The following is a 66,677-nucleotide window of genomic DNA, read 5'->3' on the forward strand; positions in this document are numbered from 1 at the left end:
CAAAACTGGGGGCAGCAGGGGAGGAACCAAAACTGGGGGCAGCAGGGGAGGAACCAAAACTGGGGGCAGCAGAACCAAAACTTGGTCACAGTACACATGGACAGCAAAAAGCCTGTAATAGTAACAAGTGAACTTGGTCACAGTACACATGGACAGCAAAAAGCCTGTAGTAGAAACAAGTGAACTTGGTCACAGTACACATGGACAGCAAAAAACCTGTAGTAGAAACAAGTGAGCTTGGTCACAGTTTCTAACAAGCTCACTTTTTGTATTTTTTACTGCAAACTTTTTTGGCCTGTTGCCGATGGCCTTTCTTTCTCAAGCTTCCATTATAGTAGTTATATTCTTGTACATAGGGGGCAGTTTTATAGTTGTTATATTCTTGTACATAGGGGCAGTATTATAGTAGGTATATTCTTGTAGATAGGGAGCAGTATTATAGTAGTTATATTCATGTGCATAGGGGGTAGTATTATAGTAGTTATATTCTTGTACATAGGGAGCAGTATTATAGTAGTTATATTCTTGTACATAGGGGGCAGTATTATAGTAGTTACATTCTTGTACATAGGGGGCAGTATTATAGTAGTTATATTCTTGTACATAGGGGGCAATATTATAGTAGTTATATTCTTGTACATGGTTTGGGGTCACCGCAACATGAGGAACTGTATTGCGGGGTCACAGCATTAGAAAGGTTGAGAACCACTGATCTAATAGATTAAGACTCATAGATTACACTCATTCAGCGCTATGCTGTGAGGAGTGGAGAAGCGGTAACGAACCGCATCTCCCTTCTCTCTAGGGTCTCCAGGCTTTTGTGGCTAGCGTGGGGGCAGCAGAAAACTGCAGCAATGCCTCAAGACTCGGGACTTTAGACATCAGCGGACAGTCCAAATAGAGCTAATATGGCTCATAGTGTGTTTTAGGTTAGCCATAAATAAGGAAGCTATTCCGAAATGCGTAGGATGAAATCTACTTTCGTATACATGTGATTGCTGCATCCATGTAACAATCTTTGTATTTAAAGTCGTAATAATAAAGATAAATGTTTTACTAAAACCAACTATCCCCCAGCTGGAAATCCTCTGTTATTGCATGAACAGGAGATTAGGTATATTACACCAGCTGTTAGACATGTCACAAAATCTCTGATCTCATATCTCATACTTATTGTGGCACTCACAAATGGTGTTCCTATCTGTATGAAAGGACATGTCGTACAGTTTCCACATTTATAGGTACTTGGCCTTTTCACATCTAGCCATGTCTTTCTCTGTGGTAATTGTCAGGTTCGCTAGGGAGATTGCTGGGACTTCTGGTTCTTCTGGTGGTACCAGCAGTGTTCTCCGAACCCCGGCGCGTATCCGCGCAAACTCCACCTCTCGTCCTGGGCAGCGGCTGCTAAGATCTCGCGCTGTCTAGGAGTTGCTGGGACTTTGAACCTCTGCTTGGTGCCTGGTTGTTTCTGCACCATGAGGGGTTAATTCCCAGATGCTGTCCAGCACCTATCAGGTTCTGGAGGTGGAGTTCTGGCTGCATAAATTGCAGCTTCACTGGTCTCCTGTGCCAGTGTTTGAAAATCCCTTTCTCCACCTGGTTGCTGCTAGTTTGTATTGCTCAGTATCTGTATCTATATTGTTGTTTACTCGGCTAGTTTTGGACTTTGACTCTTGCTTACTGATTCTGCTTTTGACGTTCCCTCTAGTTGTGACTCCGGCTTGTTTACGATTCTTTTATGTTCTATGTTTGTCAGTCTGTTTGTATTTTCCCTTATCCACACTTACTCAGAATATTCCGAGTCTTCAAGTAGTCGCCCCACGGTTTAGCGTGGGGGGGCTATAGGAAGGGACAGAGGTTGGGGCAAGCTCAGGGCACACTATCCCCTGTCTTTTGTGTACCCTATCCTAACAGTAATGCTTTAAGATGGATATGGACTAATCTATCACATAGGTTTTTTCCCTTCCAAAATGTCACTGATGACCTTTCTAAAAAAGAATGCCTAATATCCAAATCTGCCCTCAGGACCCTCCAATAGTTTGATAGGAGGGCCTGCACAGCTTCATGTTGTTCATCAAAGGTGGCTATTAGGTGAAAAAGATTCTCTTCGTCCGGGTTTTTTGGGGTACCAATGGTGAAATCATCCCACTTGGAAAAACTCTTGCTAGGAAACTTTTGCTCATCTCCTTTGTTTGAAGGAGAAGAAGGGACTTAGTAGCTATGTCCTTTCTATGGACCGTTTAGTCAAGGTGATTTGTATCTGACTTACAAATTTTTAAATCCAAAATGGCAATCTCCATCCGATTGATTTCACTTGTTGAACCTAAGGCCCAAATTATTCACTTTCAGGGCAGACACAAAATCTGCTAATGCAGATCCTGTAGAGGTCCACAGGAGTAGGACATCATCAAGGAATCTAAGCCATAGTGGCACGATGATGTCCACCCCATCATCGCCTCAGAGAGGACCACCACCTCCTCCCACAAGCCAAGGTAAAGATATGCATATGTGAGAGCCACTGTGCTCCCCTTTGCTGTACATCTCAGCTGGCGGAGGATACAATCCTCAAACATGAAAATTTTTTTCTCAAGGATACATTTTAGAAGCCTCAATACAAAATTGTTGTGGCTCCTAAACTGTGTCTCATCAATAAGCCCTTTTCCCTGAATCATCTTCAATTCCTCCCTAAATTCCACTACAGGGTGATATCTTAATGGGAGATAACATTGCATGTCATGTAAAATCCTTTGGCGCAGTGCATGACCACAATGTTACCTCCCTTGTCAGATGGTTTAAAGAGGACATGTCACCCATAAAAAAGGCTGCTTACCAAGGTAAGCAGCTCCTAGAGCCACCCCATTTTTAGCAGCGAGTCATATTTTGCCTGAGAATTTTAGAGACTGCAGGGTGAGTGCCACTTCAGTTCTACAGAGCCTAGAAATATGCCTGTGGTTCTTTGAGTTACAGTACCCGAGATACAGGCAGTTAAAGAAAAAGCATGGTAATTGATAGATAATTGAGTTCAAGCTTCAGACGTCTGAAGAAATGCCTTGCCTTAAGCCTCTTAGTGTGACTCTAGAAAGGACATTTGTGCCCCTTCATAGGAATAGAGCTCAAAGCGTGGTGAGCTGACATCAGTAGGGGTTTGGGGGAGCTGTACTGGAGCACAAAGGTGGGGCCTGAGAGCTGAGAAGTGAGCAGCACAGACAAATCACATGTTGTTTTTTTAAAAGCATGCAAACCAAAGCCTAACCCCTGGGACTAAACATAGGATTTTGTCAGGAAACCAGGTAAGTTAAAACACACATTTATATTGTAATGTAAATGCTTAAAAATGGCAGAAATGTATATTTGCTATGCTGTGGTTTTCTGCAACCTGTCGTTAGTGAAAATGAGGTCCCTGGTGACAAGTTCCCTTTAAGGCAGAAAATCTGAAATCAGCTTCCTCTTTCTTGACAGACTGGAGCTCTTTGTCCTTGTCCTGAAGCCAGGATCCTTCATGTAAAATAAACAGTGATTCACAGTTTACTCACACGGATATCTTCTTGTCTTCACACCACTGCTTTTCCACTCTGATCCTAGCCAAAAATGGTTTTCAGCTGTCATGTCTTACTTTCCTAATCCCACCAGATATTTTCTGTAGAATAAGTGCAATAAGTGGCTGTGCAGCTTCTCTTGGATGTGTCTGGTCAAAATGGGTACTTCATCTAAAACAATTCTAAACATTTTGTGAGATGCTATACAAATTAACATAATACAAACAAGAGTGCAAGAAAGAAATGTTCTTATGAAGTTTATAGAATTTGGTGCTTGTAAAAATTAACAAAAACAACAGCTGCATGTTCAAATAATACAAAGCCTATAGCTCCACCAATCTATCTTTAACTTTGCTAAACTGTTAATACCTCACACAGGCACGTCACCAGTCAATATCTGCAGGAAGCAACACATACGCACAGTGATCTGCACAGGGTTAGGAAGTTCCACTTATTTCGACATTCTTTTTTTTTTTTTTTTTTGCCGAGGAAGGTTACCTTTGGTCGGTATTGTTTATATTGTGTTCCCCTTTTTTTAATACCCATTCAGTAGTTTTTTTTTTTGTCCCCTTAATCTACAATTGGGGGTCAATGCATGGTACTGTTTACCTAAAAGGTATTGTTGATGGTTTACGTGTGTCATTGTATTTACTGATTTTCAGCATGTAAAATTGTCCTTTGTTAACGTGTTTTGGGGCTATACCCCTTTCTCAAAACCATAGGACTAAAGTGAAGTGCTTAACATAGAAAGACGTATAAATATAGAGGGACATGCAGCATATGACCAATAGAGAAGTGCCTCACATAATAGCCTAATTAGCCTATGGTCGGCAGATTCTTTTTATAAATAGCTTCTCCTGTCTGCGCAATGCAGTGTGCTCTCTGCCACTCCCCTCTGCATTACAAGATGAGCTCATACACAGACACTTCCTGCCCGCAAGCAGCAGCCTGCACAGACTTACTCTACAAACTACAAGCATGATAAGGTGGAGGCATATAGCAGATCTGACAGTGTGTGTTATAGCTGGCAGTGTGTGTAAAAGGTGGGTTAGCAGGATGTCATTGTGTTATATACCTCTCATGGATCTCAGCTATCTTTTTGTCAGATACTAGTGAATGTTCAATAGCTCAATAAAAGTGTAGATAAACTTGTACCCCGATTCCCGCCTACACTCTGGTATTTTACACTGACCATCACTGAGTGATCGTTTTATTGCTGTTTTAGTTCCTGAGTAAAAATGTAAAGTAAGGGGGTTAAAAATCTTTGTGTCACTAGGGGGTTATAATTTCAGAACTTTCTTTCATGGGCAAGCCCCTTTAATAAATATTTGGTGACTTTTTTTCTATTGAAATTGTGTGGTTCTTATGTTTACCGAGTGGTCTTTTTTACTTACCACAGTGTTTACATTAAAAAGTAATTTACTGCCATCTAGTGGGCAATATCCCCCAAGTTTTAGTGCAGGTCTGTATCCTTATCACTCCTTGATCATGAAACTAGTATAACCATTTATTGATTTTGTATTACCGTACCCTTTTTTAATTGATTAAATAAATCAATTATATTTTGTATTATCTTCATTGTGGACACCTTTTGTAGGTTAAGATGTTTCATACTACTGTAATTATATTGTATATAAATACTCGAGCATTTCACTAGTGCTAAGTGCGTATTTTTACAAATATGTCCATTACCATGATTTACCTACCTGAACTAACTGCTATGCTATGTAGTGCTATGCCCACACATGCCACCTTTACCTTGCCAAAAACAATTATAAGTAATAGCAGCACTCCCAATCTCCCTCACCCCCTATGGATTCATTAGATACAGCCCTCCTCACCCCAATGGATTCCGTTTTGTGGGGCCCCCCAGCAGCCTTGGGCCCTGACACTTATGCTGGCTCCGGCCCTGCTCTTTTCAACATGAAAGTTGTCTACAAACAGTGAGAGCAAGGAAAAGTGAAGGGGTGGGTGGCACTCACTAATATTCCAAAAAGTCTTCTCTTTATTTCATAAAAAATACATACAATACCAAGATAAAGTGCATGATGAGGGAAGGAGGACGTGCAAGGTACCTATGGTGACCCTATTAAGGTCTTATACTTACCTTGTTAAAGTGGCCAAGCCTTTTACGTTTATTTCACACATAGAGAATGGATGTTACCGCATAAATCGTGTAGTACGCAGTCGTGAGAAGTGGAACAGAGTAAAATACATTTCATACCACTTTTTTATGTGCACACCAATATTGTACGTGAGCTGGTAAAGTGTGGGTGTTAGTCCCAGTCTGGCCCTCCATACAGCTGTGTGTCAATCACTTGACCTCGGTCTAATTTTTGATGGAAGCAAGCAGAGATCTAGGAGACTGAAGAAATGAGTAGGTCACATTACAAGACAAGCCTGGTGCCAGTGCCAACCTCTCTGCACCACAGTACTAGCTGCTATACTGCAGTGTGTAGTCCACAACAAGCAGGTTGCTGGGCAGCCTTGGCATAGCTCTACATGGGGCTGCCAAGATACAAGTACACATGTGACAGCCACTGCACAGGACAGGCCAGACCAGTATAACGCGTCCTCTCTGACATTACTCCTCTGCCAGGACATGTGCTCCACTGTGTGGGCGCCAGTACAGGAGGCGGGGACATGTCCGCTCCACACAAGGTCGTCCCTTCCCCACTCAGTCCTATAGAGAAGACTCGCGGCCTGACATAACGTACACAGACAGGCGTGTGTACACCGCCGGTGACTAGCGCACGAAGGGCGATGACGTCGCCGCGCACACCTCCAGCTCCTGATTGGAGGAGCGCGGTCAGCGCCCCGTGACGTCACGGCCTGTGTGGCATGGCTATGTGTGAGCCGGGCTCACCGGGCAGCGTGCATTAGAACTGGGAGAGGCCGAACAGTTATCCCGGGTCCCCCTGCCGAGAGCATGGCAGCCTCTACCAGACTTGTTCTAGGACCATTAGTGGGGGCCATTGACCAGGGCACCGGATCCACCCGCTTCTTGGTAAGAGGTCTCTGTGCACCAATGTGTGACCCGGGCTTCTATTATCACCTGCTCCGGCCACATCTCAGAAGCTCCACAGCTGCCTCTGGTTACAGAGCTGTGAGTGGCACCTCTGCCCAGGCATTGAAGAGTTAACCAGGATGTTTATGTGTCCAGAGGTTGCATTAAATGTGGCATCTGTGCCAGAGTGTAAGGCTGCCAGTCCGGTAGAGAATCCGGTTTAATGTTTTGCAGGAGATGATTGTTCTACAGTGACATAGAAATATTATATTATAATTATTTACAATATCATATATTATATATAATATTGTAGACAATTTGTTAATGTTGTACTAAGATGAAGGATGAGAACAGGTCGGTGTATGGTGCTGTAGGTGCTGAAAAATACTCAAATGTGACTGCAGGGGCCTTGAGGGGTGAGTATTACTGTCTCCTCTTTTACTATGCTACACCTTCATGGATTTTCTGCAAAAATTGAATCTTTCTTTCCCTTCATCTGCTGAAATTTACTTTCTTCTCCATGTTTTCTGATAACAGGAGTGATTTTATTGGCGGTCAGGCAGACACCTGAATGCTGACACTTTAGACTCACATGTCATTATCTGGTTTACTTCCAATCGGATCAGACTTGCTCTCCTTGGAATTGTATAACTGTATAATAATATTATTCAGCCACCAGTCAGTGCCAGTGATGTGCTTTGACGGTAGTGCAGTATTATTTGAGCTCTTTTCAATGGTTTCATTGGTAGAATCTTTAGTTGAATATGTACTTATAACTATGAACATAAAAATCCTTTTTTTTTTTTTTTTTTTTGTGGTTCGTGTGTGGTGAAAAGGTCCTGAATCTCTACAAACCCTAGCTTTTCCCTATGCACCTACCTGAATGAATGGCCAATGTAACCCCTAACAATTAATGTGGTTTCATTGGCTCTGTTGCCGTTCATACTTTTTGATATCCAGAGTTTCCATTTTCATTGTTCTGCTTCTATAATTCAGCACACTGACAATGCCCCTTTTTATGTGAACATCATCAAATGATCTGGTGGATACAATGTTATAACTTTTGTCAGTTGGACCTGGCCCCCATAGTAAATTAATAGAAAACCCTCTCAGCTTCTATCATCTGCTATCAAACATGCACAAAAAATTAGATCAGCCTATATTTACTACTATTTTTGTGCTGTTTGTTTTCTGTAGGTAGAGGGGGACAGTATGAGTTATAGCCCTTGAGAAGGATTGAGAATGTTGAAGTTCAACATGCCATATAATTACTTCACTGGACAATACTGTCAGTAGAGAGTGAACCTGTCTTCAGGAATGTAGTTTTCAGCAGGTGTCTGGTTCCAACAGCTTTTGTTATCTTAAAAATATTTTCTTCAGTGTTCTCGTTCATTTCAGTACTTTATAAAACGTTATTTCGCATTACCCGGCTCCCTGCCAGCAGCATGTGATGAGTCCCTGGGGATGGGCAGCTGCAGCCTGTGTGTTTGTGTTAGTCTCCTCTACTCAACATTATTCCAGCTTCCTTCCACTTTCATGTTTATTGAACAGAAAGGGGACCAAGGGGGATGGTCCAAGAAGAATGCATGAGGAGACACAGCTTCCCCCCCCCCCCCTTCCCGGGACTTGCAACACACTGCTGGCAGTGAGCCAGTTAATCTGAATTAAACAAATGCATTTTTAAAATCAGCCTAGCATAGGCTATGGGAACCTGACACCAGCTAGAAATTACATTCCTGGTGACAGGTTCACTTTAAGACCTGCATAATAATTTGAATATGAGCAAAGGCGATCTAAAGAGCATGAGTTTACTTGAAGTGGTTTCTCATAGTCTTAAAGCTGATGGCTAGTTTTTCTGAATTACTTGCTATTCAGCGTTTATTGCTTTTGAACCTTGGCATGGCTGTATAGCAAAGGTTTTTGTACAGTTATATATATCAATGCTGTTATTGCCCTGCCATATTTAAAGGTATCTTTCTTGCTTGTGGAATTGCTTTTCTTTATTGATGCATAGATAAAATTAAGGCAGCAAGAGTGTATCTGAAGGTCCTGTAGATAATAATTTGAAGGCAAAAACTTGTAAAGATTCAGGACACAGGCATTTTCACCACACACGGACTGAATATTTACACAAAGCAGTAGCTCACACAATGGATTTTGGTACAGATTTTCCAGATGCAAAATCTACTGTGTTAACTAGCCCTTAGTGTATACTTAAATCAAGCAGGAGCCTGAAAAACATGCCCTGTATTCTAAACCGAATCCAGGTAAATATAGGGCATATGTCGGCCACAATCTGACAGCAGATTGTGATATGGCTTCTATAAAATGCTGCGTAAATATATACCAACATTGTTGACCTTGTTTTAGTTTGTATTTCTTAATTTAAAGCTTTGCATTGCAATTATTCCTGAAGATTTTTATTAAATTGATGTAAGGTTGTAGATCTCATGATTTAGAATTCTTAACATTGGTCAACATGTTCCTATTATGTCTTGTAGTATTTGTGACCTTTGGACAAATCCTTAGTTATTGATATGTTCCTATTGAAACTATGAATTGGAAAATATATTTATTCTTTAAAGGAAATCTACCACCAGGATGAAGGATAGTAAACCAATCATATTAAAATGCAGGTATGCGCCTGCTCTGTAAAACTTTACCAATTATGTAAACAAGTTTGAGGAACTTCAGGCTCCATCGATGTTGAGGCCAAAGCCCCTCAGGCTCATTTGCATAGTTTTTAAAGCCCCTTTTTCATATAAACAAGAGCATGAGGGTGATTAGGTCCTTTACTGGGTACGTCATGCCCTTTCCCACATCCTCATCATATTTATAGTTTAGCATGTGTCGGGTGTTGTCTGTTAAAGGCTCTAACCTTTCATTCATATTGGCAATTTTACAGCAGATTTATTAGACCGCCTCTCTCAGCCACATTCACATGTGCATTTTGAATTGTGTTTCAAAATGGAGTTCAAACAGTACACATGGACATGGTCTAAGCCCTTTTCCTATGAGTGAGTTCGGTCTGACAAACTTGCCCTATGCACTTTTGGAATTTTATAGAATGAACCTTGAATCGCTGCACTCAGCATATTTGTTCTGTTTAATGATTCGAGGTTCATTCTGTGAAATTCAAGAAGCGGAGCAAGTTTATGAAACTGTAAAGCCTGTAGCCAACAAGTGATTTCAGATAACATAGTAGATTGGGGTTACTATAATATATAAGCCTACACATTCTGATACAGATCTGTCTGTTGGTATCTAGAAGACATTTTCTGAATCAAAACAACGGTTTTTACATAAACACAACATGTAATATAAAATATATAGTGGGAGACTATTTTTCAATCAGTTTAGTGTCTCCTCCTCTATCAAATCCCACCCTCACATAGAAAGTAACACAAGATCTGCCAGACTTTTTTGAGTGTTGAATGTTTTAAAAGCCTTATACTACTCAGTAGTCTGATGCTTCTAGTATTTTCTCAGTAAGGATTTTAAGGATTTTGTTAAGCACCTGCTGTACACATGGTGTTGACTTTAATACATGGCTCATTTGCTGTATCCACTGTTTACTGCACTTAGCAGTGTGAAGGTGGCAGTCCATTTCTGAAGGTCAAGTAAAATGCAGATGAAACAGAGTGGAAATAAATCCAGAAAAAATTCTATATGCTGTAACGGCTGTCTATACAATGTCAATTCACTGGTATTTTGTAAGTAAAGAACAGGAGATTATTCATTGATTTCTTGCTCATCAGACCTTAGTTATGGTGTTACAACAGTTAAACAGTGTTGCCCTTTACCCTGAGTTATAAAGAATGAGTGACTGATCTGAAGTTCCACCTTCTTGTTGCTGTAACTTAATGCAAACATTTCCATAGTAAAATGCATCTAAACTTTGATTTATTTAAATATCTACCTTTGGTTCATTTCTGTTGGTACATTAATATTAAATATATATTGTGTACCTTTCAGTGGTACCATATTATACTGTAAAAAAATATCTGGTAGAGGTTTATTTTAAGAGCGTGAAAGCAAAGAATTATTTTGAGACCTTAAATCTTGTAAACTAGCTAATATAATAACCTCAAGTGTTTTATCTCTACTTAATCCTCTTTAATATGTTTGAGCTAGTTTATAGTAGTTAATCCTGGTATATACAGGTTTGCTGCATAATAGAAATACTTGCTGTAATAAATGTCTGTAAATGGCCATTGTCTGCCATTATCTAGACAAAGATGAGTCTAAATAGCTTGCAATTACTGAATGTGAACTGATCAGGACTTTTATCCCCTTTCCATAGGATAGGCTGTAATATACAGATCAGATGGGTTCTTAACCACAGGGTCTTTCACCAATCACAAGAATGAGGGCCCCATTCCACATCTGCATTGAGAACCTGGAAGTGCAATCTCATTGCCACAGGTGGCCTAGTACAGCACATGTGATTAACTGGCGGTGAAATACAGTTAAACATTGCTGTTCTATGCAGAGAGAAGGGACTCCTTGCATCATATATTACTATATATTATATATACCTATCCTCTGCACTTTGTGGGCTGTAAAATCTGGCCATTGCTCGGTCTAGAATGGTCATGGTTGGCATGCTTTTGGCCGAAAAGTGCAGCGTTTCCAGTTCGAAACCATGTAAAAGCAATAGAAGGATGTGTGTGAAAGGGGAGCTGTTCTGATACAGAAGTAAAATATCTAATTCTGTTGTATCTTTTTAGATTTCCCTTTTTTTTTCCCCGTTAGTCCCTTTAATAAAAACCATAATTGGTCCTCTTTAAGAACAGATAAACTGTAAAGAGGTTTGTTTCCCTTTTTAGTCACAATCATAAGGTTTCCTGTTCATCTGCTATATTAATGGGTGTTTTCAGAAAATCTTTTTATTGGGTGTGTCAGTTTGTGTTCCAACTTGCTAAATTGTTGGGAAACTTGAGCCACGTTTTTTTTTTTTTTAATATCTGTATTTTGTAACATGCCCACATGACTTGCACGCTGCTTAGAAGTCTATATCCGGGTGGGGGAGGAGTGTACAGCAGCCAGAGATTTGATTTACGTGGGTCGTTTCCCCACTGATGTCACTTTCCTTATATGGACAGTGACATCACCAGGTCCCCCTCTTGCTGAGCACGCCTCGAGGAGGTATGCAATACGCTGCATCCACTCCCTGTAGCCTTCTATTACCTCCACTAAGCGAATATGTCACATAAGCTACCTCTTTTCATCCTGCCTTTTTCGGATATGATAATGCGTTCAGTGTATATGCATGGAGCTTTCTCAACGTAAATGTTGAGCGTACACAAAGTAATGTGAACCAAACCTTAAAGGACACCTGTCATCAGGTCTCTGTCACTAGTCCTGTCACCTCTACCTGTTGGAGCAGCTCACAAGGATCCCATCCCAGCCTTTATTTAGTTATTTCATACATTAATCATTGTAAAATCATCTATTCTTTATCATGTAAATGAGGCTGGTCACATGGTCAGAGGCAGTGATGTTACCCCTCCCCTCTCCTCCCCCTGCTCATGTCTGTGTGTAATATATAGTAAAGCATTGCTAGTGTGTGTATGTCATCTGCTGACATGCTGCATCCTCCTAATATACAGGTGAGAGACACAGACATCAGCTACACATGAATCTGACATGTTCTGCTGTAACATGGCTGCCTGGAGCTGTTGTATCTCTCCTCTACACACACAGGCTGCAGGGGGCGTGGCCACCAGCAGCAGGAAGCACATCATCATACAGCCTCACATCATTATACAGGCTGTCAGTCAAGCACTAGGGGTGTGGCTGTGCCTCCCACTCATGAATAGAGTGGACAGCTTGAATATGCTAATGCTTCATTGGACATTTCACAGGTCATTTGCATACAGCTTTAGGACCTCATTGCTTAGGTTTACAGGCATGTAGAGGGACAATGAAGGGATAGAGGCAATGCTCTCTAATGGCAGTTTATGAAAATATATTTAGTTTAGGGGGGTTATTTTGCATGACGGGTTCTCTTTAAACATACTTTTCATTCCCCTCTTATTTATTGTTGTAGAACATTTTTCTGTACATGACTCTTAATATGCATTGTTGACACTTTTTAATTATAAATATGTTAACATTTATCATCACAGACATTATTACAATGTATACTTAACTGCTAAAAATGCCCAATGTGAAAACAAGAATTCATTATTTGTATAATTTCATACTGGACATTATATCTTTTTATTACAAGTTTTATTAAATCTTTTCCCCCAAAATGGATAAATATTTTTTTTTCACCACATCCTAGAATAACATAATACTGATGGAGTGGATATAGACTTTTAGGGTGATGGTTCAGTTTAAAGATTTTTCAAGATTCTGCCACATGTGTGTCTAGGCCTCATCTGGTATCGGTTCATCCACATTAAAGTAAGACACTGTCCTAGGACTGATGTAACAATGCCTCGGGAATCAAAGCAGATACTTTTTTTACATCCTGGACAACCATTTCATTTTCTCATTATATTGTCCTACAGTTCTTTAGTTTTCTTTCTAGTGCTTTGTATTTGCAAACTTTGACCTAGATTGATAACATAGATTCTGCAAGTCTTGGTAACAATCCGCAGGTCTCAAGGTTGCAACCAATTACCACCTTGTATGGACATGAGCTTTTGTGGTACATCCAAATGATCATTAGTTCCTGATGTTGAATCCTGCTGCTTATTTGTCTAGATACTCGTTTGTATTATTGCACCAGTAATACATAAAATATGAGGCACAGGAGAGTGCCAATCTACTATAGAAAGGGGATGGAGTATGTGAGTGAAGAAACTGCTCCCATAATTGTGTAGGTTACAGGTTTTGAGGAAAAGTTTGGTTTTCTGGTTGTGAGTGGGAGGCGGCTAATGACACCTTTGTAGGTTACTAGTAAATGGTAGGAGCTCTCAATGCTATTTTTTTAAAACTTTGTTTCAACAGAAAGTATCAAGTACAGTATTCTTAAAATTTAAAGAAAATTTAGATGAGCTTCATATGAAAGCTGCAAGCCTGTTGGGGGATGTTTCTAAAATAGCTTTTTATGGAAATTATTATTATCTATTAATATAACACTATTAATTCCATAATGCTGTTTGATTGTTAAGGGTTCACAAACATTCAAATAACAAGAACAAATAAGAACAAACACTTTCAAAAGCAGCATAAATTTTCTTTACATGTCAAAAATACTTAAGACCTAGTGTTGCTATAATCACATAGTATAAAACAAAATGCTTTTTATTCATGTGGCTGTATGGTTTAGAGATGAGAAAGGGTTCACGGGGTATAAAAACTTTTGCAACTGTTTGTCAACGTTTGGAATTTTTCACCATAATTGTGTAAATATTTCTGAATGACTACTTAAGTGACACAGAATGTTTGCATAATGTTTCTTCGGGTATCCGGTGTATGAGTGACGTAATGCTCCATAACTTAAGATCACTGAGAATTAAAAACTAAGTCGGACACTATACAGTGAGTTGCAAAATCACAAAGTAGGAGACCTAGCAGCTACCAGGCACCTCTGTCCCATTCAAAAAGTTATTTCTCTTTGACCTAGAAGGGAGACATCCGTGATAATCTATGTATCAGATTCGGCCAACCCTTCTCTTGCATACATGGGGGCTTAGAGAGTACACTAACAGTTAATAGAATGATTATTTTAGATTTAATTACTGCTACTGCTCATTTACATAATTGTTTAAAGTTTTTTTTTCATAAAAACAAGGGTATAAGAATCTAAGAGAAGAGCGAATGCTGCCAGATGGGGCACACACCAGTATGTCTGTGTGCTCTGTTTACATTCCTTTATCTTGGTGCTAAATTTCTTTAAATAACTTAAAGGTAACCTGTTATCTGAAATAAACTGCTACCAACGTGCTTCCAAGCATCTGAACACCTTCCAGGTCATCTTTCTTTCATTAGCCAGTGTGTTTCCATCCTCCCAGAAAATCATCTTTAAAGTGAGCTGTAAATTGGTTGTATAAAGTTTAGGAGGCAGAGAGTTTAACACTGAAGTCAAGCTCTCTTCCTCAGAAAGCCCCCTTTTCTGTCATAGACCTGAATCCAGAGGCATGACTAACCATCTCTCTTGAAGTCAAATGCATGATGTCGATCACAGAGGAGGAGGCATTCAGAGCTCCCCACTTTGACTTCTCTGCCTCCTTAACGTTATCCAAACTATTTACATCTCCCTTCAAAGTTGCTTTCCACAACACTGGACCATGAAAGAAACAAAACTATAAGGTGTTATGCTGCTTGACAATATACTGCTAGGGGTTAGTTAGTTGCTGATGACAGGTTCCCTTTAAGGACACGGCCAAAAAAGGAATTTTTTTTTCGCTTTTCTCTGCTCAAATTCCTTCTGTACTGCAATGTATTGTCCCTGTCAGTGTTTTACCGACAGTTTGCCTATTAGACCCAGTCCTGGACTGGGCCTAATAGGCCACCATACATGGCAGTCACTGAGGTATTTGTCAGACTTCGGCCCCTTCCACACTTGCGTTGCAGATCACGTCAGAGTTTGATCAGGGTGCGAACAGGGTTTGGTCAGTGAAAAACGCACATTTTGCATCAGAGTTCAATCAGTTTTCAGTCAGAGTTTGTTCAGTTTCTCAGTTTTTCACGGGCGTTTTCAATGCAATTTCAATGCGTTTTTCACGCACAGGTAATGCGTGTGAAAGGACTCAGGACTGAGGTCTATCTTTTCTATGGCAAGTGCTGCGTGAAAAACACATTGCACTTGCAAGTGTCTCAGAGTGCAATACGTTTTTGATGCATCTCCATAGACTTGTATGGTGCGTTTTTCACGCGCGTGACTTGCAAAAGTATAGCATGCTGAGATTTAAACGTGCGTTAAAAAAATGCAAGTCTGAAAAGAGCCATTGATTACAATGGGTCAGAGTGCAATGCAAGTTCTGCGCGCCAAAAGCACGTGCAGAAAACGCGCGTGAAAAACGCAAGTGTGAAAGGGGCCTAACGGCTGCCATGGCAACTGTGTTCCCCCCGTCTTTCTCTTTAGCTGCCACAATTGTGGTAGTTAAAAGTTTAAACTGCTCGGCAAGAGATAACTGCCTGGCGAGCAGATGCAGCAGGGGCCAGGCTATATGTAACAGCTTGTCTCCTGCTGCAAATCCAGTGTCCAAATGCAGTAAGGTGCTGCTAATGTGGATAATTTATTTAGTTCTTTAAGCAATTTTAAGTTGCTTCTTTACTCTCAGAATTATATTCTAAGCTTAATAAGGTATTATTCCCAATTTTTATATACACACTGGGAAAAGTCTTAATTTAGGTAAAAAAAATTTGCCTTAATGGTTTATGCTACGTTTATTAAGGGTTTAAACAATTTTCCGATCGGTACAAAAGGGTTGTTGCCCAATTAAAGGAGGTAACTTTGTAAAGCAACAACGAAAAGGAGGTGCAAACTTAGACTTCGCAGACCTAATTTATTATTACCCATTTAAAACTTTGAAAAATCTGGTGCAGTTTGGCTGTTCATGTAAACTTTCTCTGTCTTTTTTTTGTTTTTTTTTATGCTGTGAGTGGTTAACTCAGTCTTTTCATTAATACAAATGGAACCACTGTTCCTGAAATAATGCTTTTCTGGGACACAACAAAAGGTGATGTGTGTTTGTGGATTCTGGCAGAAAGTTGTGGTTGTATCACCTCAAATGTCCTTTTCCTCTATTTGTTTATGTGAGCCAATGTTTAAACCCATTTTAGATATAGAAGATGACCATGTGTTATTCCACCCATGTTCACACATTAGATGCAAACAATGAAATCATCCTGTGCTTCCCTAAATAGCACCCAATCTTATACATGCAGTACTAGATAAAACCAGCTGGTCCAGCCTTTTCTCCTATCCTCTGTATCATACATTTATCTGAAAGTGGTAAGCTATCTGAACCTGATAAACTAGAAGCATGAAGTATTTTTTATCCATGTAGTAATGAATCCTGTATTATATCGGACTACATCATAAACAGTATTTTAGTGACTATTACATTTCTTTTCAAATCCTTCCTCAATTATACCTTCATCCCCATGTTTCTCAGCTGCTCATTAGAGGGAGACATTACAAGGAGATTTTACTGCTGTCCAAGAAAAGTACACAAGGAACTGTGCAGTGAATCCCTTAGTTAAAACAGTGTGTCTCAGGTGGTGCTATATACTTCTGACAGACCTATGACACCTGCAAAAATTCTTGGATGATGTGCTTATGGTCGGTTGTATCAGGGATGGGTAGGACAAACTTTATAGGGAGGTCGAAGATAAGGTCTCTAAATGGAGTGAAGACAATAAACTCATCCTAAACCAAACAGATGGTCATTGATCTGTGAAAATACAAAACTTCTCCAGAGTCATTGAAATGAAAGGCCAGGTAATTGAACAGGTTGTGGCCCAGGTATATTTCTGTTGCCAACAATTGCAGCAACAGCTAGAAACCCAGGTTGTACACTTCGGTGTAGATCGACAAAAGCTCACTTGGCTATCAAATTTGGCTGACAGATCCATGGACACCACATATTTGGCCATACAGTGGCCCAGATTTATCATTAAAGTGAGGCAAACTGCACAGTTGCAGCTGCTAGTTATCACCTAGCACCTCAGAGAGAACTGAAAATCACTCTCCTAACCTGAAGAAGGGGAAAATGGCTAAAGAACACAAATCTTATAATGCACATTTGCACACAGTATCCTACTAATATATACAAATTCTGTTGGAATGGTATTTACACTTTAAATACTTGCAGTAAATTACCTTACAGACTCCACCAATATGTTATTGGATTACTAATCAAGTATTTTATTTTGTTTGCAAGGTCTTTAATGCAAAAACAGCTGAACTTCTTAGTCACCATCAAGTAGAAATAAAGCAAAAATTCCCAAAAGAAGGGTAAGTGTAAATTGTACATTTTCTATAGAAAATAATGTTTATGTCAAAGGCTCTCCTTTAACCGTCCAGGTTAACATTAACCATCCAGGACTATCTCTAGAATCGACCATCAGTGTTTTACTGTGGGTTTGACCTCTTCCTACTGCCTATACTATTTTTTACATAGTTAGGGTACATTCACACAGCCGTATAACCACTCAGCACTACTGTGTGCTGGAGAGCAGACGGAGGTGACCCCTCCCCCCTCCATAGAGAAAAGCGTGGACACGGCCACACACACGGGGAAAGATAGAGCATGCTCTATCGTTTTCCGTGTATGGCGCAGAACAGTCCCACACATGCTTGGTACTGGATATACATCCTCCCAGACGGCCGTCTGAATGCATCCTTACATTCCTTACAGGCTGATACTTGGGATAGAGGACAGGGAAGAGAAAAAAAATGGGATCTCAAACCGTTGTAAAGACATAATAATGAAGTTATATGCATAGAATTGCTTATGGATAAAAATCCTGTTCAAGGGTGGACATTTACATTAAAGCCACTTCATAAAACTCAATGTGATCTACAAATTGTATATTTGCAAAACAGCTTTTCTTGAGAAATGTATTTCCACACATGTAGGGTGTTTTATTGAGAAGTTACAGCATTCTCTATGAATCATTCAAGTAAAGCATTAATGGATTTTTTTTCCTCTTCTTTCTATTGCAGATGTTTTTTTTTCTGCGATTGCCAAACGTGGTTAAATTGGCAATGTGTTTAATTTTACTGGTAGAAGAACAAGTTGTTTTTTTTTTTTTTTTGTGTGGTTTTATTAAGCTATTAAGCTTAAATGAATTCTACCATCAAAATTGAGCATGATAAACAAGTGACACTTACTTATAGAGCCAGGCACTGTGACTGTGCCTAATCTTCTTATATTTGTTATCCATGAACTCCTTCCTTCTAAAATAAACCTTAAAATTATACTAATGAGCCTGATGAGTTCAGAGCCCCTGGGTGATGTCTTTTCACTGGCTGTTGCAATGAGCAGAGCAGGTCTCCCCTCCAACTGCACTTCCTGCTGCTGCTAAAGAGAGCAGGGGGAGGGGAGAAGTGCTCTGCTCATTGTAACAGCCAATGAAAAGACATCACTGAGGGGCTCAGGAAACACGCCCTAAGACTTGTAAGCATTATTTCAAAAGTTGATTTAAGAAGGAAGGAGTCCATGAATAACAAATATAAGAAGATTACCACAGTCAGTGTCCCTGGTTTATAATGCTTCATTATGATGGTAGCTTTTCTTTAAAGGAAATCTACCACCAGGATGAAGACTATATGCAAATGAGTCTGAGTGGCTTCAGGCTCCATTAACACCTATGAAGCCTGGAGCCCCTCAAGCTCATTTGCATACAACCCTTCATTCTGGTTGTAGATGCCCTTTAAGCTTAGTGTATAATTAAAATCTAGCAGGTATCACATTGTTTTTACCCAAAAAAATCATCAAAAAATCATTAAAAAGTGACATTCATGTTAATTACTAAAAATAGATAAAACAATCATTTAATTTATGAAAGTCATTTCATTATGATTTTGTAAAGATCGGCATAATTTGATCGTGCTATGTAAAGATTATAATTATTACACTTAGCAGCACATCTTTGAACATTTTACTTTAGGAAAAGAAGTAATAATGTTGTATAAATTGTTGTTTCTATATTACAGGTGGGTGGAACAAGATCCAAGGGAGATTTTGCAGTCGGTTTATGAATGTGTAGAAAAAACCTGTGAAAAATTAACTCAGCTTAGTATAGACATCACCAATATCAAAGGTTAGTTTTAATAGAATATATAATCCTACTGAATTGTTCTTCGGCTACTTAGTGACATTCTATGAACAGCATTTACTGTTACTTTTGGATATCATTTTGGCCAACCTGATAGCTATACAGGCAGTCCCCAGGTTTGCTCTTGGGCTGAATATGTATGCTAGTCGGAACTGGTGTATTTTTTAAGTGTTGCGCCAGGCAACTATATATTTCGTCCCTGTAAATAGGATTTTCATGCTTTTGGGCAGTCATCGGAGCAGGTATTAATATTAAAAATTAATTAGAGACCCCTTTGATAACTCTTTTATGTTAATCATTGCAGCCAGAGACCTTTAACACAGTGGTCACAGTGGCCAGAAAGGTCTGTTGTAACTAGCAGTTGCCTATACAAATTTCCAATATACTTTCTGCATCAATTACTCAGTTTTTTGGATCTCTGCTTTCTGTCATTCTATAGAAATCTTCTATGTTTACTTCCAGTGGACAAATATCTGACCATGGTCACACAGGTGCATGGCTCGTTATTATCAGAGAGTAATCAGAGCTGTGGGTTATAACGAGCCGTGCACCTGTGTGACCATTTCTGTCCACTGAAAATAAACAACATCAAGTTTTCTATATAATGATGACAGGCAAACCTCTAGAAAACCGTGAGAAGTTATAGCAACTTTGTATTGTATAACTTTTCATTAAACAAACCATAATGTTTATTTGCTGAAAGGGGAATACCCCTCTAAATTGGGAACATGTCATACACCATGTGTCATTGGAATGTTAACAAGGAAAGATTTTATCTTGAACAGTCAAGTGTTTAAAGGGGTTGTCCGAGGCGATGTGGCGGAGGGGGATGTGGCCGAGGGGATGCTGCAGAAAAAAAATAAACATTTACTAACCTCCTCGTTCCCTCCCAGTATCCGGAACCACGGTCTCTCTGTGCCGTGCCCCTGTCTGTTTAGAGTGGCAGGGAAGCTGAGCTCAGACCGCTGCCAGCTGGCCAGGCACGCCCACCCGCCCCCTTCCCTGCGCTGTTGGTGTTTATTTTTTAATGCAGCCAAATGTGCATGTAAGTTACTTTTTCTCCTCTAACCTATGGTCACAAATATGCACACTTGGTTATTGCATTTTTATGGGGCACCTGGGGAGAGAGGAGCTAAATCCAGTTGTCTTCGCTGCCAAATACCAAAATATTTTTCTTATTATTTCAGCAGATCATTCCCATTGAATCTTGCTGATATTATCCACATTATTCTTCTATGGTCTCTTAAACATTGTGATATCTCCTCTTTTCTTTTTAAGCTATTGGTGTAAGTAACCAGAGAGAAACCACTGTTGTATGGGATAAGACAACTGGAGAACCTCTATATAATGCAATTGGTAAGTTAAGTTTTCAATGGACTTTTGCAGCTATCTATTTTTAATTTATTTTTTTTAATTAGGATTTTTGGAAATTAATTTTTTATATTCTATTTAATCATTTGTGGGGTAAGAACATAAAATAAAAATGAATGAAGCGTAACTGACTGCACTGACACCTAGAAACTTTTTAACCAAAGACGTATGTTTTTATGTTTGACTCCACCTTTTTATAATGCATCCTTTGCCCTTTGAACAACAGTTCATACGTGTAATGTCTACTTAGAAAGTTTTCAGGTGGTAATATTTTAATAGATGTGACATGCAATATGCTTCTCTAGTGGAAATGTTGGTTTGGATTATTTCCTTTACTACCCCTAAATTTCTATTAATGTCCATTATTGTACACTAAAATTGTTTATTTTTGGTATCGATGGAAACAGAAGAGCTAATAATAAGTGCAAAGGTTTGCATTTAAATGACTATGTGAAGTAAATCATCAACCTATTGTTTGTTATCCCAAACTCAAGCTGGGGCATAAGGGTGGAGTACCCACAAAAGTAAATTATTAATCACTGGTTTCATGAATGCTAAACAAATATGTTGTGATAACATGTCTGATCGAGTTTAGTGCTAAATCCTCTATGGCTACAAAGTGTTTTTAAGGGAGAAAAATCAACATTTATCTACACTAATCTATATATCACTTATCTGCTTGCTGTGGTTTTTTACTTTGCCATGAAAGGTTTGCACAGGATGAGGCTCTAGGATATAAATCAAGGCCATATCAACTCTTTTTCATGTTCCTTGACATTTTCCTGGGTAGTTTTTACAGTTGGTAGAGCACATTTTAAGAGGTGGCAGACATTAGGGGTGTTCTCTATACAATTATTGAGGATAATTGAGAATTTGAGAAGATGTAGGTGTCACTTTGGAAATATTTTGTGCTATCCCTGTTTCCCCCTAGATTTTTTTTTTTTTTTTTGAGACATATTTAAGTGGTTCAGCCTACTCTAATGATGACTTTGCAAGGAAATTGGCATTTTTTCCCTGAAACCTGGTAAGGAAACATGGCGTGGGAACACATCACCAATGGTCTTTAGAACTGGAGACAGTGTGTTCATAATTTACAGTGGGTGCATGGGCTCAATGTTTATAATAGTGGGGACACAATTGGCAAAATCATAGAAATGATGCACAAGTGTTTATAGTATATTGCAATGGGGCATATGGATGTTATGGGGGTATGCTCAGGTATAGTATTTAGAAGTGGGATCTAATCTACGGGATCACCATGGATGAATATCAATATAGTTGTTTTTAATTAATTGGTTTAGCCAACTATCATTATAGTTAGGTAAAAGTGAGCAAGTCATGATAGTTGTATAAACTGGTTTTTAATGGAGGCTTTTTCAGGCTGATTGCCTAGAACCTTGTGAGCTGTATCTCACTACCAAACTTTCAAATGTTAACTAAAAATCTATCTTCAGGCAGGTCTATCACATTCCCCAACTGCATGTAACTACCACTTTCTTATTTCTAAATCTGCACTGATTCCTCCACTATGTAATCCCTTAACACTTGATACCATTAAAAATGTTTCTCTGCAGACTGATGCACCATGATTTCAGTGAATATCGATAGCCCCTGGTGACTAGTTCATTCAGCATTATTTATGTGTTTATGCCCTTTGTGTCACCCCTTCATCCTCTTGTGAGCAGGGCCCTCACTTCTACGGTTTCATCTGATTATGTTATTAGTCTGTAATGTCTTGTTTTGTATGTATATATACCTCATGATCTGTACTTCACTGTGGAATATGATGGTGCTACATAAATAAAGCGTTGTTGTTGTTGTATATAACCCTACTGTTGTAGGGTTGCGTTATATTAAGTCACAGGTTATTGCAACCATAGTTCACTCCTCACTTATTGTATTATATTTTCTCTACAGTTTGGCTTGACTTGAGAACACAGTCAACTGTTGAGCGACTACTTAAAAAAATTCCAGGAAGAAATAAGAATTTTTTCAAGGTAAACTACAAACATAGTCAATGAAAGCCTTATTTCTACAAAATCAGTAAGGGTGTAATTTGCCATGTCAAGGATTGGGTGAGCCTGATTTTTTTTTCCTGTTCATTCCCAGTGGTTGCCCTGTGTTAATATGCCAGTAATCTGACATCTTGCTATCTTATCGCTCCCCGTTATGGGCAATTGCAATTATTGGGAAATTATGAGACATTGAAATTGTGAATTTAACAACAAACATTGTCACATGTAGTCACATGGACTCCATGTGACCACAAGTCAGGCCTATACAACACTAAGTTTTCAAGAAACAACTAATGACAAAGATTAACCAGTTAAGGACCAGGCCCATTCCTGTTTTTTCATTTCCATTTTTGACTCCCCACCTTCAAAAATGTATAACTTTTTTATTTTTAAACGTAAAGAGCTCTGTGATGGCTTGTTTTCTGCATAACAAATTGCACTTCATAGTGATGGTATTGAATATTGCATGCCATGTACTGGGAAGCGGGAAAAAAAATTCCAAATGCAGTGAAAATAGTGAAAAACCGGTTTTGCACCGTTTTCTTGTGGCTTTGGATTTTACGGCTTTCAGTGTGTGCCCCAAATGACATGTCTGCTTTATTCTTTGGGTCAATACGATTACGGGGGTACCAAATTTCTATAGGTTTTATAATGTTTTCATACATTTACAAAAATTAAAACCACCTGTACGAATTTTTTTATTTTGCCATCTTCTGGTGCTAATAACTTTTTCATACTTCATTGTACGGAGCTGTGGGTGGGGTAATTTTTTGCGACTTTTGATGTTTTCAATGATTTTGTTTTTAGGACTGTACGACCTTTTGATCATTTTTTTTTTTTTTATAGATTTTTGAAATATTTTTCAAAATGGCAAAAAAGTGCCGTTTTCGACTTTGGGCGCTATTTTCAGTTACGGGGTTAAATGCAATGAAAACCCGTTATTATAATTTGATAGGGCATTTCCGGATGTGTCGATACCTAATGTTTTTATGATTTTTACTGTTTACTTATATTTATATCAGTTCTAGGGAAAGGTGGGTGATTTTTTTTTTTTTTTTTTTTTTTTTTTTAATTATAATTCTTTTAAACTATTTTTTAGACTCCCTAAGGTACTTCACGGGAAACGTCGATCCTCGGCTTTTTGAAGCCGCCGGCAGCCTTGCTAGCACCGCTTGTGGGTGTTACTGGTAAGTCTTTGCTGCAATGTGCAGCAAAGACTTACCAGCTATGGAGAGGACTCAGCCCGTGACCCGACGTGCGCCGTGAATACGGCAAAATTCCATAACAATTACTTTTAGTAGTGGCACCACATCAGTCTCTGTATTTTTTTTTTTTTGTTTGACTCCTCCACTCTACATAGGTTTGTGTGGGCAGCTCTAATATAAAACTTCTTGTGAGCTGACAGCTTGTTGTGGAGGCTTGGAGGAAACTGAGCATAATAATTGTCAAAAAATAAACTTATCTTTGAGTTTTATTGCTAAGCATATGCAAAGCTTGTCGTATTGACCATTTAAAGTAGGTTTGACAAAGAGCCTATTAATGTTAATGGATAGCAGTCATTCAAAATGATGACATAATAAAATTTTCTGATTATTTTATAAATGTTATGAGCTTGAATAGTTGTTTTTTAATCTGATTTATGCAGTGAAAGTGAGAGGTTACCATTTTTGGAGCCAAACTTTTATAAGTAACCTATAGATCTAACCCTTCTAGTTAACAATTTACAATAACTATTTATAACTGCTTGAATATCAGAAAAGGTTGATCAATATTACTACTGTTCTGAAATGTTTCAACACGTTGTAAGATATTTTAAGACATATCGTATTTGTAGCTACATGGCTTCTACATGTTAAACCTGATCAGAACACTTAGACCAAGTTCACATGTGGGGGGGGGTCCATCTTGCTCCTCCATTTTTTTTTTTTTTTTTTTTTTTTTTTTTTTTAAAGCTGTTAACATTTAATGGGGTATGGAACGATCATTCCGTGCATGTAACCCATAGGAATAAAAGTCCTTCTATTCATCTTCAGTATTTAGCCTTTTGTTTTGCTCTTCCATAAAGGAAACCTCTGATGCAGATGTGAATTTCAGAATAAATGAGGTTCCTTGGCATTCTGTGTAACATAAAAAATACACTTATTACACTTATTATTGGGTAAAATGCAGAAAAGGAAATAAGGCAACTGTTGGAGCATGTGCTAATGTATATTTATTGATAATCTCATTTTTAGGGACGAACTGGTCTACCTTTGAGCACTTATTTTAGTGCGGTAAAGCTACGATGGTTGCTGGACAATGTAGAAGAAATCAGGCATGCGGTGGCAGAAGGCAGAGCCATGTTTGGAACTGTGGATTCCTGGATCATTTGGGTTAGTGAGCAAGAGAGCTGCTTAATACAGGAGTTAGTATAAGTGTTGTACAGGAACAAGTCTTTTATCTAAGCATTCCCATAATGTGTGAAGATATATGTAAGTATTTCTTGCCTGTTAGAAGTCACATTCCTTGTATGAATAAAGCCAGTGTTACAATCATTCCAACGCAGAGTTGTGTAGTAGAATGTTTTCATTGTCTACAAAAATGTCACAACTCTCTGGATAATTGTGTGGTTTAGCAACTAACATCACATTCATTCTTTTTACTTGGTATATGAGTTTGTACATATTTGATTACTTTATTATTTGTCCCCTGCAGTGAAACTTCAACCACCATTATTTTTATTAATAATTACACTACATTACTTTCTATTGTTATTTCAGGTAAAAAAAAACAAAAGATGCAATTTATCCAGATGCCATTAAGTTGTACAGGATACATACAGTGGCTACAGAAGTATTCAGACCCCTTTACATTTCTGTTTCAATGCAGCCAATTGGTAAGGTCAAAAAAGGTCTTTTATTTGCTCATTAATGTACACTCTGCACCCCATCTTGACAGAAAAAAACTGAAATGTAGATATTTTTGCTAATTTATTAAACAAGAAAACCTTAAATATCATATGATCATAAGTATTCAGATCCTTTGCTCCGTATTTAGTAGAAGCAGCTTTTGGGCTAGTACAGTAATGAGTCTCCTTGGGAATGATGCAACAAGATCTTCACAACTGGATTTGGGGTTCCTCTGCCATTCTTCCTTGCAGATCCCTTCCAGTATCCAGGTTGGATGGTGTACATTGGTGGAAGCCAATGAAGTCTATCCAGAAGTGCTCAATTGGGTTTAGGCCAGAACTCCAGCTTGGTCAGTGAAGAATGACCACTGCCAAAGCCACTGCTTTGTTATTTTAGCTGTGTGCATAGGCTGATTGCCTTGTTGCAAGGTGAACCATTCGCCCATTCTAAGGTCCAGAGCTCTCTGGAAGAGGTTTACGTCCAGGATATGCACTTGGCCGCATTACAACCGGTCGTCCTGTCCCTGCAGCTGAAAAACACCCCCATTAGATGATGGTGCCACCGCCATGTTTCATTGTTGGGAATGTATTTGGCAGGTGATGAGCAGTTCCTGGTTTTCTCCACACATACTGCTTAGAATTAACACCCAAAATGTCAGTATTTGTCTCATCAGACCAAAGAATCATATTTGGCATAGTCTGGGAGTCCTTCATGCATTTTTTTTTTTTGCAAACTGTATGCAGGCTTTCATATGTCTTGAACTGAGGAGAGCCTTCCATCAGCGCACTCTGCCATAAAGCCCCTATTGGTAGGGGCTACAGTGATAGTTGACTTTGGAACTTTCTCCCTGCATCTCTACTGCATCTCTGGAGCTCAGCCACAGTGATCTTGGGGTTCTTCTTTACCTCTCTCACTGAGGCTCTTCTCTCACGATTGCTTAGTTTGGCTGGGCGGCTAGGTCAAGAGTTGAAAGAGTTGTGGTCATCCCAAACTTCTTCCATTTAAGGATTATGGAGGCCATTGTGTTCTTGGGTTTTTTGTAACCATGGCCAGATCTGTACCTTGCCACAATTCTGTGTCTGAGCTCCATGGGCAGTTTCTTAGATCTCAAGATTCTCATGTTCTTTGACATGCAATGTGAGCAGTGAGGTATTATATAGACAGGTGTGTGCCTTTCCTACTAAAGTCCAATCAGTTTAATTAAACACAGCTGGACTCCAATGAAGAAGTACTACCATCACTAGGAGAATCAGAATGAAATGGTCAGCATGTGAGTTAAATATGAGTGTCACAGCAAAGGGTCTGAATGCTTCTGACCATGTGATAGTTTTAATTGATTAATAAACTAGCAAAATATCTACATATCTGTTTTTTTCAGTCAAGAAGGGGTGATATGTTTTTTATGAATCAGCAAAAAAAGACTTTTTTTTTTTTCTAACTTGCCAATGAAACAAAGAGTGAAAAATCTAAAAGGGTCTGACTAATTTCCACACCCACTGTAGCTAATTATATGATGCCATCCGTGTTGGCAATAATTCCTGTTCTATAGCTGTTGACTGAAACTTCACTTCACAAACGTTTTGACTCTGACATGCAGCCCATACATAAATTATTAATACTAAGGGTGCTCTTCTACATTTTACTGGGAAAGCTTTGTAATAAAAAGGATGTCAAATTAGTATTGGGTGGCTTAATGGATTTTATTCAGTGTTGGTGGTGTTATGCTAACAAAAATCCTGTTTAATAATCATAGTAGCTACATATTATACAATATAACAGATAACTGTTGACACACCCAAAACAATGTTTTGTTTAAAATGTGTACGTCTCCTCTGGGTATTATGTATGTAAAAAGCATATGTTTGTTTTACACAGTCATGATAAAAAGAAAACACACCATTTATGAATTCTATCAGGACATAATTTAAAAAAAAAAAATCAAAGGCTCCTTGCTCCCGTAACCCACGGGTAACACATGACCATATGTATAAGGGAGCGGGGTTAGCCCTCTTCAACCTTCCTCTCCCTATAGAAAGTGAGTGGTTGGTAAGGTGATTGTAAATTTATGAAAACCTATTTACACCCTCGGTAATAATTTTTTTCTGACTTGCCTGTCTCTCACATCGTTCTGAAGGAATTTTGGCATATTCTCCTTCCCAACACTACATCGGTTTATTGAGGTTTGTGGGCGCCTCATTGCAGGTGTGTTGTTGACTCAAAGTGGGAGATTTATCTGGTATATAATACCAGTTTTTTGCGTAAAAACTTGATAACAAAAGCTTGCAGTTTTTTCCAAAATTGTGCAGACACTCCTATGTTCACCCACTCTGCCAGTCGCTGCTCCCCTCTACACCCCCTCCACGTTCACATGATGTGGAGATGGCATAGTCACTGTTGCATTACACAAGAATTTTTTCTTTTTTTTTTTTTTTTTTTTTTTTTTTTTTCACTGTTTCAATGCCAGAAAATAGAAGGGTAGAAGCAGGAATAAATCTCCCCCAAAAAGACTTAAGTGTTCAAGTGCTGCAACTACAGAACAATGCAAAATCATCAACCCCTCCCTCCCGCCACCACCATACTTGACAGTATTTGGGTTTTTGTGCATTGCGGCTAAATATATCTAATTCTGTTTTGTCTGACATTGTTCAGAAATTTTGTTGGTTGTTTAGATTTACCAAACTTAAGCCATGCCCACCATGTTCTTTTTAGAAATGGAGGCTTTCATCTTCCAAAGTTCTAAACAAACCATACTTGTCTTGTCCAGGTAGCACTTGTTCTTTTTTTTTAGCAATTACATAGTTTAGCCTTGGGGTGAAATTGTGGAAAGATGGTCAGCAAAAGTCGACCATTAAAATAAAGAATGATGCACCAGGGATACTTACTCATAGATCCAGGCCTCCTTCCTTCTAAAATTAACTTTTCAAATGGTTAGCCTAATGAGCCAGAAGGGCTCGGGCCATTACAATAGACCATCAGTGCTGCAACTTTACAGGCTGTTGCACCAGCTGAAGCTACAGCTCAGGGGGCCTCTGGTAATGCCCCCAGCATCCTTCTGGCTTATTATCATGATTTTAAAAGCTGATCTTAGGATGGAGGCCACGGTTAGCAAATTTATGAAGGTTACCAAAGTCATGGTACCTGGATCTGGTTTATCATTTAAAAATGGCATCTCTTAATTCTGTCCTGATTGATGGGCACCAGAAAATAGCTTCTCTAAGATCATTGCTGATGTCTTTCCTCCTTGGCATTGTGTTTACGCTAGCTTGGATGCTCCAGGCCTGCTTTTATGGAGGTGATCATACTTGCTCGTGGTCATTTCGTTAGCAGTACCTTGCAGCTACTTATGGACGTGGTAAACGTCTACTTAATTTTCCACCTGCTACTTCTGCATTATTTTATGGTCTTCTAAGGACCAGTTTTTAAATATCCATTTATATGTAAAACCATAGTTCAAAAAGGACATACCTTTTTTTTCTCTTGCATCTTTAATGCGATTAGCCTCAACTTACATTTCCGTATGGTTTTGCATTATACAGAGCTTGACAGGAGGAAAGAATGGAGGTGTTCACTGTACAGATGTGACCAATGCTAGCAGAACCATGCTGTTCAACATAAACTCGTTGGAATGGGACATAGAGCTGTGCCAGTGAGTGTTTACCAGTAAATGACCCCTATACTTTCCATACTGTATGTATGATCCACTGATCAAGAAACTCCTAAATGTAAGAATGTTGTATGGTATAACAGGGCCAGTTTTGGACAAAGAGAGGCCTTGGGCAAAACTAAGTGTGTATTAACAGTCACATTCAGTAAGAGGCTCCCTTTAGCCCCACACAATAATAATACTTTTCCTGTTTACTATTTGTAGACTACAGTCTGTAATATGGGACTGTAGGAGAATTTTTATAGGAGATCATAGACAGATGATGGGTAGATTGATGAGTAGAAGATAAATATGAAAGGTAATATAGATTTATAGATAATATACTTTATATTTATGCATCTATAAATCTATTATATATATGTATAGATATAGATGCAAAAGTCCACATGAAGGGGGTCCCTTTAGGAGAGGGGTCCCTGGGCAAATGCCCAGTTTGCCGCCCCCTAATGTCGGCCCTGTGATATAATATCTATATGAATTCAGTGCATCTTTTTATTATATGAATTCAGTATTTATTTTATTGCCTTTGTCCCTAGGTTTTTTGATGTGCCTATGAGCTTGCTTCCGAAAGTAAGAAGTTCTTCAGAAATCTATGGCCTTATGGTAATGTATTTCATTTCTTTTAAATTGTTCTTTCATAGCTGATTTAAACTGTCATGGTTGACAAAAAGGCATAAAAAACTATGGAAATGTTGGCGACAAGGCAATATTAATTCCCCCGCATGCTTCCTATGCCACAGTTGATCTCCCTGACATTGCACAGTGAATAATTTGCTCATGTGACTTAAACAAAATAAAAATTTATTTCGTTTTTTACATTAACTTTTAATTAAAGTGAATTTTTAGCTTATTACTGTTTTCATTTCCTACATTTCCTACATTTGATTAATTCACATCTGGACATTTTTAAGCACTGTAGGCATGTTGACTTATTTTCATGGAATATAAAAGATGCTGCAATGTAATATAATACAATATTAACTCTCTGCTGGCAGGGAGACAGGTAATATGATTTCAGTACTGTATAAAACATTATTTACCATTACTTGGCCCCCTACCAGCATGGTGTGGTAAGTCCTGGAGGAGAGGGGGCAGCTGCAGCATCCTGTGTGTCTGTGTCAGTCTCCTCTCCTCCCGACTTCCTGTCATGTGCATTTAGCAGGCAGGGGAGGGAAGAGATGATGTGGAGTAGAAGAAGAGTTCACAAGGAGTCTGGGACATAGGCACACAGGCTGCTACAGCTGCCTCCCTCCACCCAAAGGAATCTCTGTAAGCTACTAACAGGAGCCAAGTAATGTGAAATAAAGTACAGAAAACATTCCGAATGCTGACAAAGGCATTTTTAAAATCGGCATAGCATTGGCTATTATAAATTGTAACCAACTAAAAATTACAATCCTGGTGACAGATTTGGTTTGAAGTTTTCTTACACGTATGAATCCTGCCAGTCCCCCCTTCTGAATTCTCATAGATCCACTAGCAGTTTGCTAGAGCTTGCTTGGGCCTCATAAACCAAGACATGTTTGTGCGCTGTAAACTAGCAGCACAGAAGGCAGCTAATTCACGGCACCATTGATTTCTATTGTGCATGTTCACAGTAAGATGAGGCACGGACAGTCATTTTCAATGGACGTGGTTATGAGTGCCTTATGAGATTGAGGTCTTGTAAGGTGCAGCGTTTGTTTACTTAAACTGATCATGATTTGCATAAACTTGTATGTAGCTATTGCCATGAGAAGATAACCAAAGCTTGTCATACAGTACCAACAAAAATAATGTGGTAGTTGTAAAGTATACTGAAATGAATAATTATATCTTATTTGGAACTTTGTAGTAAACCACAAATCTATCTTTTTCTTTTGTTGTGAACTGTGTTTGTGCTCTTGTTTTTTGCCTACCATAGAAAATCTGTCCTAGCTTGGTGAGTAAAGGCGTTTGTCGGTCAGTTCACCAGTCATGTGTCACAAGCACTTAAAGCACAAATCCTGCAATTTCCAGTTACAAAGAGTTTTACAAATTCCATTCAACCTGTCTTGTGAGAAATGGGTTTAAAATGGCTTCATAAATGATCCAGGAGTAACTATTTTTTTTTTTTTTTTTTTTTGTATGGTACTGAACTGGAAGTATCCAAAATTGTATTAACAGCAATTCCCTAAGACATTGTTTTCTGTTAATTGTTTTTTTTTCCAAGCAACAATGATCTCCCTATATATAAAAATTCCTAGCAGCAGTTTTAGGAAACATTCACAGTTTTTTTCCAGCTGTATTTAAAGGATACTAGGTAAATTGACTCCCCCTTGTGATTACCTCTTGCTTCTGCCTTCTGCACACTTGGTTTCATCTCCTGGAACTTCTCACAAGTAGAAAAATCACAGCACAGGTTTGGAGTGTGTTTTATTCACCAAAACGCAATGGGGCACATTTACTTAGAAAGTTGGAAACTGCATTAAAAGTGCTATTTCCATGTGTAATGCTGGGTGTGGCGATTCACTAAGAACGTGCGCCAGAAATCATGAATTTGTTGCCTCCCTGCGCTGGGCTGACAGAATTCTCCATCTTTATTTGTGGTGCACCTTTAACATAGGGCGTGCAACACGGTTTGCAAGTTAAATACGGCAAACAATCTGAATCAGTTGGACTGACCGACTGCACGCCTTCTAATTTGTGTGGCATAGAGGCCAGCGTAGCTGGGTCAAAAAAAGGGTTGTATGCAAAACCATGACGGTGCAGACACTTCTTAAATACCTGTGCAAACTGAATGTGCCCCAATGTGCTTAGTAAATGTGCCCCAATGTTTCATCTGCTGAGCAGTCTTTGTCAAGCAATCTTGTTTTCCATACAACTGGAATTTAGGACTAATGATGAGTGGATCCATTAGTGTGCAGGTTTCGGCTGGTTCAGACCACAAACACAGACCCCTGTAGTTCCTTACATGGCAACCACAGAACGCCTTCAATTAAGAGAGTAATGCCGTAGAGCTGTGCATCATTATAAAATATTTATATTTTTCTACGGTTTTTATTATTTTAATTTTTCTCCTAAAATCTTGTTTATGAAATTGCTGTTTGTACAATATCCTAAAGAACCACCATACAAACTCTACGGTGTCCTATACTGGATAAAATAGCTGGAAATGTGCATGGTTATTTAATCTTTCAATGGTTTTGTTTTGCGTCACATTTTCTGCGTCACCTTAAAGGGCACAGTATTCTTATGTGTCTGTTTATTGCTGTTGGCCTCAATTCTTTATTTTGCTGCTTTAAGCTCGAAAGCTGTTCACAGGGTAGTGGAGCTGATCACAAAGCTGAACTATGGCCCTTTTAAGCCAGTGCTTCTAACATTATTAATGTGTGTTCCTTAACCTCTTTCTTTTTATTATGTTTGCAGAAGTCTGGAGCTCTAACCGGAGTGCCAATATCAGGGGTAAGGTCATGATGCTGCATCTAAATCTCTTACCTACGGTCACCGCAATATATAAATATACAAGGGTCTTTGTTTCCCTGCCGAGGTTCTGTGGAAACTATAGATTCCCTAATAGATGGTAAAGACTTAAAGTGCTTTACCTACAATAGACAACCATCACCCATCTACAGGGTAGGTGATCTGTCTGACCTCTCAGATCATAAGAACAAGGTTCTCTACCCACCCACTCCTCTGTATTTTACACATGCAGTAAGGAAAACTAAGTGTAGCAGCCACATGCATGGTGCCAGTTGTAAAATAATAAGAATAGTATTTTTTTTGTTGCAGTGTTTAGGCGATCAGTCGGCTGCATTAGTTGGACAGATGTGTTTCCAAGATGGACAAGCAAAAAATACGTGAGTGATGTTACAGTTATGCTGTGTCATATAAAGGTATAAAAGACTAATTGCTGGTAAACTGAATAATATCACAGCTACATAATGTGCTAGTAGTAGTATGAGAGTGGGTAAATACTCACCAAAAGACCCTCTGTGTGACTGTCTGTTGGGACTTTTAACCATAACAGAGCAATGCAAACCCATTTTGGAAGAGAGTAATGGACTCCTAATATTGATGGCATTATTATTGCCATTATAAATTATGGAAAGTATTGACCGTAACCATCACTGGTGAACTCGGACTATAAAATATAGGAGAATTCAAGAGCTTATTTGTTATTTAATTTATACAAGTTATAGGGTTCTCTAATATATAATACAATCGACCATCTGTGAAAATCTACAAGTAAAGGGGTTTACATTCCACTTCTAGCCAGTAGATGTCAGAGCTTACATACATCAACTCTGTGTCTAGATTGCAGATATAATATTATAATCTCAATAATAATAATGCATTCTATGCATATTGCAACAATAAAATGTCAGGGAATTTTTTTTTTTTTTTTTGTAGTAATTTCATCTAGTAGAAAAAGAAAAAGTACCTACTATAAGTCTTCTATGGTCCAAGTCGTTGTATAGCAGAAAATGCACACCCTGCCAATGATCTACCTCATACATACATACTGAGAAGGAGGCACTTCAGTAGCCAAGGATGTTATAAAAACATCCTTTCTCATTCACATTTCTCAGTCTGTATGACCATAGACAAAAAAAATTAGCCAGGGTGTGTTGTAAAGCCTACTTTATACTTGTATAGATATGTTTTAAACCAACGGTAGCTTTAAAATACAACCTAGTTAATATTGTATCTATTGATACTATTGAGCCTTTGGGATATATCATGCTGAAATCCCCCTCACCAATATTTTTTTTATGATAAATGTTTTATGGATGGTAGTGGGTTTTGAATATACAGTACATTTCCATTAGCTACATAAAATCCATTCTCTTAGCTAATCATTAGCACCTCTTATGGCACTTTCACAGATTAATATAAATGTAACATGTGTTCTGCAATTCTATTGGTGATAATAATTGTAATAATAATTCTTGTTGAGCGCACCCACATTATGCAGCGCTGCACAGAGCTTGCCTAATCAGTCGTGATCCATTCATTCATGCTGTTGTGTATATATATATGTTTTATATATAAGGCATGAGATAAATGCTTTATTTATTTTGGGAGTTCTGAGACTTATCCTTACAATAATCCTATTTTTTTTCAGGTATGGTACTGGTTGTTTCTTGCTGTGTAATACAGGCCCAAAGGTAGGCAATAAGGATCTATTTGGAAGTCAGAAGTCTTATTCTTGCATGGTGTTCTATGTTGTTTTCATGAAATGTGCTGTTTGTCCTACAGCCTGTTGTGTCAGACCATGGGCTCTTGACTACTGTGGCTTACCAGCTTGGAAGAGATAAACCTGCCTGCTATGCACTTGAGGTAAGTTTTTGACTTGCTACGTTACCACTATCTACATTTTGACTTATTGAATGACTTTGTTTTATCCCCTTTGTAATTTAGGGATCAGTAGCAATTGCTGGAGCAGTTGTTCGCTGGTTACGGGATAACCTCGGTATTGTTAAAACAACTGAAGAAGTAGGTATGTATCCTGTAACATGTTTTTATGTGTTGTATTTGCCTGCTGCTGCTTTAAGTGCACTCGATTCATTTTCAATGTTTCTTTTAGAAAAACTTGCTGCTGAAGCTGGAACGTCATATGGCTGCTACTTTGTACCTGCATTTTCAGGCCTTTATGCACCATATTGGGAACCCAGTGCCAGAGGGTATGGCTACATATTTTAAAAATAAACATAGCCCATTGGTGCCAAAAGTAAGCCATTATTAGGGGACTTCATTTTACTGAGCTACTAGATAATAAACTAAATATTTGGGCCCATATTTATCAAAAATATCTGGTGCTCTCTGCACTGCTCAGAGTGCACCAATTTTTTTTTCGATGCTCAACACAATTCTGTAGAAGTCTGCATGATAAATGTGGCGCACAGTCCGACTGTGCAACAGATCACCCCATTTTACTGCAGAAATATGTGTTGCGTCAGGTATAGTGCAGCCGCAAAACAAGAGTCACGTACAACACTTATTAAATACATGTGCAAGCAGTTTGCACTAAAAAGAATGTGCAAAGTTAGACAGAAAACTAATGCTAGGGCTTTAGTAAATCTGGCCCTTCGTGTTTGGGGGGTGGGGAGTAGACGACTTTAGTGCATGTTTTAATTCTCTCTCTCTCCCTTCTGGTTTTGTGTTTCAGAATCATCTGTGGTCTGACACAGTTTACAAATAAGAATCACATTGCATTTGCTGCTCTTGAAGCTGTGTGTTTCCAAACTAGAGAGGTACATATAAGTCTTCATAATGTTCTGTTAGATTATCACTTCTTAGCAATTTGGTCAGGGTCACACGGACTATTCATACAGGGGGCACATTTTACATGGTAGATTTTTCACTCTGATTGCGCAATGTTGGCCTTGCAAATAAAATATCATGGTAATTCCATGTAAAGCCACAAAAAACAACTATAGCGGATGGGGACGGGCTGCTGTAACGAACCTAGTCCCTGTCTCATCTAATCATCCTTTCTCCCCCTCAATCATCCCTCCTCCTCCTCGATGAATTGATGAGACAGGGACTCAGTCTGTAGCAGCAGACGCCCCCATGGTTTGCTTGTGCTTGACATGGAGACAAGCAAACTTTTATAAGTTACTGGAAAAGCATTTTTGGAATTTTTTATTAAAATGGCTATTAAAACCTGTGATCAGGTGGAAATGTCATATCCTGATGACAGGTTCCCTTTAACAAAGTCTGCTGTATTTATTTTGGGTCTTTCAAGTATGGAAGCCTATAAAATATTACATCTCCTGGACATGAATTCTTGGCGGAGAGTAAATTTTGCAATAAAGCGGCTTCAGCAAGATGTGCAGTGTTCACAGAACTATTGTTGGATGGAAGACCATATTCGAGGCATTGATTTATATACCTTATGTATTTCCACGAATACAAATATTATTCAGACAGGAATGTTTATTTTGGCTCACATGGATGTCTTTGATGGGACTGTTATTGGTGTCTTCTAGTCTCCACATCCCTAATCATATTTTTTCTTCCCAGATTCTTGATGCAATGAACCAAGACTGCGGAATTCCTCTGAGCCAGCTGCAGGTTGACGGGGGCATGACTAACAATAAGATCCTCATGCAGTTACAGGCTGATATCCTATGCATCCCAGTGGGTGAGCAGTTCAGTGTCTGTGCTCTGTAGATGTATCTATCGTTTGCTTGTGCAATTACTTTGTTGGTAATTAGTGTGACTGAGGGATGGCCGCATAGTATCTTCATGTTACATTTTAAAGTGTAAGAAGTAGAAGTAAAAATGCTAGACAAAATGAATAATCTATCAAAAGGGTAACAATTTCCTACAAAGAATAGAAAGTAATCATATTTTTTTTTTTTACCATTTATAATTCTATGAACTGACAAAAAATACCTGGTACTATTTCCTTGGCTGAATGGCATAAATTGTTGCCTTATTCTCTTCCGCAGTAAAACCCTCTATGCCTGAAACAACTGCATTAGGAGCTGCCATGGCTGCTGGGGCTGCAGACGGAGTAGGTGTCTGGAGTCTTAATCCTGGAGATCTGACTGCAGTCACTTGTGAACGTTTTGAACCACAGATTAATCCTGAAGGTAAAGTCCAATCCATTTAAAACATTTTCATCCAAAAATACTAAGCTTTCTTATCATCTTTTTTTTTTCTTCTCTTTTCTTAGAAAGTGAATTCCGATATGCTCGTTGGAAAAAAGCAGTGATAAAATCAATGGGCTGGGAAAGCACTGATGCTACATCCAATGGGAATGGTAACTTTATCATTATTATATTTTCCAGCTTGCTTAAAGATAAAAGAAATCTACCACAAAGTTATATGCTAATGAGCTGAGAAGAGTTTAACTACTTTTACCAAGGGGACTTAATATTGTAGGGAAGTTTTTTATGCTCTAATTATTAGTATTATTTTCTTTTTTAGATTTTATATATGCAGTGTAGCTTGTTTAGATGGTCACTTGACTGCAGCATATAAAGAGTTACCTGCCGGCTTTCTTCTCCTACTTGGCCCCCATCACGTTGCAAGTTCTATGCCTTGTAGGGAGCCATGTGGGAGTGTACTCAACACACAATTTTAGGGTTAATCTTGCGCTGCCTATTAATGTCCTAAAGGGATTTTGGTACAAAAATTAGGATGTGAATAAGCCGAGTGGAGCCTAGAGCTTAAACCACTTCTTTTGTTTAGGCTTGGGGATCAGGAACTATACATGTTGTGTTCCAAGATATGTATAATAGCTGTTTCTGCTAAGGTTTGGGGAAAGGAATGTGGTTTAAAATTTTCTATTTAAAAAACCATATACTACACAATTGTTAATCTGATTTGAAGTGTAACTGTGGGGGACTGTTGTGAAGCTTTTTCTTATATACTTCCTTCACACTACAGTATGGGGGACGTATATGCGGCCAATATACGGCCCCCATACACTTCTATGGGCTTGCGGCGCCCTACGGGAGCGGTACGGTGCGGCACCGTACCGCTCCTTAGCCCGGGAAAAGATAGGACATGTCCTATCTTTTCCCGTATTACGGCCCCGCGGCCACACATCGCTATGGAGAGGGGCGGGGGTGAGCTGCGCTCACCTCCTCCTCCTCTCCCCGCCCTGCCGTGTGCCTGCCGTGCTACGGTGCGGCGGGCTCACGGCAGTGGGAATGTAGCCTTAGTTTGTACAAAAGCAGACTGATAAGTGCCCCTTATTTACAATGTAACTTCTATGTTGCTATGGCAAATCTGTCTACTGGATTGAGTGTTAACCCTTCCTGTTCTCTCCCTGGCTGTAGTATGCTATGAGCACTATATTCAAACATATAGCTAAAAGTAAAGGGGTTATTCCTCACTGCCAGAGCTGTTTAACCAAACACAGGGAGAATAGATGTGAGCTAATGCAGCCTCCATAGACACACACTGTACAGGCTGGAATATAGATCCCTGTGTAGGGAGTAGCTGCATTTTTTTTCTTTTACAAACTAAGATGCACTTGTTAATGAATTACATTAGAATTAAATGTTCACCACATCCCTTCACACACAATATTAAAAATTATCTCAAATGGCGTTTATGCTTTAAATAAGCAGAGCAATAATTTGAAGACCAAATACAGCTTATAATATTTAACTGACTGTCCCTCCAAGTTATAAAATAGCCTATAATTACATTCAAAGTATTGATATAATATCAGAAAATGCAGCATGAGTTGGTTTGTTACATTATTGTTCTCTATCTTTTAGTTGCCCTTTTGTAGTGTCACTAATCATGTAATATCTATTCGGTTTTAGTTTAGATAATACTACAGTATTACATTCATAAGGTTCCCTACACAGAAAAGACATTATAAATGGTTTGCATCCGAAAACTTTTTGCATTTTGTTGCCATTCAATGGCACTAAATGATATAATAGGCACATTGATCTGATGTTCCTACATGATCTTGCCTAGTTGAATGGCCTTGTTCACTAAATCTATACTAGGAAACATTAATAATGGTATTTCACCATCTTTTACAGCATTAAACTAACAACACACTAAGGTCTGATATGAAATATTATTTTAAGCATTCCTCTTAAGTTTAGAAAATCATTTATAAAAATATTCTCCTTCAAAGTCTCATGCAAATGAAAAGAGTCACTATATGACTGAAATGAATTCCCTTCTGCAGATATATCCATGATTTGCTATAAAAATGAGAATGTCCTCTATTGTAAAGCATGATTGGGAAATTGATTGTCTAAAAGTGATTCTTCCAAGCTAATTTATAGGTATTTGGACAATGTTTCCCATAAAATAAGGAATGCTAGAAAGGTCATTTCATACCCTACCTGAGGGTTCCGTTAGTTTATTGGTGTAACAACTGCTGACAGAGACCCTTAAAATAATGAAAACACATTTGCAAAATATGTAGAGGAGTATGCTTTAAGAATATCATCCGATATGGCAGGTTTTGAATGTGAACAGCACATTAGCACATTTAGGGTTCCTTCATATTACTTCTTCCAGCTGACTCATCAGCAAACCATATAGAGTGAAGTATAGACAAACCCCAATGACTGATACTAGCTCTAACAAAATATAGCAGTACTATTAATAATATGTACATGTTTCTTTCTATAGAATAGAATGATCCATTTTTCACGTAGCCAGTCCTTTTATTCTTTCTCAATATATCTGTAAATATAAGCTGTTTATGTTGAACTGAAGATTTCCCTCCAACTGCTAATAATTTCCTGGTAATGAGCACATTATTGTGCAAATCCATTATCCTGCTAAGCTTAAAATGAAGACGCTTAATATTGCTATGATAAATTATATTATAATTGTTAATGGAGCTAAAGCCAAAAAAAGAAAACCAAGAAATCAGTTCTTCTAACAGTGTGTCAAAAGGGCACCCACAAAATGTTTAACCCTTTAACAGCCACACACTGTATTTTGATGGCATGCAAAATTGGTCCTGCAGCAACATCTTATGACTTAACTGTTTTAAAGCTATCTATTAGTGACAGGGGAGGTTCCCAGGTGACCTGTGTAATGTTCCTTCTTGCCCTAAATGATGTCCTGGTACAAATTCAATTACATCACTTCTGCCTACGAGTTATATTTTACAACTTTAGTACTTTTATAAGATGATTTTTCCTTCTCAAGATCTGCCTTTATAAATTCTCATGCACCATTTATTTTATCTGTGAGCTGGCCACCATTAACTTACAGCAAACTATGTTGTGCAGCGCCATGATAAGTAGATCAATGCTGTCGACTTGGTGCCTGTTTTAAGCACACGTGTGCCTTTGATGCATATCATCCAAAAAACTTAAATGGCTTATTAAAATTATAGAATAAAATTTTACTTTTTTTTGTGAAAAAAAACTGTTGGTACCACAATCAGATTTTTGTATTCATTTTCTTTTGGTGAGGTAGCTGTTTTATTTTCAGTTTGTATAGTTTCAGTAACATAAAGATATTTTATTTTAAGTTGACAGAACAACATTTTTCTCTCCTCTCCTGTAACCATGTGGTCATAAGTAATGCTTAAGTCACAGCCTACATTTTGGGCAATTGAGAATAATGTGAAAAGTTTAACCTCTTGGCAACATCCACGGTACATGTATGACATGTGCACTAGGGCATTATGGGCTGGAGTCAGGAGCCCGTGCCGTATGCAGTGAGTGCTGGCTCTTTTACAGCTTCTACTTGGAGAACCTGTCACCATGTTTTGCCCCACGAAACTACTGTCCCCAGAGGAAGGCTATAGAATTTCCTCTTTTATATGAAATCTTACTTGTTTTACCTGTAAATTAAAAATCTTCTTACAAAGTCAGGCAACTAAGACTTTAATGCCATTTCAGAAGCCCCTATCTTCTGTTCTATACTACTTAGAAACCGCTCTTTGTGTGATATTAAAGTTAAAGATCTTGTCTTAAAGATCACATCATGCTTGTGGTTCTGTGAGCTACATAACCAGAGATACAGATGGCTAAATACATAGTTGGGAGTGCAAGCTGCAGATAAAGATCCGATTTTTGCCTTTATTTTAACTTCCCTGTATGTCTGGTTCTGTAGCTCACAAAACCTTAGGCTTGATGGAATCTGGAAGAGTCTTCTCTTTAAAGGCACCCAGGCCCCCAAAACTAATGCTTCTATTACACCCTGCCAAAGCCAGGAATATGACTTGAACCACAGCCCATTCAAAGTCACTGTACATAATTAAAACCATGAATTTCAAAGAACCAAAGACATGTGAGGACAAAACAATACTTACTGTCCAGCAGAAGTATCTACTGACCACTAAACTATCTCTAAAAATTGTTTGTAAGGAAATTTCCTGCATTATCTCGTTCAAGTAGAAGTGCCCGGTAGACTGCGTTGGCGGACAAGTTTATGTACTTCCTTCTATAGAACACAATGTTTTTACACAGAACGAGTCGATGCTGGAATTGTGCATTGCAGGGCAGTAAGATCAGGCTTAAACACTTGCTTTGTTTAGTAATTAAAATGTATTCATCCCATGTAACTTATCCCTGCATTATCTGACCACAACATGTAAAGTGATATTCTGCAGATGTTTTGTATGCCTGCTTTATCAAATCACTCTGTATGGAGAACATCCACCAGTAAATAAAAAAAGGAAAAAGCATTAAGACCTTTGATGCACAACATAATTGGTAATACCACAACCAAGCTGCTGCCCTAGGCTGGGGCACAATGGGGACTTTGTAGTGTAACTGTATGGGTTTTCATTGCAGCTGTAGTTTACCGGAAAACCTAAAGTCAAAGATCACAGGTTATGTAAATTATTTGCAGCAATGGCAAGATTGTTACATTTGTACAGTTGTGTTATAATAAGTCTCCATTTATCCTCCATGGCATAATGAAGACTGTTGGGATATAAGTCTGATTTGCTGTTGCAATGCTTGGTGGCTTTCACCTATACCCTGCTACACTGCTCTGTTGTGCTGATGTGTACACATCTCCATTGCTTAATTAATTGTCACTACTTTTAATTGTCCTGCTGTCCTTATTGATTCATAACACCAATTATCCAATTGTTTTTTTATTTTTTCCTTTTCTGTCTTGCTTGAATGGAATCCTCTCCCGCTGGATGTCTTCAGGTGACTCTAGTATCTTCTCTAGTCTGCCTCTGGGCTTTTATGTAGTGAGTAGCATGGTAATGTTAATCGGAGCAAAGTACATCACAGGTTAGTTTTTATTATATTGATCAGATTTCAATTCAAGGTCTATCTGTTGTCCCATATAATAAGCATGTTAATCATTCAATGCTTTAGACTTTGATTTCTCCTTTATACATATGCATTTCTTAAAAGGAAGACAAATCTAGAAAATGCCATAAAAATCCATACATCCATTTATTAATTTCTTATTTTTATTTTATCCTAATTTTAGTTTTTTTGGATATGGTGATAGATGGAGCTGTAGTCACCAAAATCTAAATATTTCGATAAATACCCATCAGATCCAAAATCTAAAAATAGAGATGTATTATGTTTCTAAAAGTTATCCAATGTTACCAAATTCGGGCACTTAATGTAGAGCATTCGATATTGATAACTTTGTAGGCAAATAGAAAAATCCCCATCTTTAGAGAGAAGGAAACTTTAGATAATTAAGCTCTGGCATGTGTGAGGGGCAAGGGAACTCGCATTAAATCAGTAGCCTGAAGTGGGTCAAAAACTACTGCTTACACGTTGTTGTACCAGGCTTGTGCTGAATGTAGTTTCTCCATAAATATTAGATCCCCCCCCCTCCCCAGGGTTGAAAATACAGGGTCAACTTTAATAATATTGGATAGATTTTCTTAAGAAATATTTGTCCCATTTTTTGTTTTTTGATCAAATGTGTATTTTTCAAGAGATCTCCATTTTTGAACAATTTTTGTTGCTCCTATTGTTTCTTGGGTAATGAAAATTACTTGATTTAGATTAACACCAAGCTACCGCGTATCCTTTCCAGCACATGATCATTTGCTTTCTAGGCCCACAAACAACGGATCCACAGTAGACGGTAGAAAAAACTCCCAGGCAGGAATTATCAACAAGCTCTTTGTTTTGCAACCAGAGCCGTTTGACTCGCCCATGTCCCTGTGGAAATCGTGCTGTGTGTATGAGCTTGTTGAAGTACCGTTGCCTATATGATATCTGTTGAATCAACGGATCACACTTGGCCAAAAACTATGTTCATTTGCTTGAAGCCTATGTGTTACCACAGGCAATAGAAATATGAGGAAATCTGAAGGACACAAGTCATCATAACAATCATTTAACAGCACTATTTAGATTTAGGAGCATTAATTTAAATATTATTTAAGTTAATTATTTCTTCAAAGTGGACCTTTTAAGAAAGGAAATGCTTATATTTCTATAGAATGGTAGAGACAATTGTATAGTTGTAGTGTTGTTGTTCTGACACCCAGTTGCCACATGATGGTGCCAGAAGATAGAAATGTGTAGAGCTTGTTATTGAAGTCCAGCATTCAGTGTGCAGTCTGTGGTGCAGAAATACAATTATGCTTTTACACTAGTAAGGTGCTGGGTATACTGTAGCTGTAATCAGGTTTACCAGTTGTCCTTCACATTCAATTTACTTCAAATGCAAAAGACAAGCTCTTTGTAATTAGGGAAATGTGTATTAATTACTACCTTCATTATGAAACGCTGGGACAGATTACTGCTAATTAAGTCTAACCTGCGATACTTTCTTACTAGAAATATTCCTTATGGAATATATTGTAGGTGGCAAGTTAAATGACTTAAGTCACAGTTTTTTTAAACAAAAATTAAATTTTAAAAGTAAGGAGTCACCAGAAAATGTTTAAAAAAAAAAAAAAAAAGTTTAGAATAAACATATTTTTAGGTATTTTTGATGATTTATTAAATAAATATTTTCTTTCCCTATTCTTGATAAAAATGATAAAGGATGATACTCTGTCATTTTTGCCCTAGCAACAATACTTCTGACAATTGCTAATTCTGTAGCCATCATTTATTGACATAACAGGATTACACTATTCTTCACTAACACTTCTATAGAAAATACTGACCGTGATGATGTCACTACCACCAATTTGCACAATGCATGCCTACAAAACTCTCCACACCTCATTGATTTGATTCCAGACCATTGCTGTTGTAATTTATATCTTTAACCATTTACCAGAACTTTTACTCGAGGAAATATGGCAGTCCTCCTTATCATGTAGTTAGGAGAAATACAATATCAAAAACAGATTTTATAAAAGTGATTAAACTGAAAATTGCCAACACTCTAAATACAGAACAAGCAGAACAACAAATACTTAGACCACTGTTTTTGTAATCTAAAAATGGGAGAATCTGTGAAACAGAGGAATTACTGAAGTAATACTTGAGCTCTGCCACGTTCCACTTTTTCAGGTCACTGCCAGATTTTAGAGAGCCAATAAACGGCGGGCACCATTCCAATAAATCCAACAAGGCTGCTGTCAGGTTATACCATTGGTATACAAACAAGAAGGGAGAGAAGAATATAACCTAAAATACTCACACCATGAATAAACCATGCAGTTGTTCTTTGGTGGGACGGCGTTGGGAACTCCGGCCATACCCCCCCCCCCCCCCATGTGTGAAGAAAGCGTGAAAGGAAAATAATTGGTGTTTCGCAAGTAATTGCAATTAGATCAGGGCTTCTATGCCAGAAAACTGCAGTAATCGCAGTTACTTACCTTGATAAATGTCCCCTTATATGTATAGTACAAATACTTTTTGAACAAAGGAAACAAACATTACAGAGGTTAAAATCAATTAAAAAGCTTAAGGCCAGCAAATGACACCATGAGGCAAGCCTGTAGGGCTGCAGCCCGCCAACTACACTACCCACTAAAATTATGGGGTGTATATCCCACCTAGACCAAGACCAAACATGATGAATGGTGAAAATATGTATCATAACAAGGTATATGTTATCAAATATACATAATAATAATTCTTTATATAGCGCACACAGATTACACAGATACATATGAACCCTATAATGCCTAGTTGGGGGAATTCTGTGGATAAGGACATGCACATATGAATTTCTATTGCTGCTGCTGCTAGGGTGATGGGTCACTTAGTTTATAAACGCCCTCTAAGAAGCTTCACAAATGAGCATGGTACATGGACATACAGTTAAATAGACTGACATTTCTGGGTTCAACTCAACTGCTATTCTATCCTTATTTTAACTCTTTACGCTGTTTAAAGGGGTTGTCCAGGCTTTTTTTAAATGATGGCGTGGAGAGGGGGCTATAAAACTAAATAAAGCGTATTCTCACATCCTCTGGCACGTTGGTTTTCCTGCAGTGCAGCCCATCATAGCCGGCCTGTGTTTGTTTAGAGGTCTGCCTCTATAGGCAGCAGTGGTGAACAAACAGAGGCCAGCTAGGATTGGCTACACAGTGTGAGAATGGGAGCGCTGGAGGAGGTGAGTATAGGTTTCTATAGCCTCCAAGCCGGATATAAAATATTTTTAAAAGCCCTAACATTCCCTTTTTAACCATGTCATTATTGTTATTATCCGTTGCTAAATAACGAAATAACTGAATGCATGTACTATTATTCTGTACATACTTAGTTGCAGGTCAGTAGAGCTGCTTTTTGTCTTAAAAAAATAAATAAATAAATAAATTGGGCATCACATTGTATTGTATAAGCACTAAAAGCTCTTTATACATCAGATAAAAATTGTATGAACCCCTTGATTTATGTGGGACTTATCCTCTATCTTATGTGTATTGGGATGCCGAGACCGAATTTCAACATGCAGGATCAGCAAAGTCAAGCTGGTCTTCTGCTCCCATCTCCCCGCACAAACCACGTATGTGCCATGTGCATGGAGTCATAATGAAGGTTGGGAAAGCAGCTGTTTACAATATAAGCATTTGTCAACAGCCTTTGAAAGCTTATAGCCACTCTAAAAGTATACAAACTCTACCCTAAAACAGACTTTTTCTTTTTACAAATATCCAGTAATGGACTTGGTCAAATAAAGTGATTGGATAGTCTTACTTCTCTGTATAGATTATACATGTTATACCTTAAGATATATCATTTTATATTTAATGTTTTTTTTCTAATTTGTATTATTGTCTCTTTATCCTTTTAGGACTTGACAAATGAAGTTAATTCTACACATTTTTACGTTTGCTGGGATTTTTTGGATTTTTGGTCGACAACAAGATAATAATTTTAGTCTGATACGATTTGACACCTATATAAGTAAAATTTAAGTCGTCATCCTTCTCCTCCTCCTGTTACGGTAAATGTTGTTTCTAGCAGAATATGGCTCCTAAGGCTGATTTACCTGTTATGTAATGTGCATGAGATGTATTCTGCTACAGACAGTCATACTTGTAAGAACCTCTTACTATCTCTGCGAAGATAGTAATGAAGGTAATCCAAACCTCATTGATAAATGACAAATTACTTGAGGATTTATTTGCACTTTCTAATTATTGGAATTATTGATATCACATACGACTGATTGAGAAATATGTACAGATATTTTTTGATGAAGCTGTAAGTTTTTTGCAAGTTAAGTTAAACAATCTTGTATTTTATCTGGCACAGATAATTATATTTGCTACAACTTGATTTCTTCTATAACATTTGTGCCTTTTACATTCCAAAGGCTGTTTATTTGTACGGTTCTTCATTTTATTGTCCTGTATCTTATCATGTAGGTGAAGAGCCATAATGAATTACTGGTACCATGTATCACTTGGGAATGATACAGTTTCTTTGATGGGCATTTCATTGTTTGAAATAGATGTAAAAATAAAATAGTTTATACACATTGCCCTGTCACTGACTTCTTTCAAAACATTTCGTTTTCCACCATTAATAAGGCTTTTTTTACCCTATTACTATATAACACTGCTTCAAGGTTTAGATGTTTTTCATGGCTAAAATAGCCTGGTTTAGGTATTCCTATATTATAAAAGTCATGGTATCTATAATAACTGTGTGAACAGAGCCTAATATCTATATAGTTTAAAGGGCATCAACCACCAGGAAGCAAACTGACTTGCTGTTGTGTGTCTCCTCTGTCAGGATCTGCTCTTCTTTTAGCTTTTTAAACCTTGTTTTTATGACAAAAAAGTTATAAAAATTATGCAAATGTGCCAGAGGGCTATTGATGGCTATTGAGTCTGGGGCCCCTCAAGTTAATTTGCATAATGTTTAAATCCTTTTTATTGTAAAGACAAGGGCATAAGAAGATAAAGAAACAGATCCTGCTTGATTTATAAACCTTAATCCTGGTGGTAGATGTCCTTTAATCTTTGATCTTTACAAGTCTTCTAGACCAGTAATGTTAAACCACCTATGTACTTAAAAATACAATTCGATGCAGGATAATCTATTTCAATGCTGCATGTTTTCAACCAAAGGTTTTGTTACAATTAGTTGGTCACTATGTTCTTTGATATGTAAGCAATAAGGAGTGAACCTTCTAGACAGTCAATCTTCTTCAGTTTGTGTAGAATTGTTGTATTGTGGAAAGAAATGATTGATGTTGGCTTTGCAACCATTAAAAAAAAAATATGAGCATATTGATCTACTTTCTTTAGTTCTGTAGATATTTAGAGAATCACATTTTAGAGAAATGCATTGAGATTGAACTACTAAGGTCATGTACCAGTTTTTCTCACCTTGAACTGCATTTCTAGGTATGGGAGAAGACAACCCACAAGAGTTCTCTGTATCGCCTAAAAAAATTAAAAAAAATTGTTGGAGTTCGCTATGATAAAATAAGGTACATGCATAAAATCAGGACAGCTTTCTTTTATCCCTGGAAAGAAATCTTATCAATTGCTGCTTGGAATATATTGTAATCTGATGCCAATAAATACCGTTTTTAGCCTTTTTTGTTATTATGTGCTTGTTTTTAATATATATGTAATGAGAGAGGACTTGGTGCAGTATCCATACAGACTGATATATGTCTATCCATGGCTGGTGAGGGGAGGGTTGTCCCAACAACCATGGAAAACGGGGCACACGCATCGCCTCTCACACCACCCCACCTACAGTAGAAAGGTACAGTAGAAAAAAAGTAACGGCACTCACCAGTTCCAAAAGGTAGGTAAGTCGTCCTTTATTTAGCAAACAAACATGCAGGGAGGTACACAAGCAAGCCTCGGCCTTTGCCGAGGTTCAGTTACAAGTGAAGCAAGGCCACTGCTGGGACACGTTATTAGTGAAGTGAGGCCGCTGCTGAACATTTTATTAGTGAACAGGAGCTGCTGCTGAACATGTTATTAGTGAGGAAAGGCCACTGCTAGACAAAAGCAATAACCTGATGACACAAATAGGGGGTGTAAATGATGGAAGTGCCTGGAAGCGGCATAAAGTCTAAATATTATGTTGGTTCTGTGGGCTGTTTTCAGAGCCTCTCAATGATGTCTTTTCACTTGGGAGCCCTCCTCCTTCTCTCTCCTTACCACTCAGCCTCATTAGCATACCACTGGATTACAAATATAAGAAGATTACCACAGTGCTTGGATCTTATGAGTAAGTGTCCCTGGTTTATCGTGATGGATTTTGATGCTAGATTTTCTTTAAATTAACGAATATAGGGAACCTCAATAAGAGAAGTCAAAGATAAAATCTTTAACTTTAAAGGTGGTTCATCATGGTTCCAATATACACTCACCGGCCACTTTATTAGGTACACCATGCTAGTAACAGGTTGGACCCCCTTTTGCCTTCAGAACTGCCTCAATTCTTTGTGACATAGATTCAACAAGGTGCTGGAAGCATTCCTCAGAGATTTTGGTCCATATTGACATGATGGCATCACACAGTTGCCGCAGATTTGTTGGCTGCACATCCATGATGCGAATCTTCCGTTCCACCACTGCCCAAAGATGCTCTATTGGATTGAGATCTGGTGACTGTGGGGGCCATTTGAGTACAGTGAACTCATTGTCATGTTCAAGAAACCAGTCTGAGATGATTCCAGCTTTATGACATGGCGCATTATCCTGCTGAAAGTAGCCATCAGATGTTGGGTACATTGTGGTCATAAAGGGATGGACATGGTCAGCAACAATACTCAGGTAGGCTGTGGCATTGCAACGAAGCTCAATTGGTACCAAGGGGCCCAAAGAGTGCCAAGAAAATATTCCCCACACCATGACACCACCACCACCAGCCTGAACCGTTGATACAAAGCAGGATGGATCCATGCTTTCATGTTGTTGACGCCAAATTCTGACCCTACCATCTGAATGTCGCCGCAGAAATCGAGACTCATCAGACCAGGCAACGTTTTTCCAATCTTCTACTGTCCAATTTCGATGAGCTTGTGCAAATTGTAGCCTCAGTTTCCTGTTCTTAGCTGAAAGGAATGGCACCCGGTGTGGTCTTCTGCTGCTGTAGCCCATCTGCCTCAAAGTTCGACATACTGTGCGTTCAGAGATGCTCTTCTGCCTACCTTGGTTGTAACGGGTGGTGATTTGAGTCACTGTTGCCTTTCTATCAGCTCGAACCAGTCTGCCCATTCTCCTCTGACCTCTGGCATCAACAAGGCATTTCCACCCACAGAACTGCCGCTCACTGGATGTTTTTTCTTTTTCAGACCATTCTCTGTAAACCCTAGAGATGGTTGTGTGTGAAATCCCAGTAGATCAGCAGTTTCTGAAATACTCAGACCAGCCCTTCTGGCACCAACAACCATGCCACGTTCAAAGGCACTCAAATCACCTTTCTTCCCCATACGGATGCTCGGTTTGAACTGCAGGAGATTGTCTTGACCATGTCTACATGCCTAAATGCACTGAGTTGCCGCCATGTGATTGGCTGATTAGAAATTAAGTGTTAACGAGCAGTTGGACAGGTGTACCTAATAAAGTTGCCGGTGAGTGTATTTTTTCTGGCAAGAATAGTGCCACATTGCACAAGATACCAAAACTTGCAATATGGCTCCGTTCACCCTACCGTTTAAACCTCCGTTCCTTACCTCCTGTTTAAAAAAAAAAAAAGTGTGCATAACGGATGTTATCAATTTTACTTTGAAGTCAATGAGAGATTGATAGAAAAAAAATGAAAAATGTCAGTTTTTTCATGTGGTTATTATAGTAGAGATAGATATAAGAGGTGAGATAGACATACAATATAGATTGATTATAATTGTTAAAACGGACAGTAACTGACATGTCAGTTATGTTCAGTCTCTAATCCGCTATTTATTTTTTTTTAAACGGAGATAAATAAATGGAAATACTAATGGTAGTGTGAAAGTGAACTGAGCTGTATAATCATAAAGAAACAAATTAAACTTTTGCGAGTGTATTTTTTGTTTTGTTTTTTGATGGCCACGTCTCGGCAGAAAATCAAGAAATGTAGGCACGTAATTGGTACTGTCATGGCAGTGATTGTGTTAAAAATAAAGTATCCTTAAGGACACTATTGTAATTCACATATTTTATATATTCAGCATTATAGCAGATGTGGAAGCTGTTACTAATAAAACAGAAACCTATTTGATCAGCTGGCCATACGATTATAGGGAGTATTTTGGCCGTAATATGGATTTGAGCAAATAGCACTGTACTCCTAATGCCACTGCTTGGGACTAAGCAACATTTACACAGATGCCATTTGCAAAGAAACTGTGAAAGCATGAATCTTTGTAAGCATAGATAACTACAAAATACCCATCATAGTTCCCAAATTACATGGTTTGACTATTTCACACAAAATATTACCCAAAACTTAAAATGTCTACAGTTGAATATCGAATTATTTGTGTTTCATAGTGGGAAAATTATCAAGCTCTTTCCACTAAAATTCTGGTGTTCAAACAGTTGTGAAAATGTTTTGGTGACATTTCTGTCAGCTTTATGTAAGTTTATTGCAATGTTTTTATATTGTTGGGTATAACCCTCTAAATGTTTAAAATTACCACTTGGATTGGCTTGATTTAAACTACATACACATAAGGGTCTGCATTTTCTTATTGATCCAGGATCATATCTTCATTAGGCCCAAAACACTGCTATTGCGGTAAAAAATGGCTCATAGTTATGTACACCTCCTATGTGTGGTGGTTACCACCACCTCCCATTTTCGAGCATGAGAGACAGTGATCGTGCATGCCATGGTTACCACCCACTCCCTCTTATTCCCCTGCCAAAGAACCTGGTGACGTTTGTAATGGCTTAATTTATTAGTTTTTTTTTTCCTTGCCCAAATCTGTATAGTGCTGGAGGAAATGATAGTACTATAAAAAGATATTTATTTATAAACTGCAAAAATTATTACTCCATAATGGGGTGACATAGAAAGCGAAGTATCATCTCAGGACAGAAGTGCTATATTTAAAGATTCATGCAGTCAAACATAATGCTTGGTAAAAAAATATGGCCATATTTTATTGTCTATTCTTTGTCTTCAATTCCTATCCTAATTTACAAATTCAAATTACACTTTGGAGCCAAAGAAGAGATGAATAGACCTGTCATAAAAACACTTCATGGTGCCCGAGACAGTGGCACTATTGTCTGTGGAACAATTATCTGTGGAAATTTCTCTAATTTGATAACAATACACTTGTACGTCACTGAGAGGCGAGACAGGCCATATAAGCATGTGAGGAGGGAGGAAAATGCATGAATATGAATTGTTGCGCTATGCAAATGGTCAGAGACCATCTTCGGGAGATCCATATAAGTGGGACAGGCTGTTCCAAGTTTCTTTTGCTGACCCTCACAGCTGGAATAAGTCTTCTATCTCAGTAGAAAGGGTTAGTTGTTTTTACCAGTTTTATAACTGTTTGCATTGTATCTACATTTCTATGTAACTGTTTTTCTACTTTTTATGTGACAATTATGTTTCTCATCTCTTCACTACACATCTGTCTATTAAATCTTTAAAACTTAGTAAGTCTCTAATTGTAGCCTTAAAAGAACTTAAGTTCATAAAGGGTATTGGTATTATTGTAAAATAGTCTTCTAGCTAAGTGGGTTATCTGTATGTTGGGTTTCTAAATTGTTGAGGGGTTTATGTAGACAGGCGCCTATTTGCCTTCTTATTATGAGTTAAAGTAAAGGTGGTGGCAGGTTGGTTAGCATAAAGACGTTATTTTTTATGGGTGGGCTGGGTTTTATGTATTATAAATTGTAAGGCTCTTTAACAAAAGTGCACCCCGTGATGTAACCCGAGAGTACAGAACACCAGCCCAGTAGGTTTAAAACATGGATAAATAAAATTTATTCTAATACTCTGTCCTTTGATAAGGTTTAAAACACGAAGTCCAATGATGAGAAAATGTTTCTCTGTTTTTTTACACCCAACTCTGTGGCTATAGGGGTTTCAAACATTGCAACTGGTAAAATTGGCTTTGATACACAGCTTTCCATGGTGCTGAACACAGAGCTGAAAAAATACAGGATCCGGCCATTCTGAAACTATGGAGAATCTGTATATTAAAAACTGAAATGTAAGGTACCAACACAAACAATTCCCTCTGGCTTCTTTTAACCCGTTCACAACCCGTGACGTAATAGCACGTCACGGGTCGGCCGCGGGTGCATGGAGAGGGCTCACGCGCTGAGCCCTCTCCATAGCCGGTAAGTCTTTGCTGCATATTGCAGCAAAGGCTTACCGGTAACACCTGCCAGCACCGATCGCGGGTGTTTTCCCACTGATCGCTGCCGGTAAAGCTGCCGGCAGCTTCAAAAGAATTGCGGCGCATGGGCGCCGCCATCTTTTCGAGGATCGCCGCTCCCCGTGACGTCATCGGGGAGCGGCGATCTGTCGCCATGGTAACCTCGGGTCTCACGAAGACCCAAGGTTACTTCGGGTTAACCCATGCATTACAATGTGCTATCAGCACATTGTAAGGTATGAGTAGTAAAATCCCCATATACTGCCATACTATAGTATGGCAGTATATGATAGGATCGTGCAGACACCCTAGGGTTAAAGTACCCTAGGGAGTCTGAAAAATACTAAAAATAAAAAAAAGTTAAAAAAAAAAAATTATAATTAAAAAAACCCTAAAAACTCAACTCACACCCCTTTCCCTAGAACTGATATAAATATAAATAAACAGTAAAAATCATAAACACATCAGGTATCGCCGCGTCCGAAAATGCCCGATCTATCAAAATATGATAACGGTTTTTCACTGCGTTCAATCCGTAACGGAAAATCGTGCCCAAAGTCGAAAATGGCACTTTTTTTTGTCATTTGAAAAAATTAAAAAATTCTATAAAAAGTGATCACAAGGTCGAACAGTCCTAAAATTGATAACATTGTAAACGTCATCAAAATCCGCAAAAACCTACACCACCCACAGCTCTGTAAACCAAAGTATAAAAAAGTTATTAGCGCCAGAAGATGGCAAAATCCCCCCCAAAATTTTTGTACAGGTGGTTTTAGTTTTTTTTAAATGTATGCAAACATTATAAAACCTATACAAATTTGGTATCCACATAATCGCACAGACCCAAAGAATAAAGTAGACATGTCATTTGGGGAGCACAGTGAAATCCGTAAGATCCACAAGAAGACAGCACAAATGCGGTTTTTTTTACCAATTTCACTGCATTTGGAATTTTTTTCCCGCTTCCTAGTACAGGGCATGGAATATTCAATACCATCTCTATGAAGTGCAATTTGTTACACAGAAAATAAGCCATCACACAACTCTGTACATGGAAAAATAAAAAAGTTATGGATTTTTGATCATGGGGAGTGAAAAATGAAAATACAAAAAAGGGCCAGGTCCTGAAAGGGTTAAATAAGTCGAATCCAAGCAATTGCATTTTTTTGCTGAATCCCATTTTCATCCTCACCTCATAGAGAAATATCCATTCTACTCTTTTAACCCCTTTGCGCACCACAACGTACTATGACATTGTGGTGCTGCGGAGTTGTATGGAGAGAGGTTTCTCCATACACAGCAGTTGTCAGCTGTATAACACAGCTGACACCTGCCTGTAACTGCTGTGGTCTGTGCAATACCAACAGTATTGCTGTATATAGTATGAGCGAACAGGCCTTCTAGGGTTAAGGTACCCTAGAGCAGTGGTGGCGAACCTATGGCACGGGTGCCAGAAGTGGCACTCAGAGCCATTTCTGTGGGCACCCAGGCCTTCACCCCAGCACAGAATTTGCTAGATGTGACTAATGGCTTTCTCTTGCGGTCCAAGACAGCCATGGACATGCCATGCTAAAGCGACACCTCCTTGGCTGCCAGGACTACACAAGAAGCGAGAAGGTGTGGAAAGAGATGGATTATCATTGAAGCTCCTGCTTCCCTAATTGTTTCTCTTCAGGGGAACCTAGAAGGAAGCTATAATTTCATCATCTTCTTTCTGTTGCATTGGTGTCCTCAGGACGGCAATACGATTGAAACTTGTGATACAGCTGGGATCAATAGGTTACTGCTTAAATTGTCACGTTGGCACTTTGCGACATAAAAGTAGGTTTTGGTTGTAGGTTGGGCACTCTGTCTCTAAAAGGTTCGCCATCACTGCCCTAGAGGGTCTGAAATAATAGTAAAAGAATTTTTAAAAATATATTAAAACATTAAAAGTAGACTTTCCAATCACCCTTGAACACATCCTTGGACACATAAAAAAAAAAAAAGTAAAAATCATAAATGTGTTGGCTATTGCCAAATCCCAAAATGCCCATTCTATTTAAATATTAAAAAAAAAAAAAAGATTAGTCCCGGCCCTGAACACCGTAGCAGAAAATACCGCCAAAATGTCTGAATCAACACTTTGCCATTTTCCATTCATACAATTTTTAATAAATTTTTTATAAAATAGATAAAGCATACCGCCTGCATATATAAATGCCATCAAATTCCAAATTCTGCAGCACTTAACAAATAAACACATATATAGCATACAGCATATACACAAACATACAGCATATACATACACACATACAATAAATGTTGGGTACATTGTGGTCATAAAGGGATGGACATGGTCAGCAACAATACTCAGGTAGGCTGTGGCGTTGCAACAATGCTCAATAGGTACCAATGGGCCCAAAGAGTGCCAAGAAAATATTCCCCACACCATGACACCACCACCACCAGCCTGAACCGTTGATACAAGGCAGGATGGATCCATGCTTTCATGTTGTTGATGCCAAATTCTGACCCTACCATCCGAATTTTGCAGCAGAAATCGAGACTCATCAGACCAGGCAACATTTTTGCAATCTTCTACTGTCCAATTTCGATGAGCTTGTGCAAATTGTAGCCTCAGTTTCCTGTTCTTAGCTGAAAGGAGTGGCACCCGGTGTGGTCTTCTGCTGCCGTAGCCCATCTGCCTCAAAGTTTGACGTACTGTGCGTTCAGAGATGCTCTTCTGCCTACCTTGGTTGTAACGGGTGGCGATTTGAGTCACTGTTGCCTTTCTATCAGCTCGAACCAGTCTGCCCATTCTCCTCTGACCTCTGGCATCAACAAGGCATTTCCGCCCACAGAACTGCCGCTCACTGGATGTTTTTTTCTTTTTCGGACCATTCTCTGTAAACCCTAGAGATGGTTGTGCGTGAAAATCCCAGTAGATCAGCAATTTCTGAAATACTCAGACCTGCCCTTCTGGCACTAACAACCATGCCACGGTCAAAGGCACTCAAATCACCTTTCTTCCCCATACTGATGCTCGGTTTGAACTGCAGGAGATTGTCTTGACCATGTCTACATGCCTAAATGCACTGAGTTGCCACCATGTGATTGGCTGATTAGAAATTAAGTGTTAACGAGCAGTTGGACAGGTGTACCTAATAAAGTGGCCGGTGAGTGTGTATATATATATATATATATATATATAGTGGGGAATTGCTTTGGTACATGCTTTGTAGCAGTGCAGGAAGCAGGGACACACGCAGGGTTAAAGTCCAAAAACAAGTGTTTATTCACACTTCTTTGTCAAAGTATAAAATTCAGCCTTGGCTTAGGCACATATAAAATACAAAATAAACCCTGCCCGGCTGGGCACTGCCTAATACAATAACAGCACCTAACTATACATGTACCAGGTTGCCTGGCACATGCTCTTGGCCAGCAGAAGGCGGCACTCAGTTACCTTTGCTGTGTGAACACGGTCCAGGCTCCAGGTAGTGCCTCACCTACTGCTTCTGGCCTGCAGTCTAAATCAGGCTCTAAAGAGGTCTGTGACCCGCCCCTGGACAGAAACCCAGGACCGAAGCCCAGATGGAGTAGGAGTCCCACTACCAGCCTACCCCTACTCCATAATAAGCAGGCCCAGTACGGACATTACAAAGATGTCTATGCTAGCTAGGCCAACATACACCAAACAGACTTCTCCTGCTTACCACCTGTCTGCATTAACCTTTGGGTTACCGCAGACAAATCCAGGGCTTTTACCATGTACTTCTTTTCTGCCTGTAGGACAGATAGCGGCTTTCCCAAATGACACCTCTCACTTTCTCACAATATCGCTGGCATCGCTGTTGGATAGTGGCCAGGTGACAGAGACGCGGTCGGCAGGATGGCAGAGTTGGCGGCCAGTCGGGTAGCAGAGTCGGTGGGTGGCTGGCAGGGTGACAGAGTCGGCGGCTGGCCAGGTGGCTATGTCAGCGGGTGGCCCCAAAGCAGCCGCTGCTGCACGATTCCGCCTCCTAGTCCATCAGGAGGCGAAGCTCTCAACTCGCCTCATGGCAGGTGCAACCCTGGGTATATAACCCCCATATGGGACAAATGTCAGGGCCAGTGGTGTACTGGGTCTGATTAGACCAAGCATCTCTGCTTAAATTTTTTCAGAGCCGTCAGTTATGTGACCTCCAGATCTATAGAGCCAAAGGCGCAGAGTAGCTCCAGCATTCACTGCATAGCACTACTTCAGCGCTATGCAGTGCAGATAAGAGAAGCCAAAATTAGTAATAGATCACCTCAGCGTTTCTGGCTGTGTCAGAAGAGCTTAAAGAAACCTTAAAAAATTATATCACACTTGTACTAATGAGTGATCCAGTTTTATGTACCCTATAAATGTTTAGCAATTTTTTAGCATCTCTTTATATAGGGTTCTATGGTTGGTTCCCTTTTCCACTTTCTTACACATTATTACTTCCACCATACTCTCACTTTTCTTATAATGTATTGTACACTACACTAAAACTTACCTCCTATATCCATAACAGAACACAATAAAGTGATTTTATGGGGCAGCTATTAAATTGACAGGAGACACTGGCTCTCATAATATTAAAAATCAATGCCTGGAAGACTTGCAAAATTGATGCATCTGGGGAAATATGTTTCTGATTCTGCCATCATCAATGTGATTTAGCTCAGCAGTACACTGTTGTAGAATTTGATCTAATCGCTTATGGGTAGAGTTATTTGATAACTTTATATTTAGATTTTATAAGCTACTATGTGTCTTGGATCCAGATTACCTGCCATCACTAATTTGCTGTGCTGTGGATTGTTGCAGTATAAGAATATGAGCCACGAGGGATGGAAAGATTGCTTGTTGACCTAATTAATGGAAATAACAACTGTTCACATGAGTATTTCTGTAATATTGGTAAGCAGAAAGGTCCAAAAGAGCGCACAATCTAGTCAGCTAGTGTGACAGCTGGGAAAAATCAATAACAATATTTTAAGCATAGCTTTACACTGTGGGATTAACAGACTACACGTTAGGGCTCATAGAATGTATTTCAAATAGTATGCATTGAAGAATGATCCACAGAGAGAAATCTCATACTGCAGATGGTATATTTACTATTAATTACAGTTTGAAAGTGAAATTACTTTAATTGGTAAAGTATCTACTAGTACATTCACAACGTTTGCCAAACACTCCCTTATTCTCAAAACCTGAATTTAAAAGGTATGCTGATACTGCTTGTGCATTGTGAGAACCAGGATCCCCAAAAGAGCAAAGATCGACGCTGGTTACACTGTACGATGCAAACTTTATGGGGAACACAATCATTAATATGATCCTGCAGTTCATACAGTATTTGGTAGCATGTCACGTTCACATGGGAAGAAGTTATCGGGAACTATTAGTCAGCCAATCACCCATTTGCATAACAGTGGATAATGGCTGGTGGCCCTAGAGGCTTACTCAAAATGGGCCCCCTCTCCAAATAAAATTTAGGTTGGTTGATTCAGGTTACTAGGTAAGCCACCCCAATTCTCTGTCACAGAAATGTAAGATCTTCAAATTATTCTGAAGTTCTACCCCCAAATTCATGACCTGCACTTTCATATACCATATACTATAACTTGTATTACATATATTACAGTCAGGTTATGGTGTTCACTTTGGGCTTATTTACTAAGGGTTCGCGGACCGCATTTTCGTAGGGTTTCCCGACTTTTTTCATTTTGCGCCGCATTCAACTGGGGTTTTTGCCGCACTCGATCGGATGTGACACAAATCGATGGACAGGCTGTCGGTCAACCTGACTGATTTAGACTAAGCACGGGATTTAACATTCAAAATTGTGTCGCAAGCCAAGCACTTGCGTGCACCAGGAAGAAGAAGGTGAACTCCGGAGGACCTGAGCGGGGAGCGACACATGCAAGATACTGGGCGCACGATCTTAGTGAATGCACCTTGGGGATCGCGACAGGACGGGTATGTAAATGTGCCCCATTGTCTGTATTACTAATATTTGATTTGTAGGTACCAAAACTCTTTTAATAGTGATCACAGCAAATGTCACAAGTGGCTACTGCAGGCTACAAGGCACTGGCTGGTATATGCAGTATAATAGGGTCCAGGTGGCAAGTTTCTTGAAGCTTCACCAACCTGTCATCTTAACTTGCAACCAGTCTGTGGCCTTGTGTAGAACTGATAGGTTAAAGAGAACCTTTGTTGTAGCAGTTGTGGACTGCATCCTGTAACGAGAGGTTGTAGAGTAGTCACAATAAGCCATTAAATGTAATGCTGTTAGTCATTATAAACTCTAAAATCACCAATCCAAGCAAGTGTCCCACCACAAACTGTTATGTGAAGTGCTCAAAGAACAATGCTGAGTGTCCTCAGAGAAAGACTAATTAGTTGCACATAGTAACCTGTGCATTTGATAGTGTAACAACCTAACCTTGTACCTATTGTGCTTCTTACCACCATGTATTCTGCCTTAGGACTCATGCACACGACCAAGTGCTGAAACATGGGCCAGAATGTTTGTGGCCCATTTCGGACAGGTGGAGATGGTAAGGGTGAGCACTGCTCAACGCTCCAATCTCCATAGGGGACAGACAGTCTAACACACCGCAAAAAGGACAGGAGTGGCACCTGTTCTACAACTTGCAGAACTTGGTCATCGTGCCACTACACCATGCATAATAGAAGTCAATGGCTAACTGCAATTTGTGCAGCTATCTCGTGGCTGCCATATATGGTGGTGCGCACGAGGCCTTATATTGTTTCCAATGCCATTGCATACACTAGCCTTGTCTTAATAAAAAGGAGGGCGTGGATTTTAGAATAAGAATATACCTGCTGGTTAGGAGGAGTTTTAGATATCAATCACCACCTTCCCCTCCGCTTTTAAAAACATAAAGTTTTGAATAGTGATACTTGCATTGTGTTTTTTTTGTTTCTTGTTAATTTCAATGAATGAAGATGGTAAGGGAATGTGATTTATCCATGTCTCAGGTTATTTGTGTATGGTGTGTATGTGTGTATATGTCTTATGTATGTGTGTAAATATATATATATATATATGCTGTATGTGTGTATATATGTGTGTACATGATGTACAGTCTGTGTATATAGTGTATGTATGTATGTATGTGTAGCGTGAGTGTAGAACTTTATGTGTGTGTATATGAGTGTATGAACATGTGAATGTACAAATATGTATATATTTTTTTAATGAGAAGGTGGGGCCACATGCAGAAATATGCTAGTTATGCCCCGGAGTCCTACAATTATAATTGTCTCTTATAGAAACCATAAGACTGATCTAGTCCTCCATCTCTTTGTTTTATCCCCTCATTTCTCTCTAATGCCTCCTATTGTGTTCTATACTCCTAACTGACCTTGTTGCTCCTACTTATTTCTATATGCCCCTCCTCCTTCTATGTTTACACTTTTTTGTTTTGACTGCAAACAAATCAATTTTTAAGAATACGCAAATGACTCTGAAGTACTCTGGGGGATTTTAACAGAGCCCCTGCTTCCTCCGGCTAAACGCATTTTCTTTTTTCGTTTCCCCTTGGGTCTAAGACAACATACATAAATAACACTCTTAAATATATTATAACATTATCAGCATAGAATTAAGAACATTTTGAATTTTTCTATATTTTTCGTATATGAGAAATGTTGGCAGTGGCTGGCAGAAGCCAGACAATAGACACCATTGTAGTCTCAATGACACCATATAACAACCTGCTATGAAACAGCCATATAAGAAAGTATTCATAATTACACACATTTGAGTCACTTTATGCAAATATGGGAAACACTTTTTTTTTATGTACCCCAAAGTTTCTTGAATGTCACATCCCTGCAGCAAACTCACAAGTTATTATACTGTATTTAAATTTGGCAAACTTGAATTTAATTTCCTCCAAATATATTCTTTTTATTTAGAACCCAGTATACATGATGAAAGTTTGATTTTAGCAAAAGGCCAAATCTGCATTTATTCGACTCATTGAAATTCTGCTCCATTAAGAAGATGCTTTAAAAGTTGAAATACTTTATATTTGACATGCAAAAATTATTGGATTGTTGAAAGAAAAAAATGCTTTTCAAGTTAAAAGACGAGGAAGAAAAATAGCCTAATAAACATTTCAAAACCAAGAAGGTCTATATTTTTGCCTCAGAAATATATGTAGTTAGAGATGACATTTCTCAAACACATCCTTTCATGATGTTATTGTGATACCACAAGCAAACACAGTACCTCCTAAAATGGCCTAATAGACTACTAGAATATGGAAAACATGGTCTAATTAAATCGAATTAGAAAGAGAAGGCCGTACTATAGTAACTGAATGTCTTCACATTTATATTATACTGCATCTATGATGAGGCCTTGGCTACATGGTATCACACTGTGTTACATTACATAGTCAACATTTGGTACAGTGTCGCACCTCTAAACAGTGAAGTCAGCTATTGTTAAAAATTATAGATACATTTAGGGAGATTTGTCATAAGTCTCTCAGAGCAGAACTGTTCTAGTTGCCTATGGCAACCAATTTGAGCTCAGCTTTCATTTCCCCACAGCTATTTATAAAATGAAAGCTGAGCTCTGATTGGTTTCCATTGCCAACTAGAACAGTTTTACCCCCCTCAATGAGCATGTACCTTCCAATCTGGTTCACAGTGTCAGTGGGGCAGATTTACTTACCTGGTCCTGTCGCGATCCCGCGGTGCGTTGTCCGACAACCCGGCGCCGATGCGCCAAAATCCGATCGCATGCGCCAGAAACCCGACGGACCCTTAGTAAATGAGCCCCATTGTGTTGTAAAAAAATATGACATAATGGCTGAATGATAAGGGGAGACATAGGTGGTCAGTACATCAAGCTTTCCATCTGTTCTCAGGACTTCAAGTCATATGTTTTTTCCAAATTTACACCTGTAGAGTATTACATAAAAAATATAAGTAGTTTTACGCGGATTTACTTGGCCTTATAGCTCTTTCCCTATTTTATACTCTACAAGATTTTGTAAATGGAAACAATAAAGGACTGATTTTACTTTTCACAATTCAATGAGTGCTGGATTACCTTTCTACCTTTTTGAAAGTTTTATATCCGAGTCCACATGGCTTTTTTCTATCAATATCCATGTACCGTTCACATATAAATAAAGATGTTTGGGTTATGGTGAGCTGTTTTTCTGTTTTCATCTTTTTATAAACCCTCTGGTATGTACTTGTTAAGCACCCGTTTTTGTGTATAAACTACCAGTAAAAGTAAGATCCATCATCTTCTTTGGGAAAGTACATTTTCTGATAGATCCATAGTAGTTTCTGCCTTTCACTTTTATGTAAAATTGAGAGGGAATATAATTTTCCCTATGCTGCTCTTTTATTGCAGTCACGCCAACTTTAGGGAACAATTCTGATGGATTTATATTTATGAACTGCTGATAATACAATTCCCTAATGAATAAGTGGTACCACAGTTAAACACTTTAGGTATAGATTTTTATATAACCCATTTATATTACCCATAGCCAAGCTTTATATAGTTCTGCAATATGTGTTAAGAAAAGAAGAAACTAGTGTGAGCCTGAACTTCTAATGATATTATATTGGAAAACTATCAGACTGGAATAACTAAAAGTTATGAGTTAATTAAATAGAGAATAATGCAAAGTATTGATTAAATAAATAAGGTTGAAATAAAATTCATTACATGTATTTGACTCGTAATTCTAATAAATATTGTAGTCAAAAAAAATATTTAGTTTATGGATAATAATCTGGGATGCCATAATTATTTATTTGCATTGACAAACATGGTAAAATCCTAACATGAACTCCTAATATGAAAGACTGAAGCCCTGAAATGAGAAATGCACATTTTTCCCATTGACTGCTTCTGCAATAATAATTACACATGGTCCCAAAGGTTAGGAGTGCCAGTGAACAGCAGTTTCTATAATTTATGCAGAGCACAGTCCTACCTTAACTCATGTTTAATCTGCCAGATTTGGGAGACATAACTATATCAAGACTGTTAACACAGCCCAGCTTCTCATAGACATAACCCTTAAAATGGGCTAATATATTGCTTATAAGCATTCAAAAATCTATTAAGCAATTGTGTATAAGTGTCTGGATAGCACAGTTTTAATTAAAATCCATTCACGGAAAGAGTAATTCATAGAAATTGATAATTAAACAATGACAGATGGAGCTTAATAGCAAAATGGCAACATCTCATATAGATAAATTATGTAATGCTACACAACATGCCATCCAACGGATTTTCTTTAGATTGATGGAAAATACAAAACCTCCAATCGTCAAAATCTATGACAGCTGTAGCGCCCCGCAAGAGTAGTTTTTATAAGATGTAATTTAAAATGCTAAGACATTAATGAAATGCATTAATATCAAGGAGAATTGGGAAATTGTAGTATACAGTACAGTGAGAAGTGGGCTATTAAACAATAACACCTGCCTTCTGGGACGGTGTAGACACAGCCCTAAGTGCTCCTCCATGAACGAAGCTTAATCCTTCAATAAATCTAGTTCAATGAGCTGTATAATAAGAGGCAATCTATATCATATGCAAATGAGATAAAAATTCCATTGACATTTCCTTATAGTTGGGTCATACATTGTATTTAAAAATCCATTTAATACTTTAAAGAGGATTCATTGGGATGAGATGACAAGGTTTATTCCCTTACCCTACCCCAGACTCATACCCTTCACTTTGGCGAACTTAAAGGGGTGAAAGAAAGTTCAACTCAAATTGTAATCCCCTAGTGGTGTTTACACAATAAAGATCATTGTACCCCTCTTACTTTACAATTTTACTCCATTGTATTGCTGTTTTAGCTCCTATCATTCAGTGATGGTCATGGTAAAATTCCAGAGTGTGGGTGGGGACTCTCTTAGCAGACACTTCATGATTCCTCTGTGATATGAGATGTGGTGTTTATCTACACTTTTATTTAGCTTCGAATCATTCTACTAGTATCTGACGCATAGACAAAGAGAGATGAGACAGATCAGAGATGAGAGATGATGAGATCCATGAGATGGATATAAAGCACATGGATATTCAGCTCTGCTACATCCCAGCTATAACACACATAGTGAGCTTGGCTATAACTACTTCCCATGCTATAAAGATCTTATCTGCAGTTTGTAGAGTAAGTTTTTGCATGCTGCTTGGTGAGAGAGAACACACTGCATTCATGCAGTCAAGAGAAGATATTCATGAGAATTATCTGCCCTGCCTGACCATAGTCAGAAGATTTATGGTCGGATCCTGGTCCAACCAAAATTGAATACACCAGGATTGATGAAGACAGGTTGGAATTATTTCTCTAAAATGCAGTATTTTTGTTAATAACAGTGAATTAGAGAATGTGTCATTTTGTTATCCTGAGTATATTTAAGGATCTTTTCTTTGTGGGAATATCCCTTTAAGGAAACTGCTCCTAACAACATGCCATTGATATATGGGAATTGATATATTTGACATGTTTTGTTTAACAGGAACAATTTCACTTGAGAGAAACTGAGCTCCAATCTGAAATAAATTGTATAAAAACTTATTGGGATGAGGCCCACAGTGATTATGGTCATATGTGTATTACTTGCTTTAAAAAATGGAGAAGGATCCCAGCACAACAATTCTTTATTTGGAGCCGAGATACTTCTCTGTTTTTTCAAGCAAAATTTTGTGGCTGCAGTCCAGGCATCATGAAACCCGTGCATCAGAAGATTTTCAATAAAGATCAGCTGTGGTCTGGAGGCTGTTTGGTGAGTTCTACAAGTCAACTTACTTCTATGGAACATCTACACATCTATGTGTATTACTGAATAGATAATAGGTGTCACAAAAAAGGATTTTTTATTGAATAACATTTGTTCCTTTAAAAAACAAGGATGAGATAGCCATGAGGAATAAAATACTGAAGATGTGAGCATGCAGGCTCAAAAGCCGTTAGTGATACAGTAGATAGATTATTGCTTAAACAATAACTATGCAGCACTGAGACATAACTTGTTTATATGCCAAAAAATGCCCAGCATTCACGTCAAATTTGGCTGCCAGCTCCTGAAATGTAAATAGTCTTGGCTCATCAGGGTGTAGGAGGTCACCCACTACAGTGATCCCCTTAATTTTCCATTGTCTTCAGAGAACATTTTCCCTACCATGGAAGAATTCTTGATGGTCCCACATAGGCAAATACTTGCTTTCCAAGAAATATAATTCCAGGAGTTTCCTACTAGCCTTCTAGGAAGCCAATGTGACAATTGTAGCAAACTACATCTTATTGTCTTCAGTATGTGTATAAAACATATGAAGTATAGTAAAGTAGAGCCACTGAAGAGGTTGTCTGTGAAAACTCCCCTGTCAATACATTATTTACAAATAAGGTTTTACTCCTAAGTCAGTCAAGTACATGTCTGAAAAGGCAGGCTAGATTATATTTGCATACATCTGGGAGGTTAAAGGACATCTACCACCAGGAAGAAATAGTGTATGCAAATGAGTCTGAGTGGGCTCCAGGCTCCATTAAGATTTCTGAATCCTAGATTTGCATTTGCATACAGTCCTTCACCCTGGTGGTAGATGCCCTTTAATCCCACATTTGTCTCTTGTCTGGTCTTCTACATGCACTACCAAGTCTAGAAAAATACATAATTTTTAGGAGATGGTGTCTTGCTAGAATAGTGTAGAGAGAAGTGTTTCCCATCACTTCAGTTCAGTCACAATTTTGCAAATAAATGGAGCGTAATTAAGCTGGTAAAGAGACTCCAATAGCCTCCCGTAGTGATATTTTATGGAAGACTGTGCCATTTTAAAAGGGAGATTTGATTGGGGCCAGTCTGCATGGGATAAATATAGTAGTTCACATTTGTTGATGTTAACCTTAAACCTGGTGTATGAATCAAAACTGCCTAAGATTCAGAAGACTGGGTAAGTCTCGGATTGGGTTTGTGTTTTCAACCACTGAGCAGCCTTTTATACATCCCAACACGTTGGCCATTATCTTAGCCAAGATCTTTAGGTCAACATTAATTAAAGATGTTGGCCTGTAGGCGGGCAGGGAAAAGGGATCCTTACCTTGTTTTGGGATAATCTTAATGTACGTCATATTGGAGTCAGGGGTAAATAATGATAAATATTGAAGAGGGTTAATAGGGGAGCAGCTTTTTCCTTAAGGACATTGTAAAGCTCACCTGTGAAACTGTCAAGGCCTAGGTCCTATGAGGAGGAAGTTTACCTATAGCTGAGGAAATTTCTTCCGGGGTCACAGGTGAGTTTAGTATTTGTCTCTCGATTAGGCACGCTGTGCAGGCTCAATTTGGCCCGAAAGTGTGCATGTTGGGATTTGTGGGAGAGCTTGATGTTACCAGAAAGGAACAGTTAGCAGTTGCAAAGGTTCTTTATCAGGTGTGTAAATCTATTGCTATGCACTGGTTGGATGCTGCCCCGCCAAGAATGAGAGAAGTGAGGAGGTCATTGAATAACACCATATGGATGGAGCTGAAGGTGTATGTGAAAAGGGGTTCTGTGGGTAAATTTGAGAAACAGTGGGGTAAGTGGCTTGACTGTTCGGGGTTGGCCTCAGAGGAATTGCTACGGAGCTGGATAGAGGCCCGACCAAGGTGACATCAGGGGTGTGAACTGCGTTGTGTCTCCTAACACTGAGTAGGTGACAGTTGGTAGGAGATGGGGGCGTGCTGAAATAGTTATGAGGTACAATTGACCAGATCACAGAGGGGTAAGAGGTATAGTGGATGGGGGAGGGGGTTTGAACATGTTACCATCATCTGTTTCTGATGAAGTACTCCATTGTAATGTTATTAAAATATGAAACTGTACTTTATTCTGTGGTATATGTACAAATAAAGTGTTTTTATGTGTGATTTAAAAAAAGGATTTGTCAAGCAAACAGTCTGTCAGGGGAGTCAGAAGGGTGTAGAATAAAGATTTTCTTAATGTATCTCCAGGATTTCTAACAGTTTGGAGGGAGGTGTTGCAGTTAAAGATGGGTGAATAAGTGAAAATTCTATTCGACCCGGTTTGCGAAATTTTGCATATTGCAGCAAAGGCTTACCAGTAACACCAGCGGTCGGTGCTAGCACAGTATGGCAGTATATGGGGATTTCCCTCATTCATTACAATGTGCTGATCGGACATTGTAACGAAGGAGTTAATCCAAGACACATTGTAATGAATGAGGGAAATCCTCATATGCTGCCATACTGTAGTATGGCAGTATATGATAAGATGGATCAGACAACCTAGGGTTAAAGTACCCTAGTCAGTC

At 38.6% G+C, this 66,677-nt stretch overlaps 1 protein-coding gene across 3 annotated transcripts; it reads left to right on the forward strand.

Moving 5' to 3' along the window:
• The first annotated feature begins 6,265 nt into the window (after positions 1-6,265).
• On the forward strand, positions 6,266-47,596 carry GK (glycerol kinase). 3 transcript variants are annotated; one of them, XM_072135902.1, is made up of 21 exons: positions 6,266-6,543; positions 17,391-17,464; positions 19,169-19,275; positions 20,569-20,646; positions 22,579-22,658; positions 24,911-25,048; positions 29,101-29,210; positions 29,765-29,831; positions 31,132-31,149; positions 32,616-32,651; positions 32,979-33,046; positions 34,315-34,357; positions 34,449-34,529; positions 34,611-34,689; positions 34,777-34,873; positions 35,359-35,443; positions 36,216-36,336; positions 36,647-36,790; positions 36,874-36,960; positions 41,804-41,890; positions 45,834-47,596. In XM_072135902.1, the coding sequence occupies exons 1-21, from the start codon at positions 6,466-6,468 to the stop codon at positions 45,845-45,847; spliced, it is 1,692 nt and encodes a 563-aa protein (XP_071992003.1). In that variant the 5' UTR covers positions 6,266-6,465; the 3' UTR covers positions 45,848-47,596. The 3 variants fall into 3 exon arrangements, with proteins under 3 accessions (XP_071992003.1, XP_071992006.1, XP_071992004.1); XM_072135905.1 differs by lacking the exon at positions 41,804-41,890; XM_072135903.1 differs by lacking the exon at positions 31,132-31,149.
• Positions 47,597-66,677: the final 19,081 nt, after the last annotated feature.

The sequence above is a fragment of the Engystomops pustulosus genome, chromosome 2, assembly GCF_040894005.1.
Source record: "Engystomops pustulosus chromosome 2, aEngPut4.maternal, whole genome shotgun sequence".
Classification (NCBI taxonomy): domain Eukaryota; kingdom Metazoa; phylum Chordata; class Amphibia; order Anura; family Leptodactylidae; genus Engystomops; species Engystomops pustulosus.

Excerpts from the sequence above, each read along its gene's own strand:
- GK (XM_072135902.1), top strand. The coding sequence starts at position 6,466 with ATGGCAGCCTCTACCAGACTTGTTCTAGGACCATTAGTGGGGGCCATT. Across the intron at positions 20,647-22,578 it reads ACCTCTATATAATGCAATTG|TTTGGCTTGACTTGAGAACA; the intron begins GTAAGTTAAGTT and ends TTTTCTCTACAG. Across the intron at positions 35,444-36,215 it reads TGTGTTTCCAAACTAGAGAG|ATTCTTGATGCAATGAACCA; the intron begins GTACATATAAGT and ends TTTTCTTCCCAG.